Consider the following 72,089-nt stretch of genomic DNA (forward strand, 5'->3'; position numbering starts at 1 on the left):
AAGTTTCTTAGACTTGACACCGAAAAGCAGAATCCATAGAAGGAAAAAATTGATATATTGGACCTCATCAATATTGAAAACTTGTACTCTGCAAAGGCATTCTTAAGAAGATGAAAATACAGGTTACAGGTATTTGCAGATCACATATCTGACAAAGGACTAGTATCCAGAGTATATAATTAACTCTGAAAACTCAACAGTAAAAAAACCAAATAATCCAATTAGAGTGTGGGCAAAAGACATGAATAGACAGTTGACTGAAGATACACAGATGGCAAATAAGCATATGAAAAGACGCTCAACTTTATTAACCATTAAGGAAATGCAAACTAAAACTACACTGAAATACCGCTATAAGTGTATCAGAATGGCTAAAATAAAAAATAGTGACAACGCCAAATGCTGGCAGGGGTCCAGAGAAAATGGATCATTCCTATAATGCTGGTGTGAATATAATACGGTACAGCCAATATGGAAAACAGTTTGGCAGTTTCTTATAAAACTAAATATGCAATTATTGTACTAGTCACCAATTGCACTCTTGGACATTGACTCCAGAAAAAATAGGAATTTATGTTCACATGAAAACCCTATACACAAATGTACACAAATGTCCATAGCAGCTTTATTTATACTAACCCCAAACAAGAAACAACCCAGATATACTAAAATGAGTGAATGGTTAAACAAACTGTGGTACATCCATGCTAAGGAATACTACTCAATAATTTTAAAAAGTGAACTATTGATACACACAACTTCCTGGATGAATCACCAGGAAATTATGCTGAGTGAAAAAAAAAAATTCCAAATGGTTATATACTGTATGCTTCCATTTATGTAATATTCTTGGAAAGAAAGAATTAATAGAAATGAAGAATAGATTAGTGGTTGTCAGAGCCAGGTATGTATTAGGGGAGCATGGAAGGGAAGAGGGTGAAGTTGTCAAAGGGCTACATGAGGTATCATTTTGTGATGGAACTGTCCCATATCTTGACAGTGGCAGTGGTCACATGTAGCTACACATGATAAAATTATATATAACTAAACACACATATGCATATACACACACAGACACAAGTGCATTTAAAACTGGTGGAATTTGAATAAAGTTGATGGGTTCTTTCAATGTCAATTTCCTGGTTTTAATATTGTACTATAGTTATGGTAAATGTTCCCATAGGAAAGTAGACAAAGGTTATCTGGGATATCTCTGTATCATTTCTTATAGCTGCATGTGAATTTCAATTATCTCCAAAAAATGTTAAAAAAATATATATAAAACCCATTCCTCAGGGGGAAATTCATAGCAATGTTCTAGCAGAAGAACACAGAAAGGGCTTAATTTACAGTATGTGGCCTAAAGCACATTTATATGATACCCAATTATACATTGATAAAGTGTATGTCTTGTACCTAAAGTGAAAGAAAGCTTTGAAGATATGTAAGTTTCATTTATAATCAGTAATATTCCTGGCCAAACAGTGAACTGTCTTGATCATTCATTATCACTTGTTTTTTCACAATAAACATACAGAAAGTTTGGATACTGGTAGTCACGCCTGGAGTCTCAGAACCCTCATATTGGAAAAGAGAGTTGACAATGGAATTATTTGCTCATTGATGGGCCTGCTTCTTCTCGTGTCAAGGTTCTAACTGGTGATGGGCCAGGTGGTTTGTAATTTTTATTTGTTCTTTTAGGTCCTGAAGTATTTCATGAAAAGTCTCCTAAGCTGATGCATCTCTCAAAGCTCTTTCCTAATTATTAGTAAATCATTTTAGTCTAGGATGGGGTGGAGGGAGGAAATAGTCTTAAAACTTCAAATTTTTTGTTTCAAAGGGGAACCAAGAAAAATAAATGGAGATTTCAAAGCTCAAGGCAGAGATGAATTCATTTAATTATTCTGGGTTAGAAATTGAGGAAACCGTGGGAATGAGCACCAAGAAATTGGAGGATTCCGTGAGTCTGTGCAGTGGAGTGAAAGAGACAGTGAAAGGAGGTAGGAAAGGACCCGATTATGTTGAGCATGAGTTTACTCCAGAGCGATGGGATTTGATTGCAGGGCTTTGATCGGGGGTTTGACACTATTAAATATGTATTTTAAAAAGATCACTGTACCTGAAGTTTGGATAATGAATGGAAGAAGGCCAAGAGTAGATGTGGAGATTTTTGCAGTAATCCTAGGAACAAAATGATGAGACAGAAATAAAGTGGGCTAGACTTCTGTATAGTGTTAAAGAACTTAGAAATGTTTAAAGATAATATAACTTAACAATTTTGCTTGTAAATCTACTCCTTTATGGTTAAATACTCAACTAAAAATAAATCCTTTATTTCACTTCTTTTAAGATTTTTGCAGACTGATGTGGCGATCCTTTTGTTTGCCCTGCTTTTTATAGAATTGTGCTTACATGGTACATTTGGTTTAATTTTAAAGGCATTTAAAACAGGCAGTATTTTAGAACATCATGTTAAAAAGTAGTATTTGTGTGATATTTTTGAAGCACATGCACTTCATTTGTTACTCGAGGTAATCTTTGTTTTATCCTTGCACACTTGACCAACAGAGAGATATGTGCCTGAACCATAAAATTAAAAGCATTTGTAAAACTGCCCTCATTTTGTTGTGTTTTGCTAATGTTCTACACTGAGAAATACTATAAGAAACAACTGTGTGAAGCTCATTGATAAACTTATTGTAAGGATGTTGTTACAATTGTTTCTTACAATATGAAACGTCCTCTGTAAGAGGATCTTAAGAGAAATTGCTCACTGGTCTCAGTACAAGTGAATTTCTCCTGAAAACTGGTTGCTTTTATTTTTTGAGCCCTAAATCATGAACTGTTTTACTTGCTAGAGACTTTCATGCCCCTTTTAACAAATGTACAGAAACTTCTGTAATAATTGTAATGATTGTAATATTTTCTATTAAGGAAGGGAGTTTGAGTCTGTTTGGGCAGGGATTCCAGAGTCCTGAGTGCTATAGAAGTGATATAGAAGAAGCGGCATGGACTCCATGTAGGCATGTCCCATTGGCCCATGAACTCCTTGCCCTGGGAGTGGAGCACGGCTGGAAGGGTTAGTTTGTTTTAGCCAGAGCAAGACCTGTCAGCAGCCTCTTTCCAGCAGCTGAAGGGAATGAGTGCTTGAGTCCTGCAGGAAAGACCATCTGACTGGTGTACCAAACCATGCACCTTAGAAACAGGTCAATGCCAACATTTCTAAAATATGTCTTCAGCGACTGAGAAAACAGGCTTTCTGGGCTAATATGTACATCTCAGAAAACCATGGCAAGGTACCATTACTGAGTCAAATCCCCTTAGTGGAAAATAAACCATTCCTGAAAATCTACAAGACTTAGAGAGACTTCCTAATAGAAATCTGAAGCATTTTACTTCTTTATTTATAAACCTTTTATTTGAATCCATTGATCTAGGTATTAGGAAAGTAATCTGGGTGTATATGCCCTTTAAGAGGTAATTTGTGTTAAAGGAACAAAATTTATAAATCTTATAATAAGGTCAAGTAGGTATTAGTTTAAAATAGAGTTAGTGGGTATATTTAATCTGCTGAATATGAATGCTTAGCCTGAGGTTCATAAGCTAAGTTCAGTGAGGAGGAGAAAAATAGTCCCTTCTGAATGGAAAAGAATGAATGTAAATGATATGCCGTAGGTCTATATTCAGTAGGTGTTTTTTGTAAGTGTAAACTAAATTTTGTGGAGTGTCCAACTCTACCAAGTGATTCAGACAGAGCAGGAAAGGCTAAGGCCACTGATAAGTATTTCTAAATAGCTCCAAAAAAGAAAAGTAGGATCAACTAAACCAGCCTTCTTAAAATTTTGAGATTAGAGACTCCTTAGAGTTTTCTAATAAAAGCTACACACTCTTCAAAAATACAGATGTACTAAAATGTTTATGTGCACATTCAGGGAGTTCTGTCTCTCTGGAGATATTTCCATGGCCTCTAACACTTCAAGGAGCCCAGATCAAAGCGTCTAATCTTCCATTATCTTCCATTTCCAGTGTCATCATCTTAATTCAAGCCAATTTAAAGATTTTTTTTCTTTTCTTTTTTTTTTCTTAGCCATGGTCTTGCTGTGTTACCCAGGCTGATCTTGAACTCCTGAGCTCCAGTGATCCTCTCATCTCAGCCTTCTGAATAGCTGGGATTACAGGCAAGCGCCACTACACCTAGTTTACAGCCAATTTTATAATACTCCTGGTCAATATTATTCTCTCCTAATTTCTTCTGTTGTGTTCGTACTTCCTAGTGGATATGTCACTATCTAGCTTAGGATTGTAAATACTTTTCCCTTTACTACTAAACAAAATACAAACTCCTCAACTCATTATTCAGATCTCTCTATGACTTGATCATAGTTTATCTCATTTCCCTCAAAAGCCTGCTTTATTTCTCAGACATATATATAGGACTCTTCTATCTCCATCCTTTTACTTATAAAGTTGTTTTTGCTTGTAATGCCTTCCTTTCTCTGCTCCTTGAACTGAAGGCTCAATTCAAACACCACCTACCCTTTAAAGCTGCCCTCTTATCTTTCCATACTTACCTATGGCATTGAGTTTATGTCTTCATGTAGTATTTGGCATTATTTTTATTTATATTGTAGTCATTTATATCCACGACTTATCTATTTTCAAGATAGCAAATGATTTAGGTTTGGAATGTATCTTATATGTCTTTTCTATCCACAGTTATTTAGTCAATAAAATTTTATTGATACCAATCATGTGCTTTGTACATGGCATAAAGTTATTAGCAAATTATACATGGTCTTTGCTATCATAGAACATACAGCTAAACAGACAAAACACAGTCAACCAATTAGCAAAGACATAAATAATTACAAAACATGAAATGCCATGAAAGAAAGAAACAGAGAGATTGTTCAAAAAATAACAGGAGAGGAACCCACTTAGAACGATCCAGAAAAGCCTCCCCAAGTAAGAGACATTGGACTGAGAGCTGCAGAGCAAGCGGAAAGCTGCTGTAAAAACGCCTAGGAAAGAATATTCCAGAAGAAACAGCATGAGCAAAAACACTAAGATGAGAAAAAAAAATTTTTGGAGTGTTCTAGAAACTGATTTAGGATCCAAGTGGCTGAAACATAGTGAGAGGAATTGCCCCAGACGTTGCAGAGACAAGCAGGGGCCAGATTACTTAGGCTTTGCAGTCTGGGATAAGAACTTGGGATTTCAGGGGAAGTGCGAGGAGCACAGGAAAGACATAATTCCCTTTGTATGTAAAAGCTCAAGTAGGCTTTTGTGTGGAGAATGAACTGAAGATGCGGGACACAGCAAAGAATCAGAACTAGTTAGAAGGCCAATGCTTCACTGAAGTAGTAGAAAGACGGAAGCAGCAATGGAGAGAGTGCACAGTTTTGCTTTGAGGTAAAATTAACGGGCATGGGAATGCATTTGAAATAGGGATGGGAGGAGAATAACCCAGGATGATTTGTAAGAAGCTAGATGATTAGTGATTAATTCCAGCCTTGTGGAACAGAAACAGGCTTAAGGAGTTAATAATTCAGTGTCTGGCTTTTTAAGAGTCACTAGAACATCCTAGGAAGATGATGGCTTCAAGATGACCCTGCTGATGTTCCCTCTCCAGTCCAGTCCCGCTGCTAACTCACGACTTGCCAGGGGCAGCTGCTGGGGCCTGAGGACGGAAGGGCTGGAATGTGAGAGCCAGGTCCCCTGGGATCCTTCCCGAGAGTGTTAGGTCAGATTTGTTCCCCTCAGGGTTAGACAAAAAAGAACACTGAAGCTGGAAATTCTTGGTGGAGAGCAGGATGCTAGGGAAAAGCTCTGAACTGCCCCCAGAGCAAGGGGAAGCCTGCTTCTGAGAGGACCTGGGGGTCTACGTGACCTGTGGGGATCAAGCGTGGGAAAAGACGAGTGGATGTTAGATGAACAAACCGCAGTGTCTACGATGGCAATGAATCTTGCAATACACATATTCAATTTTGAATTAATAAAGTTCTACGATAAATAATGGTTGTTAAAATAGAAAGGCATATAAGGAGCCAGGCAGGGCACAGTGTGCCTGTTGTCCTAGCTACTCAGGAGGCTGAGGAAGGAGGATCGCTTGAGCCAGGGAGTTCTGGGCCACAGTGCGCTGTCCCAATAGGGTGTCTACAGTTAGTTCAGAATCAATATGGTGACCTTCTGGGAGGGGGGGAAGCACTAGGTTGCCTAAGGAGGGGTGAATCAGCCTAGGTTGGAAATGGACCAGGTAGAAACTCCTATGCTGACCAGTAGTGGGATCGTACCTGTGAATAGCCGCTGCACTCCAGCCTGGGCAAAATAGCAAGACCCCATCTCTTAAAATTAAAAAAAAAAAAAAAGAAAGAAAGAAAGAAAGAAAAAGACATAAAAGGTAAAAACTGATAAAAATCAAGAATATCTAGAGGTACAAGTATCTTCTCAGCTAAAATCTAGGATATCTAGAATTGAAAGTGTCAAATCACCTAGCAACACCTCCGCAACTGCACTGCTACTATTCTGTTACAGATACAGAAAGGCAGAGAGAAAGAGTGAATATTAATAACTTGCCCAAAGTCATGTAGCAACTATGTGGTGGAGCTGATTTTTAAACTCCGGCAAACAAAACCAGGGTACAGTCTGTGTACAGTGATAAAGAAGCCCCAGGTTTTTCAGTTATAACTGGTGGCCTTAGAAAGCAAGTCATTCGGTCTTGCTAAGATTGAGATGCGTCATCTGCAGTGTGGCGTGTGGATTCGATTATCCTGTGGTCTCTTCCTGCTACAATATTCCATGAGAAGTACATAGTACCGTCCTGAAATAAACGAACATTATGTATTTGACATAGGAATCGTGATCCATTTAGGGTCGATTCAATAAAATTAAAAGTTTCCTAAATTAGGCTTTTTACCTACTCAATTAAAAATAAAATTTAGTCATAATGTATAGCATTGAAAGGATTCTATCAACGCTGACAATCTTTAAATGAACCAACATGTTATAGAAGCTTTTCTTTTGTGGCTTAAGACTAACATGTTTTTTAAAAAGATGAATAACATCAAGTAAAGTAAAATATGAAGCAGTGTTAAGGTTGAGGTACTTAAATAGTATGGAAAATGGCCTAAATTAATGAAAAATATATTTAGCATTTAGTGAATTTTTTGTGATGCTAATAAAGGAAATGAATCTACCTTGGCTTTCTGATGGTGATTAACTTAGGCAAAAACGTAAGCATGTGGTAACAGAAGGGAAAGACTAGCTGCACACTAACAATTGATCATGGTATTAATAGGTCATAAAATAATGTGTAATGAGTGTGCATTATGTCTACTTAGTAAACTTCAAGATTTAGTTTTCAAAAATTTATAATTTGGAAATAATTACAGTTTTATCAGAAGTTACCTTTAACAAGTTTTCTCCAATGTTTACATCATATGTACTTATTACACTATTTCAAAATTAGAAATTTGACAATGTGTGTATCGTTCTATGTCTTAATAGTTTGTCTTACACCTTAGAAAAATATGCCTTCAATTCTTCATAATTAAAATGCCTTTACACCTATGCTTTTGGCTGAAATTTTCACTTTGGGCTAAAATTTTAACAGGATAAAGCCTGTTCTTGAATAATGGGCTTACTTCATGCTCCATATTTAGCACTGCTTAAGATATTTTCGGCATTAGCTAAATTATATCCTCATTTGTTCAACAGCCAGAAATTTATTCTATTTTTATAGGTAAAGTTGCTGCAAAGAAAAGAAGTATTTGAGAAGTCCATTAAAACATTTAAAAAATATGGTACTTGAGAATGTACCTACTGAAATCAGAACAGGTGTTTCAAATGCTAAATATTTTAAATCTACAATTTTCTTTTCTTCTAGCTACTCTTTAATCTTGTCTGCTTTAGCATGGTATTGAACACTTTCTCTGGACACCTGGTCTCATGACAAGTCTATTAATCTTATTTTATTATTATTGTTGGTCTCTGGCTCTGCTGGAAAAGGCAATGCCTGAGTTCCCTCCACCACACAGAACGGTTACTGACCCTAAGCTCCACGGTGTGACATAGAAGGACTAGAGGCACACCTTGGGGATATTGCGAGTTCACTTACAGATCATCACAGTGAAGTGAATATCAAAAAGAAGTGAGACAGACAAATTTTTTGGTTTCCCAGCACATATAAAAGTTATGTTTACATTATACTGTAGTCTATTAAGTGTGCAATAACATTATGTCTAAAAAAATACATACGTTAATTAAAAAATATATTATTGCTAAAAAATGCTAACAATCTGAGCCTTCAGTGAGTCATAACCTTTTTGCTGGTGGAGGGTCTCGCCTTGATGTTGATGGCTGCTGACTGGCCAGGGTAGTTGTTGGTGAAGGTTGGGGTGCCTGTGGAAATTTCTTGAAATAAGACAGAAATGAAGTTTGCCACATCTATTGACTTTTCATTTCATGAAAGATTTCTCTGTTGCATGTGATGCTGTTTGATAGCATTTTTCCCATAGTAGAACTTCTTCTAAAAATTAGAGTCAATCCTTTCAAACCCTGCTTGTTTATCAACTAAGTTAATATTAATGTAATATTATAGATCCTTTGTTGTCATTTCAAAAACATTCACAGAACTTCCACCAGTAGACTCCATCTCAAGAAGCCATTTTCTTTGCTCATCCATAAGAAGCAACTCCTCATCCATTCAAGTTTGATTATGAGATTGCAGCAATTCAGTCACATCTTCAGGCTCTACTTCTAGTTCTCTTGCTATGTCCCTCACATCTGCAATTTCTTCCTCCACTGAAGTCTTGAACCCCTCAAAATTATCCATGAGGGTTTGAATCAACTTCTTCCAAACTCCTGTTAAAGTTGAGATCTTGACCTCCTCACAGAAATCAATCACACATGTTCTTAATGGCATTCAAAATGGAGAATCCTTTCTGGAAGGTTTTCAATTTACTTTTGCCAGATCTATTAGAGGAATCACTACCTATGGCAGCCATAGCTTTGCAAAATGTATTTCTTAAGTAAGAAGACTTGAATGTCAAAATTACTTCTTGATCCATGTGCTAGAGAGTGGATGTTGTGTTATCAGGCATGAAAATAACATTCATCTCCTTGTACATCTCCATCAGAGCTCTTGGGTGAGCAGGTGCATTGTCAATTTTCAGTAATATTTTGAAAAGAATCTTTTTTTCTTAGCAGTGTCTCAACAGTGGGCTTAAAATATTCAGTAAACCATGCTGCAAATAGATGTGCTGTCATCCAGGCTTTGTTGTTCCATTTATAGAGCACAGGCAGAGTTGTATCATTCTAGGCCCTGGAATTTTTGGAATGGTAAATGAACATTAGCTTTAACTTAAAGTCACCAGTTGCATTAGCCTCTAACGAGAGAGTCAGCCTGTTCATTGAAGCTTTGAAGCCAGGCATGGACTTCTTGCTAGCTGTGTCTAAGTCACAGGTGGCACCTTCTTCCAACAGAAGGCTTTTTCATCTACCTTGAAAATCTGTTTCTTAGTGTAGCCACCTTCATCAATTATTAGCCAGATTTTCTGGACAACTTGCTATAGCTTCTTTGTCAACACTTGCTGCTTCACCTGACACATTTACGTTATGGAGATGTTTCTTTTCTCCTTAAACCTCATGAACCCAACTCTGCTAGTTTCAAAATTCTCTTCTGCAGCTGCCTCACTTCTCTCAGGCTTCATAGAACTGAAAGAGTTAGGGCCTGGCTCTGGATTAAGGAAATGTTGCAGTTGGTTTTCTCTTCTACCCAGACCACTCAAACTTTTTTCAAAACCGCAGTAAGGATGTTTTGCTTTCTTATCATTCATGTATTCACTGGAGTAGCACCTTTAATTTTCTTCAAGAACTTTTCCTTTGCATTCACAGCTTGGCCAGCTGTTTGGCATAAGAGGCCTAGCTTTTGGCCTAGCTTAGCCTTTGACTCACCTTCCTCACTAAGCTTAATGATTTCTGCTTTTGATTTAAAATAAGAAATGTGTGATTCCTCTTTTCACTTCAACTCTTAGAGGCTATTGTAGGGTTATTATCTGGCCTAATTTCAACACTGTGGTGCCTCAGGGAATAGAGGGGCCTGCGGAATGGGAGAGAGGTGGAGGAAAGGTGGAGCAGTGAGAGCACACACAGCATTTACCAATTAAGTTCACAGTCTTACATGGGCGTGGTTTGCGGTGCCCCGAAACAATTACAATGGTAACATCAGAGATCACTGATCCCACATCACCATAGTAGGTATAATAATACTACTTAATAGTACAATTTGAAATATTGTGAGAGTTAGCAAAATGTGACACGAGTGAACACATGTTGTTGAAAAATGGCGCCAATAGACTCGATAGACTCAGGGTTACCACAAACCTTCAATTTGCAAAAAATGTAATGTCTGTGAAGTGTAATAAAGTGAAGTGCAATAAAACAAGGTATGCCTGTATGTTATATTATAGAAAGCGCTCAGACTGGAGCTCTAATTCCAACATTAGCACTAGTTCACATTGTGCTACTTAGACTTTGCTGAGTCTTTGTTTCCTTATCTTTAATAATGTAAGATACAAATTCAAAGACTTCCAAGTTATTTTCTATTTTCAATTCAGTAATTTCATGATTTTCCAATTCCAGGACATGCAGATGCCATCCTATAGCCAGTGTGCTATAGTGTAGGATGTTATCAGCAGAAACATAGTTTCATTTCTTTGAAAGGATGCCACTGAATGCTTGAAGCATCAATGCTGACCTGGATGATGGACAAGGGAATCTTTTCAGCTATGACCATCTGGCTTAGCCATGTCTCTGACCTTTGCACGCTCCAGGCTAGGCAGCCTTTGCCAGGCTGTGAGCTATGCCAGGACATGAACAGTAACAAATTGAAATTCTGCTGCTTTGCTGCCAAAAATATAAGATAAAGGATGACATGAGGCACAATGAGAAATGAGATTTGGTGTCAAACTTTGGTTTAAATCTTAACTCACCTCTTATCTTACTAGCTTGTGTTTATAGATACATAGGTGGATCAGAACTGAAGAACGACCAGGGTTGGTAACTCTGGACAGAATTCTGAGAACAAGTACAGAGATGGTTTTCTCTCTGCCTCATTTTGAACTGCCTTCTGGACGGAGGTGCTCATGGCCCAGAGGTGTGATTTACAGCCAGAAAGAAGTCAGAGGCCCAGAGTGCCCTTATAAAGGGAAATGAAGTGAGGGTAGGATGACTTCAGAGCAGGTGAGTACAAGCAATGAGCACAAATGAACATCAGAATAACAGACCCTCAGATTTGGAGAAAGACTAACTGTGATGTGGTCCTTACTATCCTACAATATCCTGACCAGTGGTTGTCTACTCTCTAATTCAGTATGCCCAGTGGTGGGCAATTCATCTCCCAGAACAAAATTCTTAATTTTCTGCCTTCCTAATGCATTGTTTTCTGTGGACTGTCCTTGTTATTATTATTATTTTTACATTTTTCTTGTGCAATGGTTTGAATGGAAAGTAAAAAAGAGAGAATAGAAGAAAAAAACAATAGCAGCTTTTGCTGAAACTTGGCCTAACGGTTTGACATTATCACAGTCTCATCGGTTTTATTTTCAGGAATAATTTAACTCCAGAAACCGTGAATTGCCATGGATAAGCAATTCGTTGTGAACATTTCCTTTGGCTTTAATTTTAATTTTATCACTTTAGAAAGAACTATTTTATATTCCTCAAAATTTCACATTATTGTGACCAAGTTCTGGAAGAATGCTAGAACAAGTGGTTTCTTTTTTATGTCTACTTCAGATACATAGTTTGATGTTTTCTCCAAGCTCTTGCTTAAAGTGTGAAATTGTTCTCACAGCTCTGGCAATGCTTCTTAAATTTCTTATTAAAAACAAAATACAGAAATATACTGTGTGGAAAAAACTAACTTTAATAAAAACAGCTGATCTTAGATAGAACCAGACAGTGTTTGTGTATTTACAGCCTTTCAGCATAGTTAACGGGAATCATTTACCTTTTTCCTTAAACTGGAGTGTTCTTTAGGATCACTCTCTCTTGCCTTAAATACGTAGGGCTTATATTTGAGGACAGTCAGAACTATTAAAAACACAGTGACTGTATTCCGTAAAAATAATTTGTGTTGTCTGCCTACTGCCATTATATCATTATATATATGTATATATTTTTAGGATCATCTCTTTATTCACTCCAAATTCCTTTCTCTGTATCATAGTATGTGCTTGGTCATGAATGATGACACTGAATTTCTTTTTGTTTGCTGACAAAATGCCAGCTAAGTACTACTGTGCAGCATTCCAGGGAAAACATATACTTTTTTTTTTTTAAATACACATCCCCTCCTCCCACCTCCTACCTGCTTGATTTCCATTGAATTTTACTACCATATGTGCACATGAGTGTTGATCAATTAATTTTGATTTAATAGTAAGTACATGTGGTGTTTGTTTTTTCATTCTTGCGATACTTCACTTGGAAGGATGGGTCTCCAGTTCCATCCAGATTGTTACAAAAAGTATTTGTTCACCATTTTTTTCAATAGCTGAATAGTACTCCATGGTATACATATAACACATTTTGTTAATCCACTCATGTATTGATGGGCACTTGGGTTGTTTCCACATCTTTGCAATTGTGAATTGTGCTGCTGTAAACATTGGAGTGCAAGTGTCTTTTTTATAAAATGTCTTTTTTTTTCCTTTGGGTAAATACCTAGTTGTGGGATTGCTGGATCAAATGGTAGTTCTATTTTTAGTTCTTTGAGGTATCTCCATACTGCTTTCCGTCGAGGTACTAGTTGGCAGTCCCACCAGCAGTGTATAAGTGCTCCCATCTCTCTGCATCTACACCAGCATCTATGGAGCTTTTCAATAAAAGCCATTCTCACCGGAGTTAAGTGATATCTCATTGTGGGTTGATTTAATTTCCCTGATGCTGAGCATTTTTTCATATGTTTATTGGCCATTAGTCTATCTTCCTTTGAAAAGCTTCTGTACATGTCTTTTGACACTTTTTAATGGGTTGCTTGATGCTTTCTTGCTGATTTGTTTGAGTTCTTTGTAGATTCTGGCTACTAGCCCTTTATTGGATGTACAGTATGCGAACATTTTCTCCCATTCTGTATGTGTTTGCTCTATTGATTGTTTCCTTGCCTGTGCAGAAGCTTTTTAATTTAATCAGGTCCCATTTATTTATTTTAATATCTAATACACTCAGTAGGAACTTGTTTCCACTATTCAACTATTCAGTCTTTATACCTCAGAAAGAACAAGCATTATTAATTTCTCTGTATATGCAATTATGAGAGAGGGTTATAATGAGGTTGAAGGGTCTAACTCTTAAGGAATCATCCATGTAGGAAGTTAAACATATTTCAAGAGGAATATTTATATGTATTAGCCTTAACAGTGCAGATTACTCACAAGGTCATATAAAAAGATAGCCTACAAGTTGAATATGACTATTTCTTTCTAATAAAAATTACTAATTTTAAAATATGAAAATAAAGCAGTGCAGAATTTTAGAGGGCAGGCTCTGGAGTCAGACAGTCTTAAGTTTGGATTTTGTCTTCACCATTACTACCTCCACGACCATGAGCAAGTTATTTGTATTTAAACCTAAGCATATAATTGTAAGCTTAAAGATAAGGCTAACAAGAATTTTAACCTCATTAAATTCTTGTGAGGAATACATGAGATAATACACACAAAATATCTCCTATAGTATCTAACATATAGTAGAAACAAATATTGAGCACTATTACATTATTACTTAATCCTGCAGTCTAGAACTATTAACATATTAATATATTAGTATGTTATGTCTGCTATATTTCAGACCTAGTGAAAAGTACTGGGGATATGAGAGTTTGACATTTCTGGCTTTACTGGTTCTCAAAATCTAACAGAAAGGAGAGAAACTTAAATATCTGTATAATGTGAAATGCGTGATGACTGAGGGACATATGTATAGCCTGGGGGAATCAAAGGAGACACTGCAGATAAGACAATGTTGAGCTTTCAGATGACTGTATCACTGAAAGTCCTCCCATTGATGTAGAATTTTAGAAACATGTCTGATCCTTTTTTTAGTTATACCAGACTCCCTATGGATAATATTTCTGGGAATAATCATGTGCTTCTAAAATCTACTATAATTTCTTTAGGCTGATAAGGATGCCATCTAGGTATGATTCTAGTGATTATCATTCAAAGCATTTTCAGAAGTGTCAAGAAAGTCTATGGAGTCTCTTGGAACCTTTAGCTGATGGGAGGGAATATGTAATCTCATATGATGTAGAAGTTTAAGTGTGGCCTCTGGAATCAGGATATGGGGTTCAATTCTGACTCTTCCACAAGCACCAGTTTGCTGTGTGAAAAATACTCAGCTTCTCTACTCTTCAGTTTCTCCCCCTATAAAATAAGGAGCAGAATAGGACTTGTTTTATGAAATTTTGTGAAAATTATAGAAAATAATATACATAAGGCCTTTTTAGATGTTAAATGATAAATGCATGTTAGCTATTATCATACTTGATTGAAGACCTAAAAACTGTCCTCATTTCAGGAAAGTCATCATTTTTTATTTGGTTTGGTGGGAACATGACCCATTAATCAGAATAAAAAGAGTATATCCCTTGGTGAAAAGGAACAATCTAGAAGTGTGGAAAAGAACACCTCTATTTGTTGTTTAGTTCTTTTTTATTTCCCTCGATGTGAAAGGTGAAGGATTCTGTAAGTGTCAAATAAGATAAGAGAATGGTTTCCATTTACACTGTTGTGATAGCTCTATTTTCTGTGTGCTCGTTCATAATATTCATATTTAACGTGTAAATATGTTTTAGCCCTGACATAGTGTGTTCCTGGTTTTATGACCAAAATCTGTTGCCATGATGTCCATAGTTTTATATTTTATATGTTAATAACAATCCATTGCCTTATCCTTTTATTAGATTTTTCTTGTGAAAAGATTCATGCGGGAATCAGCCAGAGCCACATAACAAGCTCCTTTCCTAATTACCCAAGACAACACAGAAAGGAAGGAGCAGGGTCTTGCAAAGAAATACATGTCCTCCACAAAAATATTAATAACAGACTCTGAACACAGGAAGTGGTGGGAGTGTAATTCATACTAAAATAAACACACTGATTGATTAAAATCTCACTCACCATGCCTTGCTGCTGGCTCCTCACTAGTAGTTTCACTAGAAGCAAAGCTGTGTTGTTATTCTCTGATTTCAAGAGACTATCATGTGCAATGTTTTATTATAACTGAAAAAGCAGCTCCAGAATCGCCAACCACCCCTGCAAAAAAAACAAAACAAAACAAAAAAAAAACCCATATTTGATGGTTACTAACAATTATACATATATTTACCATTTCAGCAGTAAATCAAACTTACATCATTTATCCGTTTCAATTCCTAACTCCAAATTCTTACCATATTCAAATTTGATAGCAATAAACATTTCTCAAGAGGTTTTCTGCCTAAGCAGGCTTTTTAAAGTCTCTTCAATATTGTGAAATATAACACATATAAAAATCCATAAAGCATGATTGAAGAATATGAAGAATAATTATAAAGAGAACACCAGTATGAGAAATAAAATATTGCTACACTCCTAGAAGTCTTCTAAACCACTGTGTTCGCTTCCAGATTCCACTCCCTCCTTTCCCAATTGGAGTGACAATTGCCTTGACTTCACAATACCCATTTTCTCTATAGTTTCCCAACTGTATACACATCTCTAAAAATGTAGTTTAGTTTTGCATTTTTTTTTTGAAATTCATATGAGTGGAATCATATGAAATGTCTCATTACTTGTTCTGGTTTCATTTATTCAATATCATCTGTGGAAGATTTTGTAATAGAGCCAGAGTTTATTAATCTTCACCTGGTATACCTGGTTATTATCTGAAAGCCAAAGTGACTTAGACAGCAATTTGGAATGGAATAGCCTTGTTAAGCAACATTAGGTGCAAGTCAAGATAGTTAAAAATAGTAACTAGCTGTAAACCCACACAGATCTCCAAGAAAGCCTCTTCATCCTAACTAATAAACTAGCTTCTCTGCCCAAAGCTGATGGTTTGGATAAAAAAAATTTTGCTTGAAGCAAATGGAAATGTAATTGGGTATCATATACACCTATTACCTGCAAATTTCTAACTTACACAATAGACATCCATAATAAAAATATCTTCCTCAATCAACCTAAATATATTGAACAAATTACAGAGTCCCCAGCACTGTCCTAAGTATTGTTCATGTACCGACAGCTGTATTCAAGGAAGAGACATTCCATAACTGATTGGACTTGGTATCAACAAGCTAAAAAGAAACATGATTCTCAGATATGTTAATTATTTTTCTAGCACTATGAACATCCACCAACATTTTGTTTACACTTATCTTGGATTAATGCTAGTTCCTTTCTTAGCTAAAATGTTTCTCGTTCTTAGTGTTTAGAAATAACTTTTGAGTGGAATGCATAAATTATGTATAACATAGGCAAAGAAAAAACAAGCAAAAAATTGTAATAATTTTGTTGCATAGGACATGGACAGATTAAGATTCTCTGTAATTCCTCCTGTCATGTAATAGTAGTAACTCTAACTCACTTTTGAGGTTTAGTACAAGTGTCTTCTAGAACTTTCCTTCAGTCCTGTCTAAGCTAAGTACCTCCAAGAACATTATGAATGTACATTTAGGGTTACATTTCCCATTTGCTACATGTGAAATGATATATTTCTGTATCTGTCTCCCCATTGAACTTAATGTCTGTTAAAAGTGAGGACAGTGTCATTTTATTGCTAGCATCTTCCATGGAATGTGGTACCAGCTGGAGTAGTCATTAAATGTCAGTTGATTGAAACTCAACTGAGACTACTTTTTGGTGTAATCCATTTGTCCACTATTCAGATAAACTAAGAGAGGGATGAGCATATTCTGCTGAATAAAAGACGGGATATTAATTTTTAACTTCATAGTCTGCCGTTTCTCCCTTATTGACCCCCTAGCCAAGAATATTGTGTTAAACTGTTCAGAAATCCAACAAAGCTGGCTGGAAAGAGAACATTATGTCCAAACTACAGGAAGCATGAAAAAGAAATAAAAGAATTTCTTTAGCGGTATAAAGTCAGAAGTGTTAAGATGGGTTGGAAAACAGGAACAATTGAAATATTTTCAAAGCACTGAGTTTCTGATTTACACAAAAGGAAAATATCTGAATGAGACTCTTTACTGCATACTAGCTTCTAGTACATCAGCTTACTTTATTTTTATCTTGTAATTGGGTGACTTATTTGAAGATACTCCAGTAATGATGGGATATTTAGAGCATTATCATGGTTATTTAATTCTAAATTGTATTTTCTCTCAGGATGTGATTTTTAAAGTTTTAATACATTGTGTAATTATATTCACATTCATTTTCCCTAACTAAATACATTAATGGGAAAAAATATTTCCTTGAAAAACTTGCACTTTTTTTTCAAAATTATTTTGTGTTCTTATCTAGCATTAAATATAGGCTAACCACAGTATTTTGAGACTGATTTTTTTTTAAATAGACTACTTGTATGGATGTGCTCAAGCTGAAAGCCATGTATGCAATTTTTAAAACTTCCATTTGGCTGTTAGTGGGAAGTGTAATATTTCAGTATTTAAGAAGACATGCTTTGGAGTCAACCTAGATGTGGGATTAGATTCAACTTCTGCAAATGACTGAGACTTTGGGGGTTGCTATGTAATCTCTTTGAGCTGCAGCTTCCTCATCTGTAAAATAATAACACTATGTACATTATGACTTGTTGTGAGGTGTTAAGTGCTCAACTGGTAGCTATTAGAATACTCTCTATGAATTAATTTTTATTACTATTCACTTGATGACAAGGGATTTCTTTATCTGTAGGATTTCTTTGTCCACTTCTTCATTGGATATTTTCCAATTTCAAACCTTTTATTAGAAAGACAGATCACTGTCTTCCTTTTAATATTTACTAACTGCCAATTACTTCTATTTCATTTAACCTCCTCATAATCTTCTGGCCTTCTATGCTTGTTCAGTCCTCACTGAATATAAATTTCACCTTGCATATAGAGTTTGTTAGTTGGCCAGTTTGCTTTCTTCTCCTCTACTTCATTCATACCAATATACATTTCTGTTTCCAATTGCAAAATGTCCTTTATAGGCCACTTAAATGTATTGTTGGTTTTGAAAATTAGGTGCATTCTCCTCAGCAGCTCCTCCATGCCGGCTGCTCCTGCCAGCCTACCTCAGTTTTACATGTGTTCCAGCCATATTTGCTTCCCGTTGGTCCCATTGGACAGATTATTTCCCCAATCTGTCCTTATGTACAGCACAGGTTCCCTTTAACATTGCTATACCACATCTCTCCTTATTTTTCAGGATCCTTATAGTATTTGTTGTAGGTAGAACATTTTATCTGCAAATGGTTCCTGGACCAGGTCTCCCCTTACTAACTCATTCCTGGATTTACTTAAACAGAATCACAAAATTTCAGGGCTGATTGTCTATCTTAGATATTATTTTGTCTGATTTCCTTATTTTGCAAATGAGGTTGCTGAGGTCTAGAGACATTTGTGTATCACAAACATTGCCTGTCCTTTCTTTCAGATTGCAATCATTCCTTGAAGGTGACAATTACACTTTATGCACAACCCCATGTGTCTACAAAATCTAAATATGCTTTGGTGCTGAGAAAATAATTAATACTATTAAAAATTTTGATATAATTTTAGAGGCTAAATATCAGAGCACTTTGCCTGTAATAGGTGATTCTTCTTCTTAGTGCTAAAGACCAATGGCAGAGGGTGGCCTGGAACTTTTGCCTCTGCCATATTTCTGTTTGTCCTCTGCCATCTGTTAGGCCTTTGGGTAAACTCAATGTCTAAAAATGACAGTGTGTGTTTTATATAGCGAAGAGATCACGGACTTTGAGGCTGGACAGATCTGGTTTGAAATCTGCCATTTTACCAGCTCATAGCCATGGAGAACTCACTTAACCTCTCTAGGCTTTAACAAGGACAATAATACCAACCTGAAGTGAGAATTAGATACAAATTATAAGCACTTACCACATATGGGCTCTGTAATTATCATCTTTTATTATTAAAGTTTATTGGATATAACTGGGAGAAATACATGCATAGGATGGATGCAACAGTCTCCTAAATTATCTTCCAAAGAAAAATAAGTAATAAAATGAAACTAACAGAACTAGAGGAAGTGTTTGATATTGGTGCCCACTTATTATATTAATTTTTAAAATATCCATAAAATATTAAAGCTCAAAATAAAAAAATAAAGGAGGTGGTGGTGGAGAGAACAAAGATGATGTTATGCCAAAACAATAACGAAGTCCAGTTTTTAAAAAGTCACACCTTACCTTTTCTTTTCCTTCCTTCCTTCCTTCCTTCCTTCCTTCCTTCCTTCCTTTCTTCCTTCCTTCCTTTTTTCTTTCTTTCTTCTTTCTTTCTTTCTTTCTTTCTTTCTTTCTTTCTTTCTTCTTTCTCTTCTTTTTTTGTAATTTGGCAAAAGCACAATATTTTACTTAATCATCTTTATTCATTTTTTCCACCAGCAGTTTTGTTTATATGGAACATAGACAAGAATAGACAAACTGTATGGTGTCATTTAATTGCTCACTTATGTTAGAGGTATAGAAGAAAAATCTATGGAATTTATAGTCACATAGATATATGTTTGAATCTTTTTTTATTTTAATAGATTTAGTGGGTGCAAGTAGTTTTTTGATACATGGATGAATTGTATAATGGCGAAGTTGGAGCTTTCAGTGTATTCATCACCCTGAATAGTGTACATTGTAGCTGACACATAGGTTTTGATCCTCACCCCATTCCCTCTCTCCTCTCTTCTGAGTACCCAAGTCTACTATACCCCTCTGTATGACTAAATATAGCCATTGCTTAGCTCCCACTTATAAGTGAGTACATGCGCTGTTTGTTTTTCTGTTCCTGAGATACTTCACTTAAAATAATGGCTTCAAGTTCCATCCAAGTTTCTGTGAAAGCCACTATTTAATTCTTTTTTATGATTGAGTACTATGTTTGAATTTTATCACCTCTTATTTGGAATATCATGAGATAATGTAGAAATAAAAGCATCTGGCAAAAGACCTTGAGTCAAATACATAGTTTGTGGCAATGTTTCCAAGAGATGATTTTAATCAACAAAAATTTCTCTTCTATCTCCCTTAGGAGTATAAGATGCAAATACAAAGTCTAACATGGATACAAGTCTGTAGATCTGTGACATTATCTCTAGGGGATATTTAGTGCTATGCAGTGAATACACATAAGGCATTAAAATAGCAGCTTTCAGCTTGGAAGAAGTTGAAGCATTGCACAGAATTTCTCATTAATGGCAAACAGTAATTATCTGAATAATTTTGTTCTGACAAAGTTTAGGAGTGTTTAGAAAATGGAAGAGGAAATCTGATTGACTAACAGTGGCACAAGCCTTAGAGTCAAACACATGCAATTAAATTACTGTTTTGCCTTTTATGGACTCAGTGAATTTGGAATGCTGTTTAATATGGCTGGGCCTCAGTTTCCTTATCTGAAAATGAGGGTAAGAGAGGTGACTTTGCAGCCTTTTTTCGAGGGTCAAATGAGATATATGAAATGTCTGGCACACAGTAGATGCTAAAATGTTAGCTTCCTTCTGGTCTTCTGTACATTTTTCTCCCCTGTAGAAATCATTGTGAAAATGAAGTTCAAAATTTTGACAGTAATTCAAATGTCTCTTATGTCAGTTTTTCTCCTAGGAACTTACATTTTAAAAGTAAATTATGAAAAGCAACCCACAGAATGAGGCAAAATATTCTAATAAAAGACTAGTATCCAGAATATATAAATAATTCTTACAACTCTAAAATAAAAAGATAAATAACCCAATTTAAAAATGGGCAAAGGATTTGAATAGACATTTCTCCAAAGAAGTTATATAAATGTCCATTAAACACATGAAACTATGCTCAATGACATTAGTCATTAGGGAGATGCAAATCAAAATCACAATGAGGTGCCACTTCACACCCACTAGGATGAGCATAATCAAAATGACAGACAATAGGGGAAAAATTGGAACCCTCATACATTGCTGGGAGGGAAGTAAAATGTGCAGCTGCTTTGGGAAACAGTTTGGCAGTTCCTCAAAAAGCTAAACATAGAGTTAGCAGACGACCTGGCAATTTAACTTCTAGGTATATATCCAAGAGAAAGGAAAACATATGTCCACAAAACAACTTATACACGAATGTTCATAGCGGCATTATTCATAATAGCTGAAAAAGGGGAAACAACCCAAATGTCCATCAACATATGAATGGATAAACAAAATGTGGTGTATCTATACATAGCAATATTATTTGCAATAAAAAGAAATCAAATATTAATGCATATTACAACATGGATGAATCTTGTGAACATTATGCTAACTGAAGTGAGGCAAGTCACAAAAGATCACATATTGTATTATTCTGTTTATGGAAATGTCCAGAATAGGCAAATTCATAGAGACAGAAAATGGACTAGTAGTGGATGCCAGAGGGTGGAGAGAGAAAGGAATGAGAAGTGACTGCCAATGGGTATGGGGTTTCTTTTTTCTTTTTTATTTTGTGAATAGACTATTTTTTAGAGCAGGTTTAGGTTCTCAGAAAAATGAAGTGCAAGGTACAGAGATTTCCCAAATACCCCTGGCCACTCTGATATGCACAACTTACCAACTATCAAAATCCCCCACCAGAGTGGTACATTTGTTACATTTGATGAATCTACACTGACAAATTATTCTCCCTGGAAGTCCATAGTTTACATCAGGGTTCACACTTGGTGTTGTACATTCTATAGGTTTGGACAGATTATATAATGACATGTATCACATTGCTCTAAAAATACTCCGTGCTCTGCCTATTCATTTCTCATCTTCCTTACCACTGGAAAACACTGAATTTTTTCCTGTCTCCATAGCTTTGCTTTCTCCAGAATGTCATATAGTTGGAATCATATAGTATGTAGCCTTTTCAGACTGGCTTCTTTCACTTAGCTGTACACATTCACATTTTCTCCAAGTCTTCTCATGGTTTGATAGCTCATTTTTTTTAGCACTAAATAGTCTTCCATTCCCTGGATGTACTACTGTTTATCCATTCACCTTCTAAAGGACTTCATGGTTGCTTCTAAGTTTTGACAAATATGAGTAAAGCTGCTATAAACATCCATGTGCAGGTTTTGTGTAGACATAAGTTTTTAACTCATTTGGGTAAATATCAAGGAGTGTGATCGTTAGATCATATGGTAAGAGTATGTTTGGTATTGTAAGAACTTCCAAACTATCTTCCAATGTGACTACACATTTTTGAATTCCTTCCAGGAATGAATGAGACTTCCTATCATTCCCCATTCTTGCCAGCATTTGGTAGTATTAGTCTTTTGGATTTGGGCTATTCTAATGGTATGTGGTGGTATCATTTTGTTGTTTTAATTTGCAGTTCCCTAATGACATATGATGTTGCACAATTTTTCATGTGCTACTTGACATCTATATAACTTCTTTGGTGAGGTGTCTGTTCAGGTCTTTTTCCATTTTTTTTTTAAATTGAGTTGTTCTTTTTCTTATTGTTGAGTTTTAAAAATTCTTTGTATGTTTTTGATAACATTCCCTTATTAATTATGCCTTTTAAAAATATTTTCTCCTAGTCTGCAGCTTGTCTTCTCATTCTCTTGACTATGTCTTTTACAGGGCAGAAGTTTTTAATTTTAATGAAGTCCAGGTTATCAAGTAATTCTTTCATAGACCATGCTTTTGGTATTGTATTTGAAAATTCATAACCACACTGAAGATTACCTAGATTTTCTCCTATTTTATCTTCTAGGATTTTCATAGTTTTGTGTTTTACATTTAGGTCTGTAATTCATTTTGAGTTAATTTTTGTGAAGAGTGTAAGATGTGTGTCTAGATTCATTTTGTTGCTTGTGGATATCCAGTTGTTTAAGCACCATTTGATGAATAAACTCTTTGTTCCATTTTGTTGCCTTGGTTCCTTTATCAAAGAGCAGTTGACTATATTTATGTAGGTGTATATCTGGATGGTATTCTGTTCCATTGATCTGTTTGTGTATTCTTTAACCAATATCACATTGTCTTGGTTGCTATAGCTTTATAGAAGTCTTGAAGTAGAGTAGTGTTAGTCCTCTGTCTTTATTCTTTTCCTTTAATTTTGTGGTTTTTATTCTGGGTCTTTGCCTTTCCACATAAACTTTAGAATCAGTTTGTCAATATCCACAAAATCACTTTCTGTGATTTTGATTGAGGTTACATTGAATCTATAGATCAAGCTGGGAAGAACTGACATCTTCACAATATTGAGTATGCCCATCCATGAACAGAGAATATCTCTCCATTTATTTAGTGTTGCTTCAATAACTTTTATTGAAGTTGTAGTTCTCTTCATATAGATCATTTTTTGAAAAGTTATTTATTTTTATTTCAGTAGATTTAGGGAGTACAAGTGTTTTTTGTCACATGGATGAATTGTATAATGCTGAAGTCAGGGCTTTGAGTGTATCCATCACCAGAAAAGTGTACACTGTAATACAATACAATGTAATACAATTGTACATTGTAATACAATAGAATAGGTAATTTTTTTATCCCTCGCCCTTCTCCCTCTCTCTCTTCTTCCTAGTTTCCAATGTCTATTACAACACTTTGTTACCAGATATACTTGCAGTCCTCAACCTGGAGTCGCAGACCAGTGCTGGTCCATGGCCTGTTAGGAATCAGGCCCCACAGCAGGAGGTGAGTGAACATGCAAAGGTTCATGTGTGTTTCCAACTGCTCCCCATCACTCACATCACCGCATAAGCTCCATCTCCTGTCAGATCAACAGGGGCATTAGATTTATATAGGAGCACGAACCCTACTGTAAACTGTGCATGTGAGGAATCTGGTTTGCGTGCTCCTTAAGAGAATCTAATGCCTGATGATCTGAGGTGGAGCTGAGGCTAGCGCTGGGGAGCGGCTGCAAATACGGATTATCATTAGCAGGGAGGTTTGACTGCACAGTAAATGTAATGTACTTGAACCATCTTGAAACTATCCTCCCTACCCCCTCAGTCCTTAGAAAAATTGTCTTCCAGGAAACTGGTCCCTGGTGCCAAAAATGTTGGGGACTGCTGACATATACCCATTGTTTAGCTCCCACTTGTAAGTGAGAACATGCTGCACTGGTTTTTCAGTTCCTGAGATACTTTACTTAGGATAATGATCTCCACTTCCATCCAAGTTGCTACAAAAGACATTATTTTATTCATTCTCATGGCTGAGTAGTACTCCGTGTCTGTGTGTGTGTGTGTGTGTGTGTGTGTGTGTTTTCTTTATCTACTCATCAGTTGATGGGCACTTAGTTGGTTCCATCCTTTGCAATTGTGAATTGTGCTGTGATAAACATGCGAGTGCAAATGTCTTTATTTATTTACTTATTTATTTATTTTTTTTCTTAGACCTTTCAGGGATGAATGCAGATGTCTTTCTGATATCATGACTTCTTTTCCTTTGAGTAGATACCCAGTAGTGGGATTGTTGGATTGAGCAATAGATCTACTTTTATTTTTTTGAAGAATCTCCATACTGTATTCCATAGAGGTTGTACTAATTTATGTTCCCACTAACAATGTGTCTTATACATATTTTGTTAGATTCATACGTAAGTATTTCAATTTTGGTGGTGCTTTCATAAATGGTATTTTTAATTTCAAATCCCACTTGTTCATTGCTGGTATATAGGAAAGTGATTGACTTTTTTGTTTTTTGGGTTTTGTTTTTTTGGTTTTTTGGACACAGGGTCTCACTCTGTTGCCCCAGCTAGAGTACAGTGGTGTCATTATAGCTCACTGCAACCTCAAACTCCTAAGCTCAAGTGACCCTCCTGCCTAAGCTTCCCAAGTAGTTGGGACTATAGGTGCATGCCATCGTGTCTGGCTAATTTTTCTTTTTTTATAGAGACAGAGTCTTGCTCTTGCTCAGCTTGGTCTTGAATTTTGGACCTCAAGCAATCCTCCCATCTTTGCCTCCAAAGTGCAAGGTTTATAGTCCTGGACCCTCACACCCAGCCGTGAGTGAATTTTGAATGTTATCCTTGTATCCTACAACCATGTCATAATTACTTCATAATTATATTGTAATTATAATTACAATCATAATTACTTATGATTACTGGAAGTTTTTTTTTGTTGGTTATTTTAGATTTTCTACATAGATGATCATGTCATCTGTGAACAAAGACAGCTTTATTTCTTTCTTTCTAATCAGTATATATTTTCTTTTCTTTTCTTCTATTGTTGCATTTGCTAGACTTCCAGTGTGATGTTAAAAAGGATTGGTGAGAGGAGAGATCCTTGCCTCGTTCTCTATCTTAGCAGGAAAGCTTTAAGTTTCACATCATGAAGTATGATATTAGCTGTAGGTTTATTGTAAAGGTTCTTTATCAAGTTGAGGGAGCTCCTTTCTATTCCTAGTTTGCTCAAAAAATTTTGTCATAAATAGTTGTTAGATTTGGTCAAATGGTTTTTTTGCATCTATTGATATGATTGTGTTATTTTTCTCTTTGGCCTGTTGATGTGATAAATTACATTAATTCATTTTCAAAGATGAACCAGCCTTGCACATCTAGGATAAATCCCATGTGTTAGTCCATTTGTATTGTTATTAAAAAAAATACCCGAGGCTGGGTAATTTATTTTTTTAAAAAAGTTTTATTTGGCTCATGGTTCTGCAGGCTGTACAAAAAGCATGGTGCCAGCATCTGCTTCTGTTGAGGGTCTCAGGAAGCTTCTACTCATGTTGGAAGGCACAGGAGAGCAGGCATCATATGGCAAGAGGAGAGAAGCAAGACAGAGAGGGAAAGGAAGTGCCAGCCTCTTTTTAACAATCAGATCTTGTGGGAACTAATAGAGCAGGAACTAATAGAGCAGAACAGCACCAGCTGTTCATGAGGGATCCACTCTTAGGACCCAAACACCTCCCCCTAGACCCCATCTCCAACTTTGGGCATCAAATTTCATCATGAGGTTTAGAAGGGACAGATACTCAAACTGTATCATACCACTTGTCATGGTTTATAATTATTTTTATATTTTGTTTGATTCAATTTGCTAATATCTTATTGAGGATTTTTTGCATCTATATTCATGAACAATATTGTTTTCTTTTCTTGTAATGTCTCTGGGTTTGGGTACTGGGGTATTGCTGGCCTCATAAAATGAGTTATGAAGTATTCTCTCTGCTTCTATCTTCTGAAAGATATCATAGAGAATTGGTATAATTTCTTCAATAAATATTTGGTAGAATTCACCATTGAACCCATCTGGACCTTCTCTATGACTGGGTCCCCCTGGAGTTTTTAACTCTAAAACTTGTCCACAGATTTTCCTACCCAGGCACTGGTAGTTCCCGTGGAGGTTTCTGAATAGGGGTTCTTGCTCTGGTGAATTGTGATTCTTTGCATTGGTTTGTTTCTCCCTGATTTGGGGGAAAGGATTCTTTTTCCCCAGATCTCACGTCTCTGAAAGATCTAAGAAGAGTTGTTGATTTTAGTTTATTCAGCTTTTTACTATAGTTAGGATAAAGTGATGATTTCCAAGCTCCTTGCATGCCAGACCAGAAACCAGAATCTGGAGTTTCTTCTTGGAGTAATGAAAATGCCCTGGAATTAGATAGGGATGATGGCTGAACACCTCTGTGAATACTCTGAAAAGCACTGAATTGTATATTATTAAAAAGTGAATTTTATAGTATGTCAATTATATCTTAATCATAAGATAATAGAAAAGACTGGCCAGAAATAAAAATGACCCTCACAATTTTCATTCCTGATACCAAAACAAACAGAAGCTTAGGCAATGCTATTTTTAAGAAAAGTAGCCCTGTAATAAAATATAGCTATTTTAATTTTTAAAGGCCGTGCCAAAAAACACAGACTACAATATAATGCCACTAATGATGGGGGAGGTGTATAAGTCCATCAATTACATTGTTTCAGTTTGATTTTTGGCTTGAAGGAAATAGTATGCACTCTTAGTCCTTTTTGTTCTCTCCTAGACAGGATTCAAGATTTAGAAGTCAGGTAGATAGCAAGCCTCGTTCTAAAACTCTACACCCAAATGGCAGGTTCACAGCCTGTGAGCTAGAATATGGAACATGTAAGGTAAGATACTCCAGCCTCCAAAGAAAAAGGTTGGTAGAAACTAGTCAGGTTTCAAAGCTCCAGCCACTTATTGGGAAAATGCTCCCAGAAGATGACTCAGGCATTGGCTGGGAAACTAGAAAAATTAAGAGTTTGTGTAAGCCAAAAGGTCAGAGGAAATAAAGACCTACAGGAAATGAAAAACAGCTTTACAGTGATAATCTTGGGTGGAACAAACTTGTCTCTCAATTCTGTGATTGTTCCCATACCACCATGATTAGGAGTTTGCCTTAGACCTCAGAGAATAGCCTTGAAAAATATCTATTTTTCTTATCTTTCTGAGATTGTTTACAATTGGAGCAGACTTGGACTATAGACAGTTTTGAATGCTTTCAGTGACAGGAAGATAGGAGGGACAGAGGTTGGGGAATTCGGGCAGAGGCTGCCATGTTGGAAAGGTTTTCAGAGTATGCTGGTTAAAAACTCATTATCATATTAAGACTCAGGAACCAAACTACCTGGATTTGAATACTTGTTCTGTTGTTTACTGAGTGACTTTGGGCAAGTCAGTTTTCTTTTACGCGAAAGGAGAAAAACAATACTTTATATGATAGTTTGTGATAAGTGATACAGGATAGTTTTTATTTAAAAATGAATAGCAATGAAAATAAATTCATTGTAGAATTATATTATATATGTGTATTCATATTCACTCAATGTGTGCATGTGCACACACACACACACACACACACACACATATACAAATAAAAGAATCATAAAATGAAAGAAATTTAAGAAGTCTTATTAATTTGCCCAGGTAATTCATGCTGTCATTCTTCCCAGCTCAGACACTTAAGTCCAATATGTCGTTTGATGGGTCATGGAGATAAAGAAAATATGGAGACTACAAAAAAATTCAAGTCTTACTGGGAAACCACCTTAATTGCAGCATAATCCTTGATTGCTGAGGAAAGCAACCCTGGTTGTGAGAAAACACCTAGCAGTGCCCATGAACTCTGAATTGCAATGATGGTACAAGGCCAGCCGTTCCTGAACTCCAGCCTAAACCTGCCTCTTTCCGACACTTTTACTGTGTGTCAATATTTTCATTGTGAAAATAACTAAATTATTTGCTATCAAATTTTGAAATTACAGTATAATATATATATTTATATTTCCTTGGGAATTTATAGAATAAAATAAATTACAGTATAATAATATGTGTTTATATTTTCTTGGGAATTTGTAAAAATGAAGAGGGATGAGAACATCCAGTTAGCAGTAAAGAAATAAAACTAATGAGAATAATTAAATTCCATTTTTAAGCTGAATTCTCTAATTCAGAAGGGGGATTATGGATATATATAATGACCATTTTCTCTCAACTCCTCTAATTCACTCCATACCTTTCTGCAGCTAAAATCAGAAAGAAGGTGAATGGTATTGTTATGCCCTAAAGTTGCAACTTGTAAAGAGGGAAAAAAATATTTTCTACAACTGTATCCTAGGTACAGTCAGTGATTAGTTTAGTAGTTGATTCTGTCTCCACTTAGTGCATGGCTCATACAAGTATTTCAACTTGAGCTTCACTTTCCTCTTCTGTGAAGTGGCAATAATAATACTAGTCACTATGTACTTAAGTACTTGACATAGTACTTGGCACATACTAAGCTTCAAAATTCTAGCTATTACCAATTTATTCCAAATTCATATAAACTACATTATAATTATATACTTCTAATAACTATTAATTAATTTTTGCTCTTAGGTTTAATAAATCCAATGGGCCAGGTGTGGTGGCTCATGCCTATAATCCTAGCACTCTGAGAGGCCAAGGCAGAGTTCAAGATCAGCCCAAGCAAGAGCAAGGCCCCATCTCTACCAAAAATAGAAAAAAAAAATTAGCTGGCAGTAGTGGCACGTTCCTGTAGTCCCAGATACTAGGGGTTTGGGGGCTGAGGAAAGCGAATAGCTTGAGGAGTTTGAGGCTGCAGTGAGCTATGAAGACCCCTCAGCTTGCACTCCACCAGGGGCAACCAGTGAGACCTTGTCTCAAATAAATAAATAAGTAAACTCAGTGGTTCCATAGTTCATGATTAATATGGCCCTTTATTTCTTCTTGAACTCCAATACATTTGTTGCTGACCCAAGACTTTACTATAGCTCACAAACATATTCGGATAAAAATAGAAGAATTTGATATTCAGTTCATTATTTATATGAAGGTAAGGAATCAGCAGCCTACACAGCTGAATGGTAATTCTAGAAATGGTCTTCTCAGCAAATGTGCTGACAAAGAGGCACCTACATATTAAGGCTGCTCCCAAATAGCAATTTGTTTCCATAGTACCTAAGTAGAAAAAGACAGAATTTTCCAGTTGTTCCCAAAAGCAGAAAAATATCAAATAGTTAAGAATTTCAGGTTTGGATAAGGAAAAATGATATTAAACATTAAAAGTTGGTTTTAAAATAGTTTTTCTTTATTCAGTTAACTAAAGGACATTCTTGGACTATAATTTGATTTCATATTAACATTCAATGTTAAAAGTTTTATATTTATTTGACTTATGAGACTGCTGATGCAAGTTCCTAAAATCTAAAATGTCATTTTTGCTTAGTTTAGGAGTGAAAATATTATAATAAAAGAAAAAAACACCTTCTTAATAAAGATTAACTTAGGAGAAAGAATCCAAAAAAATTTTATGATGTGAATTCTGTATGATTATAAATGAGAAGTAAGGAAATTAGGTCATTATTTATCCATTATATTTGTTTTACAAATTTTTTTGAAAAACTTCTAAATACTTGGCTTTGTGCTATATGCACTGGGGACTGTGAGATTAGGCAATTACTGCCTTCAAGAAGCTTACAGTCTAGCGAGGAAAAGAAGTTGAGTCATCTATAATTGTACCACAAGGTACAATTAGAAAATGTTTCATTAGTAGGCACACACAGGATGCAGTGGGAACAAAGAGAGAGACAAAAGAGACTCCTCAGAAAAAGCAAAAACAATTTTAATTTTCATAAAGTATCTGCCCTTCTGAAATCAAACATATTTAATACTTTGTATATAATACACTGAAGGTATGTCTTGTTCTTTAAAATACCATTTCTCCAAATGATTCTGAGGCTCACTCATGATTACAAGATACATGAAGTTAGGCATATTAACATGACACAACTGTCCCATACTCTATACAGTGTGTTACTGAAAGGACACCACAAGTCACACAGATTATACAAGTGAACATCTCAGTTTTTAGGCATTTTTCCTTGCTAGCTGAAGTGAGCACTCTTTTAACATTGTACCTTGGTGTCATCTGCTTTGAAAGACAGACATTGAAAGTTAAAAATCAATTACTGTATAGGCACTGCTGTATGGAAAATACAGTGTGTGTTTCTATATACTATAAGCTGGAAAAGCTGGAAATGCCTTTTGAATTAAATGTTTATGCCAGAAAGCTGGACAAACACTGAACAGTCTGTAAAGAATGGAAAATCTCTTGACCACCAATTCAAATGAGTATAATTCAACTATTTGCCACCATACTAATTTACTTATTAAATTAATTATTCTGAGAAGCTTTGGTTGTCAGGTACCAAAATAGTTTTGAAGTTAGAGAACTTTCCCTCTTAAGTCTTGTGGTTGGCCCTATTCCTCATGATATTCACAGCTGAGAAACATTATTTATGCATGTTTACCTTAATTTAAGTGATAATCAATTCAATTAGGAGCAAAGAATCCTCTCTTAAAACTAAAAAAAAAAAAAAAAAAAAAAAAAAAGTAAATCATTTTTGAATGTCCTTTGGCTCCATATCCTGATCCTGAAAGCTGCTTTTGCATGCTGCCACCTTTGTAACAGACTAAAATGATGCCTATAATAAAATGGGGATGGCCCAATCTATGGATAATCTAATCTAATAAGGATGGCCCAATCTAATGAGAGTATCAGGTGGCTAGTGCTTCTGAAGTCAGTTAATAGCAATACTTTAAAGACACTTCATTCCAATAAATATGGTATAAAAGTCTTTATATGAATAAGTTCACAAGAAGCACTTCAAGGATGTCTGGTCAAAACTATTGCCAGAAGATGCCAAAACTCACACTTTTTTGTTCCAAATGCAATTATTACACCTATTAACAAAAGCAGTCTAAAGCGAGACAAGAAAATCTTGATCTTTCTCAAATGCTTTCAACCCCATTCCTTGGGAGAACAGGTAATGAAAGTATGTTGCAGACTGTGCTTATTTTTAAACAGATGTCTTCTGGGACCATATTCTAGAGACGGTTTCAGATTTTTTCGTTATCATCATTGTTGATTTTTTTAAATGCGACTGGGCTTGCTTGCTTCAAAGAAGTCTTAGAAACATCTGTGTGCATGGTGGACATGGCTATTGTCTCATAGTCATCATCCCGAGACCGGAAATCACAAAAGTTAAAGAAAAACTGCAAGTCTCTCTGGAAGTTTTTGTTTAGGAATCCATAAAATATGGGGTTGACACAGGTGGATATCATTGCTGTGAGGTGGCAGAGCAGGAATAGCAGATTGTGGTTGCAGGTAGCAATTATCTGATGGTTCCAGTCAAATACAGTGTTAAAGATGGTTAGAGGCAGCCAGCACACTGCAAACGCCACCACGATGGACAGCAGCATTATGTTGATTCTTTTGGTTTCACTAGACCTGTACTTATTGTCTCTCATCTTGTCCATCATGTTGTTTCTCCTTTTTAAGCGTATGTATATCTATGGAGGGAAAAAAATAAATGAGTTCAAATGGAACCATTCAATTAACGAGGAACTCTGCGGAAAGAAGGTAAAATAGAAACGATAGGGGAAAGACGTTTTCTTACCTTGAAGTAACAAATAAATATAAAACAGAGTGGACCAAAATACTGCAGCACCAAGAGGAGAGTGGTGTAAGATAACCTATGAGAGTCCGACGGAAATCTATCAAAGCACACGTACTTGTCCTTGAATGCATCGAGTGTGACATTCTGGAATGGCTCATCAGTCAGTACTTGGTAGATCAGGAAAGGCAGAGAAGAAGCCACAGCAAGGACCCAAATCACACCAATACCTGCGTAAGCGTGTCTGTTATTTGGCCGCCACCCTCGTGGGTTGATTATCAGCTGATGTCGTTCCACAGCAATGAGGACCAGAGAGAAAATGGACACAGTGATTGAAACACATTGCACAAAAGGATTCAACTTGCACATTGCCTCACCAAAGACCCAGTGGTCCATTAATGTGTAGACAAATGTGAAGGGGAGACACATGATCGCAACAAGCAAGTCTGAGAAGGAAAGGTTCACAATCAGGATGTTGGTGACATTTCTCATCTCCTTTTGTTTCAAGATGATTATGATCAAGGCCAGGTTTCCAGAGACCCCAAGAATGATCACAGCTCCATAAGCAAGAGCTAATGTAAATATCATGGCCAAGGGCAGATGACAATCATCATTTTCAAAAGCCAAAAACTGGGAATTCTTCTCAGAAAAATTATAGTGGACTGAATGATTTTCAACCTGGGAAAATAATGTTGAATTCATTTTGATTGGTTTGGTTGTTATAGATTATTTTAGACAAATGGACAGTATGTTTCTTCAAAGCAGGTCAACAGTTCAGCTTATTCTTATTCCCCATATTGGAATCCATTTACCAAAAATATTCTGAATTCTTCATTCCCTTGAACTGAACAATCTGTAAAGAGAAAATGACCAATTGCATTATTAATTTTATTGAGGGCAGTCAAAATGAATTCTGACTCATAGAATTCTTTAAAGTGAAAACACTGAAATAAACAAAATGTGATCTCATAAACATCTTTCTAAAATGGCAGAAATAGTGCAAATATTCTGAATAAAGAAAAATCCTGTAAAATTTTTAATTGGACTAGCTTACCCATTGAGTTTTAGAAGAACATAGTAAGGAATATGTAAATCTCATGCCCCAAGTCTTACATAAACAGTTCTACCAGCACATTCCTAAACATTTTTAAGAATGTGAATGTATAACAAACCACTTAAGGCACATATTAAAACATAAGAAATGTATGAAAGAAACAAAACAAAACAAAAAACCTAATTCTTCCTTTATACTACAGAAATGGAAGAATTAGAGTAGAGGTCAAGCAGTAGTGATAGCTCCACCGTACACTGGACTTTTTAAGGCAGACACCCAGCACAAGCATATTCAAAGAGAGATGATCAATACAGTGAAACATCAAAAAACTCTGCCATATGAAGGACTGCTGAAAGATCAGACAACGCTTAATTAAAAAAAATACTTGGTATGGATGGTATAGATGTCTTCGTATATCTTAATGGGTAGCATGTAGAATGTAGAGTACTGGGCTTAGAATCTACTTTGTCTAACTATATGAACAAGTTAGAAGTAGGACCAAGGGGTGCACATTTATGTTTTTTTTTAATCACATTATTATGAGGAACAAAAGTTTAATCAAGTGGAATGAACTGCCTGTAAATCTAGCAAGTGCTCCACGCAAAAATGTTTATAACCACTATATGAAAGACCACTTCAGGGAGTTCTTATATTGTGCAGAAGATTCTAACTTTAAAATTCTTTGATTTTATCAATATGTCAGAACCTTTCAAAGGATTGCTAAGGTTTTATTCATGTAAATATCCTCCTTCTCCACCAGACTATATGCATATCCAATACAAGGTTCTAAATTTTCGTTGTAATTTTGATTTTTCACAGAATTTTGTGTTATAAATATTTTTCTCTTGCTAATAAGACAAATCACAGACAACAGACTTGTAGAGATTAAAAAAACCCTTTTTAAAAAATGTCTCTGATTTTCCTAGATGAGACTTTTTATGTTGTGCCTACATTAAGAAACTGAATTGTATTTCTTTCTTTCTTTTGTGAGAACAGTAAAAAAAAAAATCCATGCAGATTTATTTGCATGGAAAGGAAGATAATAAATTTAATGAACAAAAAAAATGCATTTTTGCCTTTTAAGTAATGCTTCTAGGAACGTTTCCTTTAGTGTTTTTGCTTTCTAAAACATGGGATATTTTTTATTATGAAAACAGGATTTCATCTTATAAAATTCAAGAGGAATAAAAATAAAGGTTGCTATCATGAAGTCAGAATAGTATTAAGGAATTGGTAATGGAATGATTTCAGGTGTGAATGTCATCAGAAATATGGCTCTCTCTCTATGCAACAACCTGTAATGACTCCCTAATACTTATGTGATAATCACACGTTTTTCTCTCAAGAATTTCAAAGGCAGAGAGAATGATCAGTGCTGTCACTGAGGGTTTGAGAGAAAATCTTGAAGAAGTGGGTAATAATCTAAAATTCTTTGGAAATCTCTTACTTTCTTAAGAATTCAAGAAAATTTAGCATCATACTTCAAATTCGAGTTACTATAAAGATATTTAACATTACTTATCAGTTAATTATGAGTTCTTCTTCATTATTTAAAGTAAAACTAGTGCAGAAGGAAAGTACCACCTCTATATCCTATGGCTTCTCATGGTTCCGTGTCACCAGGTACCACCAGGTGAATGACGATCCTGGTATGACATTCATGAGGGATGGTCTACCGAGTACATTCCCCAGCCTGACTCTTGAAGACCTCTACATTAGGCCTCCCTTCCACTCTTTGCTCTAATAACGCCAGTGTGAATACTCTGTCCTAGGCAAGCCAGTCTATTCCCATGCTACCAAATAGAGCCCTCTGCATCTCCGCCTCTGCCATTCCTCTCGGGTGTTCTCTTTCTCTCACCACCAATCCAAATTCTACCCATCTTTCAAAGCACCATTTAGCCTTTTGAACCTTAATTGGCAACTCTCAATTTTAATATAGTGTTTTTAAGGTGGACATCATGTATACTTCACAGTACCTTGAAAAGATTAGATTTAAAATAAAAAATGGGTTAACTGATATAGTAGATGCATGGATGGAATAGTAGGTTCTTATGTAAATTAGTCCTAACATGAATAGTTCAATTCTATCATAGTCCTTTTACATGCAAAATGTATGCTAATCAAAAGTATCATTCTACTAGGTCAGGTTTAGAGCAGAAAATGTGTGTAAAAAAAGGAATTGTTTCTGAAAGAACATTAATTTATCCAACAAATATTTACTTAACACTTATTTTGTGTTGGGCATGATTTTAGTGGAGAGAATGTGACCTTTTCACTGAGTTTCTAGTCTTAGAAAGATAAGGAAAAATAAATTAGTAAAAGCTATAATATGATAGATGACAATAACGGCTATGGAGAAAAATAAAGCAGAGAAGAGGGACTGAGATTGTTGGGAGTTGCACTTTATTACAGGCTGGGGAGAGAAGGTCTCTGGTTGCCTGGGAAGATGGCATGTGAGTTAAGACCCTGAGAGTAGTGAGTAGAGAAGCCACACAAGTATCTCAGGGGTGCCTCCTCTAGGGAAAGAGCAAACATAAAAGCCCTAAGGCTGGAATGTGCCTGGTGCGCTAAACAGCAATGAGAAGTAGGATAAATGAGCAAGAGACTAGTAGGAAATTAACTGGGAAGGCCAGAGAGGGGATATTGACTGTGTAGGGCCTTGTTCTAATGGGACAATCTTTGCTTTTTACTCTGAGAGAGATGGGGGAGTTGCTGGAGGGTCTTTGGCAAAGGTGTGAAGATATATATCACTTTTGTTTTAAAATTACTACTCTAGCTGCTGTCTTCAACATATTTAAGGGAAAGAGAAGAAGTAGGGACATTCATTAGGAGGCTAGTGCAATAATCCAGGTGAAAGATTATGGGGGCACAGACCAAGGTGTTTGCTGTGGAAAGGAGAAAAATAGAAATTTCATGTCCACTGAATGACTTTGGCAAAAACTGATACATATAGGAATTCATGCAAACACTTGTTAAATCATTGCAATGAATGGGCTACAAAGACAGCTTTCTTGCAGATGAGTTTAGTTAAACATACTGAAACTCTACTCTGATTACCTTTGAAATTATAGTTGATAGACATGCCCTATGAGGAATAGCATTTTGCCTACTAAGTAGAAGTTAACTTAGCTATACAGAAAATGCAAATTTTATTATTATATTTTAGGTGTTTGCAAGTCGTTTTTGCTAACTGCACATTCAGTAGTCATTCCAGTTGAGTAAAACAGTTTTGCATTGGATAAAATGTGTATTTTTGGTTTACTTTAGCATAATTTCAAGAAATAACTGTCAGAAAATAACAGTACTAAGAGTATACATACCTTATCTTTGCAAAAGAAAACAATTTGATACCTACTATTCACATAGATATTTATAAAATAAACTATGCAACTATAGACACTATAAAAATTAAAAACTGTTAAATCTCAGTACAGCTGTGATGTACATTTACAGCCAAAATAGAGAGACTACTCTTATTACCAGTTGGTAAATTAGCCTCCTTGCACAGGGAAATTTCCTTTTCCTTCTTTCCAATTAGAATGTTTTGGCCTTTCACTGCTTACTGTTCTCAGGGCTGTTAGTACCTGAAAATACAGCTCTCTGGTCATAAACTGCTGCAGATAAATTTTTACAAATATTCAAGACTGGCTGTTCCCCTCACTTGTTTTGGAAAAGAAATGTCAGCCTTATTGCATACAGCCTCCCAAAGTTACTGCAAGCTTATCTAAATGAGTTACATAATTCCCTGTTCCTTCCCACAGGGGAGGGCTTGCTCAACAGACAGCTGCCTTAGACAATAAGGAAAGACTAATAAAGCATAACTGCTGAGAAGCATTCAGTCTTTAGTCAAGGGTGGGGAACTGAGCCAGATAGCTTTCTGGTTCTCTCTTGCTTCCTCCGGGAATCAGCCTAGGGTCTTGGGACTGGCAGCTACTGTTTTTCTGTTTCAGTCCTGACAGAGACAAGCAAACTCTGCACTTGCCCGTCTGTGTGTGCCATCCTGCAAGTTATGCTTTCTCACAGCATCCAGGTGGGCATGACAAATCAGTGAGTGCTCCAATGTGTGTGTGTGTGTGTGTGTGAGTGTGCGCATAGTGAAACGTGGAAACACACTCTTTTTCTCCCCTCCCCTAGGCTTTTCCTGTGCTCAAGGACTTACCAAAGGATGAAATGGGATGTGTTCAAATTCCTGCTGACACGCTTACCCACCCACCTTTTTCATATTGTATAACTAGGTGAAACTGCCGGAAATTTCCCCCGTTTCCTGACCCGCTACTACACACACACACACCTAGCAGGGAACATCCCTACCCGTGATATGGCAAAACACATCCAAACCAACCAAAAACAAACAAGCACAGCCCAAACCCAAAGTCAGTTCTCTCTCCTTGGCCCAAGATTGGACCTTAAAACATGCTCATTTCTCCAGTCTAGCTGGGGACCAAAGGGACACCCTACTAAGCCACCTTCACCTCCTGTCCATCACCAATCTCCAAACCCAGCCATGCTCCATCATTACCGTTCTAAAAGAAGGAGCTAAAGAGTTCCAAGATTGAAACTCCGAAAGAGAAAGGGCTCAGGGTGTCTACCGGGGCTCAGCGACAGACTGAAGGGCCCAGCACAGGGGGCGCAGGGATCGCCTGCACCCGGACTCGCGGAACCCACAGGTGCGTGGGGTGGGGAACGTGGCTGCGGTCGACGACCCCCGGGGCGCGCCCGCACCTCCTCCTGCTCCCAGCCCCACGCGCGCCGCGGGACCCGGGCGACAGAGGACGACAAATCAAACCCACCCTTCTCCGGCTCCTCCCAGCCGGTAACTCCGCGAAAACTCCAGTGCGGCCGCTGCTCCAGCCAGCTCCAGAAAAATGTGAAAGATGAGCGAGGTGCGGAGTAGACGAACTAGGGCACCTTCCCGACCCCTTGTCCTTTTTAAGCGAATCAGAGGAGAGGAAAACTTGGATTCCCACCCAGAAACCCCCCAGGAACAGGTTGTCGGGAAGCGCGCACTCTGGGTAAGGTGCCCTCTCCCTGTACAGCGTCGCCCGCACTCTTTTGCAGAGGTCCGGGAGGTGTCCGCTCATTTGGAGCAACTCGCACCTGCGCGCGTTGGGAAGCCAACCTAAAGGCTGGCTGCGCGCCCGCTCGGTCCCCCAGAGCCAGTGTCGGGAGCTTGCATCCTTTCCCTCCCTCTCTCATCCTGCACCTCGTCAATCACAGATTTCTCAAAAGTCTCTTAAGAGGCATAAACTTGAAACTTACCCTCTTTTGAATTCGTCTTTTTCGCTCCAGTTTATTAAGGAGAGAAGGGTGGGAATGGAAAGGAGCAGAGAGGGGAAGCAAGACCCGCTGGTATTTCTCCTGCTCAAATCCTAAAGATTGATGAAGCTAGGAAGAGACGCCCCCTTAAAGCCGAACTCCACCTCAGCCAGGGACCACGTGACGGCGCCCGGCGAGCAGCGCCTGCGGCTCCCCCGCCCCCCAACACCTCGCCAAGGTGTGCGCCTCGGGGAAGCGATGCCCAGCAAGGCTGCAGAGAAAAGCGATTAAACCGCGCATCTGTAGATACACACGCACCGTGCAGAGGAAAGAAGCGCTCGTCCCCCACAGTCCTCGACTCCGGGAAGGCGACGCGATCTTACCAGGCTTTGCAAAGTCGGTGCCACTGGTTTTTCTTTGTTTGCAGGTCAGCGCCACCTTGTGGCCGCAGTTGTACCCGCGAAAAGCGCGAGGAAACATGAAGAGGAAACATGAAATTCACCGCAATCATGTCACTAATACGGTTTTTGCTTTCTTTTGTGACGCTCAAATATTCTCAGGCCAGTGCAGAGAAGTTGTTTTCCTCAGTTTTCTTTCTTTATAAGCGAACAAAGAGAAGACCTTTAAAAAGTTAAAGTAGTGAATCTCAGAGGAGACAGTCTGGCCTTTTAGCCCTCCTTAATTTCCACTGAGAAATAAAGGCATTGAGTCAGATTTGTTCCCAGAGCCTGAGCTGCTTTTAAAATCTTTTTAGAGGAGCACGATGAACGGAACGTTTCCCTGGTAGTTGAAAAGGGTCAATGCGATTTCCTCGGTGCTTAATCTACTGAATATTATGAAGAAAAGAATAGAATGTACAGAGTAGTACACTGACGGTAGCAAAGCCATCATGGTGCCAGATGATCAGGCTGATTACTAATACACTGATCTCAGGTGTTTTACATGTTTCTATTCTAGTTTGAAAAGTCAGAATTGTGATTTACCGATGCAGAAAATGAGAACGTCTTCCAATCAAAATGTTATAAAATAAAAAGATTTTCTATTAAAAAATAGAGGGCACTGCCTAGGATATGCATAAAGTTTTCATTAGAAAACAATTCTGATCACATCTTGTCTTCAAACTGAAAACAAGATAATAGCCAGGAGCAGTGGCTGCCTGTAGTTCCAGCTATTAGGGAGGCTGAGGCGTGAGGATCGCTTGAGTCCAGGGGTTCCAGACCAGCCTGGGTAACAGTGAGATTCCATCTTAAAAAAAAAAAAATAAAAATATTAAAAATCCAAGATATATAGTAACTGCCTTACACTGTTTAAAAAAAGTTTTCTTTTTCTGATTGTTAGGCTGAACAAACATATTTAAAGCTCAATATAAGATCATTTATTTATATGGATAATGATGTATACAACCTCTCTGGTTTTTTTCCAGAAAAAAATTTCTAAAATATGTCACTAGACATTTTTTATACAGTTGGAAAATGATTATAATCAAGAATTAAAATATCATGATCAGGTAATAAATGTACTGTGAGTACATAATAGATATGAATATACATATAAAAATTCCACTGTGGTTAAACAGAGTAAAATGACAGACCCTAACTGATATCATTCATATATACAATAGACTTGTATTTTCTTAACCAAAGTTTAAAATATAAGGCACAATTTAGGAATTTCAATTCTTTTAAAGAGCAATAATTCACACTCATTTAGGTTTCTACTCCTCCTCTGTCTACTCATTGCCTAGTTTACTCATTCCCTAAGTCACATTCTGTTCTTAGGAAGAAGTTTTCCCCTATGGTTTTGATCATCAAATTGGCTATTTTTAGCCTGCTGCAAGAATTACAATTGAAATAATTTAATTCTCTACTAAGAATATATTTTTATGTAAAAACATTTGTTATGTCAGCAAATATTTTGGACTTGAGAATATAACTTAGACTCAGGTACTTCGCTTTCTGTATTTTCCAAGAATGCTAATAAACGCACATCTGCAAGGAGGCCTGAACTATTATGGCTACTATGTTTCATCATTTTATTAACTTGATTTTTATGAAGTGTTCCTCCTAAGGCAAATCTTTAAAGCTGCATTCTTGAGTTATTAATATCAAATACCACTCTTTGTAGGATCATTGGTCTCAAAGACTTTTTTTTATGTCAAATTTTGGACACAGAGAAGTTTTGAAATGCTCAGTAGCAAAATTATATAATTTTCTAGGAATATCATTTTCTAAGGATTCTTTTCAATATGTAAACTAGAGAAATTAGGCATGGTGCAATGACCAAATACAACATAAGATCCTATTATTATTATAATGTGATCTTATGGGAGATTTGAGATAATTAATCTGAATTCCTCAGAAAATATGTGTTAAAAAGTTTTCTCATTTTCAAGATCATTTAGTTTTCTACTCTTAAGTGAACAGTCAGTTGCATACTCTCTTACTTGGGATTCAAACTAGATAAAACCTCAACTTTGCTATAGAGAGAGAAATTTTTTGAATTCTGTATATTGCTTTCTGAAGTTCAACAACAGACTGACCTATAAACCATGGAGAATTAAATTAATGACCTGTTCGCGTGTTCTCACAGGCAACAGTCTTTCTCTGTCATTTAAACTGAGGGACAGAATCTACTCATTAAATCTTTGTAGATCTTAGTTTTATAGTCTAAAAAACGGAACATCTTTATGGTCTAGCCCAGCCTTTAAATTCCATGATTCAATAATTGTCTAGATAAAAGTGTGTCACTATGCTTGCTGCTAGAATTTAAACACTGTAATTACTTCATTGGTTTCCTGATGAATTTCTGCTGCAAGGGTTAAAGTTTCTGAAATGCCACTAGACCCCAACACAGGTAAATTATCATAAATTATCATTCAGAAGAATCTTGGTAGGCATTAATACTACATGTGAAAACTAAAATGTAGATGATATTCATAAGGGGAAAATTCCACAGGGGTAGAACTTACAATAAAGCACATTGATGAATCAGTTCATAGTCTATGAATTGACTGTGTCACGTTTTTCCTTCTGTGACTCATCTACTGCATCTTTTTTTGATCTATGATGCCCAAGAATGTAAAGTGCAACATTATTTTATGGACTACCAAGAAAGAAAAAATGCTTTCAGTAAAATAGTGACATACCATCAATTGTAAATCAATCTTAGAGTATTAAAATATTTTTTTTAAAAAAGTCCACACCTTAGAACCAATAAAATATAGTAGGTAAAGAGTTTTGACTAAATTAGTCAGTACAATCAAATAATCAATACAATCATTTTAGTCAATTGTCCTTTTGAGAGACTTAACTAGCAGAAAGAAATGACAATTAATTTAGTTAAAATGTTAGTATACAAGTACATAAACAATTCAATTATCTCCCTTATGTAGAAGATGCCAGATACAATTTGTGGATTTGCTCTTGATTTGAAATGGGAATGCCCTTCAATGACAAGTTCGCATTTGGTTACATAGGCTACATATTTCAGGGCATTTTAAAAACCCTGTCAGCATAAGACTCTAGACAATTGAGATCTTAAAATTATTTAGTAAATATACAAACATTTTTCTGCAGGACTCATATTGTTAGACAGCCACTAGGCATTCAACCAAAGTATAATGTTATATTAAAAAATGTAACATATGTTTATTACACAGTATCATGAATAGAGCTTTGCCATTGTCACGATTATTGTTTTTAATAATCATTATGACTATCCCTCCATGTCTCCTTCCAAACAGACAGAGTAGGATGAGTGGGTGAGAAGGACAAGTATGAATGCCACTACTGGACCTTTTGTCATCTGTAACAAACATCTCTAACTGTTCACTTTGCCCCGACCCCCACTCCCGGCAATCTCAGGTTTCGTATTAGACCCCTTTGCAACACAGTATTTCAGATAGTCAGTATCAATAGATCAGACTTGGCTTAGGATATAAAGCTAAGATAGTATAATTTTTCCCAAAGATAGGAGAAACATTCCTTCTGTACATCTAAATAGTATCACAAACAGGCACAGGCAGAGGTGATATGAATTGTTCCCAAGTATCACTTTGCTATGGTAAGTGTCTTCTCTCTTCATTCCTTTGTTTAAGGTCTAGCCACTGCTTTTCTTTCTCAGATACAAATAGATCTAGAAGAAGGACAAATATCCCAGGATGGGCTATGGTATAAAATGATTCCCCTGAGCTCATGAGATCGCTCAGCTACCACTCTCCACGAGCATAGTATGTAGGAGAAAACTCAACTGTGCAGATTATTGCAACTACAAATTCAAAACATTGGTTGAGCCTTATATATTAACGCAGAAATTCTTGGACTTGGGTGACTTCCAATTTCTCTCCGCTTAGAAACTATTTTGAAATTTCACTCCTTTCTCCCAGCCTCCCACCTCACACCCTCAGTCTCAGTGTATTTCCTTTTTGAGATGAAAAAGGGCCATCGGGTATTTACTCCCTAATTTTCATGCCCCTCATTGTGGCAGGGGATCCTCCAACCCAGCTGTTTCAACCCTGGGCTTTGAGTCAACCTAGCCCACTGAGTTCTCCCAGCCGAGGCCCTAAACACCATGGGACAGAGACAAGCCATCCCACTGTGCTCTTCCAAGGTGCGGACCCACTCAATCCATGAGCGTAAAATCTATGAGTTGTTGTATTCCATAAAGTGTGGGGGAGGTTTGTTACACAATAATAAAATAACTATCACTTTTCTTGGCTCATCACTAAAATAAAAACCAAAACAAAATTGCTCATCTCTTTCTCATAGTAACTCTCTTACCCGAGTAACATCTCTAGCTGCTTCTCATTCCTGGCTAGCTCCTCCTAATGCAGAATAAGGTACATTTCCTGTCCTCTCATTTGTTCCTCAAGTATGGCCCACCTGAAACTGCTTCTGCCCAGGACACCAATGACCACAGCCAGTGGACACGATTCAGACTTGATTATATTAATATTTATGCTTTATGCTGCATTGTGCTCTCTTGAACATCCACTCTTCTGGAATCTTTTTGCCCTTTGACTTCACTAACTCCACACTTCAGGCTTTTCTTCACTGGCTGCTCCTCAGCCAGATTCCCCAAGATCTATTATCTTCATCTACTTATTAGGTGTTTTTCTTCCTAGGATCCTGTTACATAAATGGGCCAGAGATGGCCCTGTGTATTAGACTAAAATGGTCCCCATACTATTTACTTCTTCGAAGCAGGGTAGGGACATTAGCCCAAAGCCTGGCAGCACCAACTCAAATTCCCACACATCTAATCTCTTTAAATATAGTCAAAATAAATGTATTTTTAACTGTTTAGAGCCTACCTGTTTTACATGCCCTGTGAAACTCCACCCAGCTTCTGCTAACCATAGATGAAACAAATCCGACAGCTGTAGAAGGCACCAAACCACTGCTGCCCTTCCGAGCCCTCTGACCCAGAAGCTCCCCACCTTGCACTGAGTGATGTCGCCTGCACAGGTAAGTCCCCTATTTTCACTTTCTCCCCGAAGAGTCCCCTTGTTTTATTCCTCTTGTGTGTGGTGGCTCCTCACTGAGGTCTCTGGAAGGTCTCCTGCTAGAATAGTCTACCCCTGCCATGCAACCCTGTACAAATGGCACCCAAATAAACCTCACGCCTTTCGTGGTCCTGTTTCTTCCTTGATCAACCCCCAAATCATCAAACTTGCTAGAAATCTCAATCTTCTCCCTTTTTCATTTTTAATGCATAATGATACCCTCTGCCATTGATTACATCCTTGTATGCTCATAACCCCCCATCTCTATTCAAAGTGAAGATCCCTCAGGTTATTTTGGCAAGCGTGCTTCTCCGCTCATGGACCTGATCTCAATCATCAGCATCATCCTTCTCCCTCAAGCCAGAACCTATGAACTGGCCCACGTATTCCCCTCTCTCATGCTCTCAAATCCAACTGGTCTAAGATTCCCACTGGTTTTATCTCCTAAATATTTCTCACATCTATTCTTTCACTTATTTCTCTACTAAATGGTCTCTGCCACCAGCTGCATTGACAACCATCCAGTCATGTCATGCCCAGCTTAAATCATCTCGTTGCTCTCCCTCCAGGTCCCTGAGTGAAGTGCCAGCTATGTCCTTTTTAACCAATATTTTCAGTATCATCCCCTACCTTACACGCTGCAGTGATACCGAGCCATTTGTACTTCTGTGAACATCACACACTCACCTTCATGCTCCTGTCCCACTTCTCATGCCTGTATCTTCTCCATCTGCCTGTTTAACTCTTACCAATCCTTCAAACAGCAGTATCTTCCCAACTATAAAGCCCTCTATTATATCTCTCCAACTCCCCTCACAGCCTGAGCTTGCATTCTTACTTCAATTCCTACAGCACACTAGGTTTATTTCTAACATGGAACGTATCCCATTGTATTGCCATTAATTATCTATATGCCCAGGTCTATGCTGTGATCTCTTGAAGACAGTGACTGTTTTTTTCACCTCTTTAAACTTGGTGCCTAGAATGACAGCTGGCATATCATCAGATACTGAAGAGGTTTGTTGAAAGAGTGAAAAAATAGAAATGTGATAAGACTACCAAAATTTTGAATATCCCAAATCATGCTCATTTGTTCATCTCAAACATTAAAAAAGTCCTCGGCATTTGTAGTTATGATTGATTATTCCTATTTATATGTATGTACATTTTATGTGGTTTGCTTATTAATGTAATATACTCTTCCTGAAGATCCTTCTCATATCTTTAGATTTTCTTATATGTTGGTTCTGCTTCCCCCATTAAGTGTAAACTTGAAAAATGGCCTACCGCCTTTAAAAATGCTTATAATATCTACTAGAGGAGATCTGTCATATTATTTTCTACTTGCTGAAGAACATATTTTTAAAAGCTGAATTACCTGTGAGAATGATGAGAGTAAAGAATATCGTCACAAGCATTTTTGAAGAGCACATTATTCAGCCATGACAACTTTTGATTTGGGCTTATACTTTGAACAGTTCTCTAAACATTCTTCTTTTTAAAAAGAACTATTTAAAACAAACCAACACACCAAAAATAAATAAACTCTTTCCCTTTCATTTCCACTTAAATATAGTAAAGCTATGTTTAGACTTATAACTAGATTTAAAATATTAACCACAAAAAAATAGATAGAAATGGAAACTTATTTTTTAAAAATATGAGAGGATATTTATCAAATCATTTTTCAGAGGGGTTTTGATCTACAAAAGGAAAGGATTATGTTGCCTATGTAACATATTTACACATAAAATATTATATGGCCAAAGGAATACATGTTCTCTTCTTTTATATATATATAGTATTGCAAAATTAAAAATAATGTAATTATATAAAGACAGAATTGTTGGTATATTTTTTGACACCTATTTTTTAAAAGAATGAAATATAATTATGTAGTTATTACCAGCTGCAGGGAAGAGAATTTGCCAGTAACAATGGGAAACTTTATCAACAGTGTTTATTTCCTTTTTTTTTTAATATGGAGGGTAGACAAACAATGTCTATGACTATCAAATTTTTCTGAAGATCCAAAAGGATTATTTTTCTACACATAAGTCTATAATGCATGCTCATTAATGACACAAAGTCATAAGTATTCAGACCTCAAAGAGGGGTCCAGATCTGAGAGTCGAACATTTCATTTTATAAAGAAAGTGAAGACTAAAAGATCAAGTGCCTTGTGTAAAGCCACACCATTAATTTGAGATAAAGCCTGGGTGCACACCAGGTATTCTTATAGTGTCTATTATACAAATATGTATGTGATGTGTGCTCATATAACTAGATACATATGTATCACATACATGTGTATTTTTAACATAGAAATTTACTTTTAAAGAAGAGTTGTACATTCTCTCTGGAAATTAGTCACTGCTTTATATTCAATGGTCTAATCATTCGGGCATCAAAAGAAGTGGTGTTGCTTAAGGACCACAGTGTTTACCAGAAGAAGCCAATGAAATGTTTACGGTACTCCCTTAGGTTCTCAAAATTATCATTCATTTGCCTGGGAAAATGACTCTATGCACACGATACTTTGGGTTAACTTTAAAAAAGAATAGTTTTGTTTCATTAAAAAAATTGCATATATGTCACAATAAGTTAGTCCCATGTTTTAAGTCCTAGATATTGGTTTATATATTAATAACAATTACTATTACAAAGAAATCAATGCAACAAGGAGCATCATAAAAATATTTTTGATAACACACAGAAATAGCCCTTTCCACATCTTTTTAGTATTAAGCACTTAAATTTACTAGGATAGAAAAAGTGGATAAAGAAACCATTACTTTCAATGAATACAATAAAAGTTTTCAGAGAAAAAATTACATAAAGTAACATAATACTATTTTCTCTAGTTTATTTACCCCCACTCTTCTTATAACTAATATAGCAAAATCACATATCATTTGACATTATTTCCAAGCACTTCAGTAACTGTCCTCCACAAATGGTAGCTGTTATTAAAATGCAACAATAATTTTGACAAGAAAACAGTCATGTTCCTCAGCAAAATGTTACCCCAGGCATTGTTGTGAGAGTGGTTTATTGCTCAATTATTTGTCTTAGCAGTCCCTAGTGATCTTTAACTTTCACCTTTACAAATAAGCTTTCTTTCATAACTGATAGCAAACCACGAAAACTGGGAAATAGCGAGTTTAATTTTGTAACATGCATGAAATCCAACTTAATTTCCCAAATGAGCATTTTACAAATAATAAGTAGAAAAAAATACATAAAACAGAGGTGGACATTACTGTTTCTGTTCCCAGAGATAGTACTACCCCTGCTTGAATGTTACCCCATAAAAGAAAAACAAAATTACTCTCTTATGGTCTACAAAGAGTGGTGACGATCAGTCTTGAATCCCTCCTGGGAAATTGAAGGGAAAAGCACATTTATCTTTTTATCTTCCTCTCTATGTAGCATATTGTTGAAATTTTCTATTTGAAACTTCTTTCAAAACAAAGAACAATTTGTTCAATCTATGTAGCCTTAATCCTGTATATCGTAATGTGTACTTAAGAAGTTCTGAGTCCCTATTTTGAGGCTTACATATTTGTGGGTTCAGAAGGAAGGAAAAATGGGTAGGATAATTAGAATCTTCATCTCAGTAGCACCTTCACCTTTTATTCTCAATATTCTAATAACAGCTACTTCAACCTAAAGGTTCATATCATCATAAGAAAAAAAAAACCAAATTCATAGAAAAGAAAAAATAAAATTCATTTTGCATTTTTAATATGCAAAAGCAGGTAGCATAGACTAGATTTTAAAAGATAGTCACAGTGGGGTTCATTTGAAAATTGTTTTAAAGACAATGCTTATTTGAAGAAAACATGTTACGAGCCTACCAGGGATGGAAGGATAGAAATTTATGTGGCAATGGGTAGTGCATTAACTGTAGGGATTGCGGAGTTAAGAAAGTTTACAAACTAAGCCTTGTTTTCTCAAGGTCATCCCTTATTGACATTTCCATCTCTCCCTTCCTTCACTGCGGAATCCTATGGGCCTGCTCAGACTACCAACTGTGCTAGGCTGTTGGGGAGAATATGTTAGTATTTCAGAAATAAATCACAGAAAAATAAAATAGGAACTGTACTTACCTAAAGTATTTAAAATCTCTTGGATGACTTTCTGGCTGATGAAATGACACTCTAAACAGGTCCCCTGAGTACTGAATGCTAAAATTCAGCAGAAAGGGGGCACAAGAATTTTTCTCTGACCCCTGGGGTAATAGCTAGTGATCCTTACCCCAGAAGTTACATTTACAAGTCTCACTGCTCCCAAGGGATACAGTCCTCTTGAGCTCACAGAGCGCCAATCCCACAAGACTGCACTCATCAGAGGATGTTGTGACTGTCACGCAATAGTTCTCAGTTTTGGAGTGTACCATAAACACACCCTTTCTCGTGGCACAGCTATGTCCAAAAACAATTTCAATCACTCCCTCTCTTTCTCAGACACACATGCAGACACCCCTAAAGTATCTGCCAAGTAATGATTAGCTAAAAATAACGCAAACCTGCGCAATATAGATTTGGAAACATTAGGGATGGAAATCACGTTGAGGAACAAGAGGCCAGGGTTTTTCGTATTTTGGGCAGGGGAGCTTTCATTTTTGCCATTTATTTATTTGTTTTTTACCTATGACAACTCTTTTTGGCTTCTAGCCGTCCTTTTGTTATTGAGTATAGTTTCCTTTCAACCTCACCCCCCAGCCTCACACCGGTTGCCCACACTCTCAGCTACTACTTCTTACAGTGGGAATCAATCCCTTTTCCTCTCTGCAGGGCCATCCCTGCAGACTCCCTTGCGTCCCCTGAACGTTCAGGTCACCCTCCCCACCTCGAGTTCTTCCTTGCTTCAAAAAGGTGCAAGGAAGAGCAGTGTTCAGTTTTTATTTTGGGGGGAACGAAGAGAGCCTTGAGGCTTTTTGTCAGGAAGCCTAAGCTCTTAGAGATAAGCCCACCCCACACCACTTCCAAACTTCCAGTTGCTACACAGGGCTGGGGGCAGGATCAGCAAAACTCTATTTGCCCGTTAAGTTAACTTGGTCACCCCGGAACCAGAGTCCAGGGTGACTGGAAGACATCCTAGGGCCCAGTGGCTTCTCCTTAGGGTCCCCAAACAACGTGTAGGTCGTGGGATGCTTCCGGCCTGGGCTTTGGGAGAGGCTGGCGCTGAGCAGGCGCTCTGGAGCAAGGGTCTCGGGGGTCCCCGGAGCAGTCACGTGTTCACCGCGTGCGCCTAAAGCCCCCGCGGCTCCCCGCCCCCTCCTCCCCACCGCCACCTCCAGGTCCTGCTCCTGCCGCTGTCGCCGTCGCCGCCGCCGCCGCTGCCGCCGTCACCGCCGCCGCCGCCTCCGGGGTGCAGGAGCGATCGCGCGGCCGCGTTCCCCGGAGCCGAGGGCCTGCAGCTGCCGGGACGCCCCGAGGTACGGGCGTCAGCCCCTCCCTTCCGCCCCCTTTCCGCGCCGGCTGGGCCCGCACCGAGGGGCCGTGGCCGGTGCCGGCGCGGGCTGCGAGTCTGCGCAGGGCCCTAGGAGCCCGCACCCCTGGCTGGGGTCCCAGGGGGTTGTCGGGGCTCCCAAGAGGGCAGGGTGGGGAAGCCGAAGGAGACGCGGCTGGAAAAATGGGGGTTAGGTTGGCAGAACAGGCGATCATCAGGCGTGAAGGGACAGCGGGAAGGTACTGGGCTGAATTCTTTCGTGCCGCTCAGGTCCCTCCAGTCCTCAACTCACCCGGGGTGGAACAGGCACTAGCCAAAACCCCAAGGAGAGTGTCCGGGATCGGCGCTGGAGCCTCGTCGGGAGTGGGGAGAAGGGGGATGGACAAAGCGCTGCCCGCAGCCAGACGAGCCCTGGGTGCAGCCCGGCTGCCGTCCGAGCCTGGGGACCTGCAGCCCGCGCGGTGGCCGGGTCAGGGCTCAGCCCTAGAGGGTCTCTGGTGAGGCCCCCGGCGCAGCTCGCGGGGCGCCAGCCAGGCCGTCCAGTGTCGCGCAGTCCTGCCGCTGACTCGAGACTGGGAGGCGGCTGCGCTCCTAGGTTTGCGCTCCTGTTTGCAAGGTGGCCTCAAATGACAAATGCGAGCAATAACATACATCCATAGAACTCGAATTCCAGAAACTGGAATGCTTGTTCTCAAGTTTACAAACCTTTAGTTTATCTTTTAAAGGAACTGAGACATTTTGCTGGACCAAAGCCGAAAAGATTTTGCCACATAGACCATGGAAATAGCCTAAGGCTCATTCAGCAGAATTTTGTAGCCCGAATGCAATTGTAGATTTCAGATTTCTCAGGGGAAGGGAAACTCTCGGTTAGAACTGAGAAGGGAAGGTGGTGCATGGTGTGTTTGTCAGCTAAACAGAGCTGTGTTTATCTTTCCAATTCAAATTTTACCCGATTCTGGCTTTAAGAATAAATTGTGGGAATATTTGGGAACATGAAATCTTGCCATTGTTCCAGGATTATTATAATTGATAATTTATCATTGCTAGAGAAAAGAATTACATGTATTTTATTCTTTTGTGTGATTGGCACGTTTTGTTAGAAAAGTGATGTACATTTTCATAAGGCAGGAAATTATCCTAACAAGGAAACCTTGTTTAAATGTATGTAGCAGTCTCTCAGTATCCTTTGAGTTCCCTGCAGTTCATTATTCTTTTTAAGAACTATTTACTTTCTTAAAATACTTAAATCCTATTCAGAATATTTCATTTGTCTAGGTGTCAGATATACACCAATTTATAAGAAAATTCCAATAAACCTTTACAGACACATTGCTTTATTAGAGTTGCCACAATTTAATGAAGAACTTTTCTTTTTTCACTTTTTACTCAGAGAATTACAGTTCATTATCTCAGCCTGGAAATTTGATGGTGGGAGATACAATTACATACGAAATAAAAGAACAAAATATAGTAATTAGGTCCAACAAAGGTTTCTCACAGTCCCGTATCAGATTTCTTGTCAAATAGTATTTCATTTTTAAGACATTCTTTCTTTGGCTGTATTTCATAATTTCTATAGTAATCTGAGTTGAAGTAAGCTTCACGTGTCATGACTTTTATTGTGTATAAAATATTTATGTTGCATAAAATGGTACAGCGTTCATAGTAGCACTTGCTGAAAAGCAGAGAATTATTAAGCATTTATATTTCCAGTGTAGGTTTGCTTATTGTGTTTTTCAGGAAAAAGGAAGTGAAGGGGGTAAGTTTAAGGAAAGAATTTTTTCATGCTTTTTTTTTTTCATTTTAGAATTGTTATTCTACCTTAAATTTTCAACTTTAAAACAGAAGACCTAAATCTTATTAGACTAGAGTCTCCTGATGTTTAAACTATTCCCTGGGTACAAGGAGGTACTTTAAAAAAAACTGCCTAACATGTCCACCTCCCTTTCTCCATTTGCAATATCCACTATTTAGTTGTGAGAAGAAACTATTCATTGGAGCAAAGATTCACAGAATGCTCATTTTGTACAGAGTACCATATTAGATGTTGTGTGTGTGTGTGTTTGTGTGTGTTTGTGTGGTGGGGCTAGAGGGAGAGCAGGAAAAAGTTGACTACAGTCACAGCAAAATAAAATGAATAAATGAATGTTGAATGAATGCATAAATGCTAGGAGAGAGAGAATAAAAATATAGTTTATTAATTGATCTATTAATAGCTACATAAGTATCCATTATATTCAGCAACAGTGCAAGTGTCCATGCTATAGAGAAAGAGTACATCATTGGCAATTAGGAGAATGCCATTCATCCATTCATTCATTATCCATTTAAGACCTTTTATATCTCAATCTGCAGTTACTCACTGTATGACCTCGAATTAATCCCTCATAGAATATTCCTTGCATAGTACCTTGTATTATATTAGTCATCTTTATGTCATCAGAGTAGAGCAGAGAACCTAGCATATTATATGTTCAATAAATACTTATTGAATGAATAAAGGAAGGAACAACTAATCTTTGTTAGCTATTTATAAATGAAAGGGGCCTATCTTTTAAAATTATAGGTAAATTATTTGCTTTCTTAAAATACTCACATAATTTAGGGAATGAAAGAAATATCCTCAGTTTTTCTCCTGTGTCCAATAAATACTCAAGGATGGCATTTCCTTCATCTGCTTGCTAAGGAGACAGTGGTTTTCTTAATTTAATGAATTCAATATTTATGTGCATATATTTAAAATAGAAAAGTTTTAGTAACAAACTGCAGACGTACTTCTTTTCATTTAAATAAAAACACATGTTGTAAATATTTTTTGCAATTTTAAGTTCATGTTTCTTACGTGATAGCCTTTATCAATGAAGACATCCAATTAAAAATTTTAAAGTGCTAAAACTATCTTTGTCTATGTAAGTATCTCCTCCTCATTTAATTTTAGGGCCATTTAAAGCTTCTGTAATTTCAGTGGTTCCCTATATATGGGTATGTAAACATGCATATACACACATAAGCGTGTACACACACACATATGGTCAAACTCTGTCCTGAATTTGCTCGCATTCCCAGGATGATTCATTTGTTATTCTGAAACTGTGGAAATTAAACTACTTTTCTATAATGATTAGTAACAAATATTAACTTAGCATCCACTATGTATAATATACTCTATTAAGCATCAGCACTACCATAAAAATAATTAAGACTTTCCCCTTATCTCCATTAGAATCTAATAGAGAGGTATGGACACATACATTGGAGAAAATCTGAATGTTAGACTCAAAACCACATTTTTTCTATCATTACAAATTGTGCTGCATTTCCTCTTTCTTCAAGAAGTTTGGACAGCAATTTTACTATAGATAAGTGTCATCCACAGTTAAGTATCCTAAGAAAGCACAGAGCCATTGTAGAAGGAGCTAATTTCTCTCTTGTCCTTGCCTTGGTAGTAAGAAAAAAGGCAACCAGTAACCACTGACCTACCACAAAGTTAGGAGAAAAGGATTGATTCAAGAAAGTGAGTCAAAAGAGCAACTAAGCAGGATTATAGTTACAAATGGCCTGTACACATTATAGGTATAAATAGGATCATGAACAAGCTAGATCCAGCCAGGCGGCTGTCAGAACTCAGGAAATTAGGCAGAAACATCAGTCAAAGCTGCTTTGATTAGAAGCTCACTGACCTATACAGGGTAGTTGCTGGGAAGCTATTTACTGGTAATATGATGAATAAGATGATTCAGTAGGCCATGTGAGTCACTTGTGTACCAGTTATTCTTTTTCACTTGAGGCAATATCAAGATAAATTGTTGTTGTTGTTGTTGTTATTGTTTGTTTGTTTGTTTGTTTTTTGTTGTTGTTGTTTTTTGAGACAGAGTCTTGCTCTGTTGCCATGGCTAGAGTGCTGTGGCATCGGTTCTAGCTCACAGCGACCTCAAATTCCTGGGCTCAAGTGATCCTCCTGCCTCAGCCTCTCGAGTAGCTGGGACTACAGGAGCTCACCACCATGCCCGGCTAATTTTTTGTTTCTATTTTTAGTTAGCTGGCTAATTTTTTCTATTTTTAGTAGAGACGGGGTCTCACTCTTGCTCTGGCTGGTCTCGAACTCCTGATCTGAAGCTATCCTCGTGCCTCAGCCTCCCAGAGTGCTAGGATTACAGGTGTGAGTCCACGCCCAGCAAGGTAAATTGTTGGTTAGGGTCTAAGAATGAATGAGTATGATCCTGAGCTTTTGAATTAATTTATGTTTGAAGGGATTTAATTAGCTTCCAGAAAGTAGTTCAGTCTACATAGAATCAGTTGTAGAAGTTGTGAGAAACTTTCAACTCTTCTCATAGCACAATGATTATCATCCTCTTTGAAATGTGCTATATATAAAACTGAAGTTAAACTTATTTATAATGAATGTATGTACACAATAGGATTTCCTATTTGGAAATTTATTGGACCAGGACCTATAAATCCCTCATATATTCAAGATAATAGTGTTTACTATTAATTTAAATATACATGTATTTTATAGCCTTGAGTATAATTATTCAACTATATATCTAGAAATAAGTAGAAAATATATATTGATATATAGTAAAAGTGCTTTTCTTAGCTCCATATATATCAAGATCTCTGTAACAATGTGTATTCATCAGAATTAATTAACGATTGCTGTCTTGAGTTTTCTGTAGGAAATTCTTGTTAAAAAAAAATGAAAGTGTTTATTTTTTCAAAGAGGAGGAGGGGTTCCTTTGCCTCTTATTGATATGTTATAAGCCAGCAGTCCCCAACCTTTTTGGCACCAGGGACTGATTTCATGGAAGATGATTTTCCATAGACTGGGGGAGGGGGTGGTTTCCAAATGATTCAAGCACATTACATTTATTGTACAATCAAACTTCTGCTAATGGTAATCTGTGTTTACAGCTGCTCCCCAGTGCTAGCATCACCGCCTCAGCTCCACCTCAGATCATCAGGCATTAGAGTCTCATAAGGAGCGTGCAACCTTCATCCCTCACATGCGCAGTTTATAGCAGGCTTCCTGCTCCTATGAGAATCTACGGACCAGCTGTCACCAATCTGACTGGAGGCAGAGCTCAGGTGGTGATGCAAGTGATGGGGAGTGGATGCAAATACAGATGAAGATGGCTCGCTAGTCCGCTGCTCACCCCCTGCTGTGCAGCCTGGTTCCTAACAGGCCGTGGACTGGTACCTGTTTGTGTTCCGAGGGGTTGGGACTGCAGTTATAGGCAACTTAGTGCTTCATCAGGCAGTACCATCAAATCTCTAATATGTAGAGGTAAATAAGTAGTGGTATTGTGGTGTGCCATTAATTTCATTTGAAATGAAAAAAACTTATGAGGAGTTGTATTAGTATCACTTCTACATTTAATTTTAAGATACAATGTTTTCTTTAAACAATATAAATTCATTAACTCTTTTTTAGCTGAAACATATGTGCAATTGATCAATTAAAAAATAAACAGGTGAATTTTATCTTTAAAAACACCAACAGCATGGCTGGTCATTCAGTGTTTGTCCTAATCCATGATAATCTGGCATATCTCACAGGACTGAGAACTGATCATGGAATGATTTTTTCATCAGCATGTGCCTATATAATCAACACTATAGCTTGATAAACATTTATTGAATGCCTAGTATATACACCTATGTCCTGGCATAGTGTTCCTTAACTTGAGGAGCTTAGATTTTGAACACTGTATGAACTAGATAATATTTAGTTTACTAAGTTTTTGTTCAAATTTTGTATTCTCTCATAAATATTTATGTAACAGCTGCAGTGAAGTTACTATGGCATGTATAGTGATGGATACACTGTGAGTAAGAGACAGTTTCTCCTTTTCCATTGCTAATATATAAGGTACATAGGTAGGCAATATAATTGCAATGAAAGCAGATCGTGACTTGTAGCATCAGACAACTGTAAGCAAGGAATTATGAGAGTTCTGAAGAGGGGGTCACATCCAGTTGAGTTGACCAGGGGACACTTCAGGACAGGTGACTTTTAAGTTTGCCTTGTTTCAAGTAGGAATGAAAGAAATTCTTAAGGTAAGTTTATGTGACTACACTATGTACCAGGTACCTTGACTAGAAAATAATATTAATGAGCTATTATAAATTATGTATCTTGATGTTCTTATCTACATTTGCCTTTTCCTTTCTTTACATTATTTATCCACCCTAGAAATTAAAAAAATAAGATCTACTACTTTAACACAAGCTAATACAACATAGAAGTTATAGAATTAAACTTACTGTAATTGTTGTTGGCTGATATTTGCACTGCACTTGGAACCAATTAAAGACCTCATGAACTTTCTTAGATGATTAAAAAGGTAATAGGAACAAATTGTAAAATTTAGTTTCCCTCTGAATAGATTAAAGTGGTCATGTAATTTTTTCACATTGCTAACAAATGTCTTTTTATCTCAAGCAGGACTATAATATGGATTTTGAGCTCAAGGAGTATTACAACAAGACACTTTCTGCAGAGAATGATACTGCTGCCACTCGGAATTCTGATTTTCCAGTCTGGGATGATTATAAAAGCAGTGTAGATGACTTACAGTATTTTCTGATTGGACTCTATACATTTGTAAGTCTTCTTGGTTTTATGGGGAATCTACTTATTTTAATGGCTCTCATGAAAAAGCGTAATCAGAAGACTACAGTAAACTTCCTCATAGGAAATCTGGCCTTTTCTGATATCTTGGTTGTGCTCTTTTGCTCACCTTTCACATTGACCTCTGTCTTGCTGGATCAGTGGATGTTTGGCAAAGTCATGTGCCATGTTATGCCTTTCCTTCAATGTGTGTCGGTTTTGGTTTCCACTTTAATTTTAATATCAATTGCCATTGTCAGGTATCATATGATAAAACATCCTATATCTAATAATTTAACAGCAAACCATGGCTACTTTCTGATAGCTACTGTCTGGACACTAGGTTTTGCAATTTGTTCTCCCCTTCCGGTGTTTCACAGTCTTGTGGAACTTCAGGAAACATTTGGCTCAGCGTTGCTGAGCAGCAGGTATTTATGTGTTGAATCATGGCCATCTGATTCATACAGAATTGCCTTTACTATCTCTTTATTGCTGGTTCAGTATATTTTGCCCTTAGTTTGTCTAACTGTAAGTCACACCAGTGTCTGCAGGAGTGTAAGCTGCGGATTGTCCAACAAAGAAAACAGACTTGAAGAGAATGAGATGATCAACTTAACTCTCCATCCGTCCAAAAAAGGTGGACCTCAGGTGAAACTCTCCAGCAGCCATAAATGGGCTTATTCATTCATCAGAAAGCACAGAAGAAGATACAGCAAGAAGACAGCATGTGTATTACCTGCTCCAGCAAGACCTGCTCAAGGAAACCATTCTAGAACACTTCCAGAAAACTTTGGGTCTGGGAGAAATCAACTCTCTTCATCCAGTAAGTTCATACCAGGGGTCCCCATTTGCTTTGAGATGAAACCTGAAGAAAACTCAGATGCTCATGAAATGAGAGTAAAACGTTCTGTCACAAGAATAAAAAAGAGATCTCGAAGTGTTTTCTACAGACTGACCATATTGATATTAGTGTTTGCTGTGAGTTGGATGCCACTACACCTTTTCCATGTGGTAACTGACTTTAATGATAACCTTATTTCAAACAGGCATTTCAAGTTGGTGTATTGCATTTGTCATTTGTTAGGCATGATGTCCTGTTGTCTTAATCCAATTCTATATGGATTTCTTAATAATGGAATTAAAGCTGATTTAATGTCCCTTATACACTGCATTCATATGTCATAGTTCTCACTGTTTACCAAGAAAAGAAAAAATGTCGGAGTCATCTAAGATATATTCATGATAACTATGTCTGTATAATAAATAGAAATGTTGTTAATATATGAAATTTAATTTATGTCAGAGAGTTCAGGATTTGAATGTCAGTTCATAATATATGGAAGATAATTTTAATATTTATTTAGTTGTACAGTCAGTGTCAATTCAGTCTGTAACTTTATTTTTAAAAGTAGTATTATCTTCTATTTCATGTTGTCTTGTAAAAAATGAATTGTATTTTTTGCTTAAAATAAAAGTTATATTTAACCAAGTCAGTATTTTTGCCCAAGAATATAACAATAAGAAAAAATATTTTCTCAGGAATATTTAATTTCAAATTTAAGGAATTTCTATTATCTATCTGTCTTCATTTCTACTCCACAGGCTTCTTAATTTTTCTATTTTGAAAATACAGAAAGCATTTAGTATGCTCAGAAAATCATAACTAAATGACAGAGGTATGTCCAAATTGTGATTATAATTTAACATTGAGTATGGTTTTGAAATTTCTATAGGAAAATGCCTATCTCCTATTATTGAGAATTGGGCAAATTGTCAATGTAACTTCACTCTCCTAGTAATACACAATTAATTTACCAAATAAGAATAGGTCTTAAATAATTTCTACACTTACACCACAATATTAAACTGTAAATCATACAGGGCCTGCAGGAGTATAAGCTGCCTATTATCCAACAAAGAATACAGACTGGAAGAAAATGAGATGATCAAGTTAACTCTTCATCCAGCCAAAAGGAGTATGCCTCGCATGAAACTTTCTAGCAGCCATAAATGGAGTTATTAAACACTACCAAATAAAGGTTATTTTCATATACACCTTTTATAAAACATGAGTTGTAACTTGTATCTGTATTTCTAGTTATTAAATAATTTGACAGAATATTAAAATGTTCACACATAATAAAGTAAATTTTTTTGGCCACAATATAGAATGGTTAATATAGTTTATGCTATTTCAATACTGAAGTCTCATATGCTATCTTACTAAATTGTGGTCAGTCTTTCTCAATTATTAGAACTTTTTGTTTGTTTTAGCCAGTTTTTGAAAGAACTAATAAGTCCCTGAAAACAATTGAGCATTTGCACATAAGGCTCAGATGTGCAAAATATCATTCCTATAACTGATTTAAACATTGCCCTGCATTGATTCCTGTTCATAATAAAGGAAAACAACAAAACAAACAAAAAGCCTTTAAGTTTGCAAGTATTTAACCTGGTAAATATTTAATCCATAAAAGTCTAAAATGTTTATGGGGCTTTTTTTCTTCCCCTTCCCTTCTCCTACACAAAGGTAGTGGTTGTGAGCTCATGCCCTAAGGAAAATACGTGCACAAAGTGCCCCCTGCTGGCTCTTGTGAACTCCCATAGGGACGTAATGATCTTTCCTGGTCTCCATGTTACATCAGCCTCTGCCTCTGCTGTATAATGTATGGTCTGTTCTTAACAAGGTTAAGACCAAACAGCCCAGCCCCAGAATCCCCCATCCCTGCTAACTGCAGGACTTGCCCTCTCATTGACTTAAAGTCTCATTGATTGGGGCTCAGCCTCGTGCTCAAACCCCCAATTTGTCTCTGTGAAATCTTGCTATGTAGTCAATGACATTGCCCCTTGCCAACTCTGGGAACTATTGGGGAACTTTGCATTCATCATGGCAGGAACTTATGAAACTCTACTCCACACTAGGTCGCAAAGAATTGAGACAGGAAGCTTGGGTTTACTCAAGCCTTCTCTCTGCCCAGACACTATCTACTCTGTTGTGTCTACCTCATGTTGATACAATACCACTCTCTTTCTCAGTTCTTTTTTATTGTTTTTGAATCAGGGTCTCACTCTGTTGCCCAGGCTGGAGTGCTGTGGCATGATCATAACTTACTGAGACTTCTAACTCCTCGGCTAAAGGAATCCTCCTGCCTCAGCCTCCCAAATAGCTGGGACTACAGGTGTACACCACCATGCCCAGCTATATTTTTAAAACATTTTTCATAGAGACAGGGTCTCCCTTGCCCAGACTGGTCTCAAACTACTGGCCTCAAACAATCCTCCTGTCTTGCCCTCCCAAACTGCTGGGATTATAGGTGTCAGCCACCTGCCCCAGTCTCATTCCTTTTTTAGACCTTTAACTATAAATATGATCACAAGCGCCCTTGGTTTTTAGCTCCCCTCTAATCTGTCTAATGCCATATGAGTGTCCTTCCCAAATTTTTATATTATAGCAGATGGAAAAAGTGAAAAAAAAAAAAAAACTTGGCTAACTTTTGCTTTTCTCTTTTTTCCCCCTCTCCTTTTTATTCTAAGGGCTTCTCCTTCTCCCTTTGCCCTGCACTATGGCTTATATAGTAAAATTATCTTCAGAACATCAAGGTTTGCTTTTGGAAAGGGAAGCTTTTGTGATTAAAACCTTTTTCATCTTTCCCTTCCTCTTTGTCTCACCATGGACAAAATAAAAATTATAAAAAAAAGAAAAAAGAGAAAAAGAAGTGTGAGCTGAAGATTGACCTCTCATTGAAAAGCAATAGGCATTTGCACTTTCACTAGGGCCATCAGTTTCAAGGTTCAATGTTAGTGGCTGGAGGGTGAAAAAAAACTCACTGATAAGGGCCAATGTAAATGCATAAGGAGGTATTTTATCCTGTCAGAGTAACTTACAATTGCAAATGTACAATAACTGTCAAACTTCACAGATTTTATGGCTGTTGATAGATGAGTTTAGTTAAGCTGGATAAACTAATTTGGGGCTCTTAAACTATTGAACTCAAAGGAAGCAATTTATCTTCCCTAACCAGAAATGAGTGAATGTTTTTAATAATAAGAAGTTGAGAAGTTTGGATGCGTTGGTGGACAGAAGTCATTAAGATTGGGATTATTGGTTTTAGAAGATCATTATGAATAATAATTTCTTCCATGGAGATTTGCTTAGTGACAATTTATGTTCATTCAACTCTCCGTTGCTCAAAGGCTGATTATCCAACTTTTTTGTATTCTTTCCTGGTGTCTGACTTGATTACTTGTTCAATACCACCTTCAGAAAAGCATGGCTAGGAGAAATAAATGGAGATGAAATTATAAACAGTTAATCTCATTACTTTTTCACAATTATTTAAAAATAATTCAGGAAGAGAGGTTAAATTGAGTTTTAATGGTTATTTAAATTATTCTGCTAGCTATGTTGACCATTACTTTGAATAATAAAACACTAGATGGAAAAAAAGTAAAAAAGCTGAGGAAAGCACAAAGAACAACTAAAATAATTAAATGATGAATAAATGAATATGAGGATTATTTTAGTCAACAGATATTTATTGAATATCTACTGTGTACCAGGAACTCTTCTGGGTGCTTGGGATATATTAGGGAACAAAACAAACCAAAAAGATCCCTGCTCATTTGGTGTTTTCTTTCTGGGAGGTGGGGAGTCAGTGGCAGGAGGTGAATGAGCAATAATCAATTAGAACAATGAAAAGTGAGTTATGTAGTAATGATGCAGTGTACAGATACATGTATTGTCTCCTAAGGCTGCTATTAAAAAGTGCCACAAGCTGGGTGTCTTAAAACAACAGAAATTTATTGTCTCACAGTTCCAAAAGCTAGAGGTCTGAAATCAATGTGTCCACAAGGTCACGTTCCACCTGAAACCTGCAGGGGAACCCTCCTTGCTTAGTCCTTGCTTCTGTGGTTGACCAGTAGTTTTTGGTGTTCCTTGCAGCTGCATCACTCCAATTACGTGCCTTGGTTGTCTCATGATGTTCTCCTTGTGTCTCTGTGTTCAAATGTCCATCTTCTTATACAGACACCAGCCATACTTCCCACCCTTACACACATACTCCAGTAGAACCTCATCTTAATTAACCTAATTACATCTTAAATGACCCTATTTTCAAATTAAGTGACATTCTGAGTTACTAGTCATTTTTGGCAGGGGAGAACACGATTCAACACTTAACAATATAGTAACGATTATTAGTGATAGCTAGAGCTTTAAAACCATGTATAGCAAGGTCAGAGAGGGTATGCTGATGGCAGGATGGGGAGAAGGGAGGGATGTAATTCCCAACGGGATGGCTCCAGAGCCCTCACTGGTAACTTCTGTGCAAAGACTTGAGAGAGGTGAGGAAGCTAGCAGGGAGGAAAGCACTCAAGCAGAAGGAATAGCCAATGCAAAGACCTTGAAGTGACACTTTGAGTGTCAGAAGAACAGGAAGGAAATCACTGTAGCAGAAGTGCATTCAGCAGAGGGAAATGAGATAATGAGCTGATTCAATGACAGTTCTCACAGGTCCTTGTAGGCATTTGTAAGGTTGAATTTCACTCTTAGTAAAACCGGGAGCTATTATGGATATTTACCAGAGATAGGACATAATCTGACTCACACTAAAGGGATCATTCTGTTTATGAGAATAGACTGTTCCTCTGTTTTATAATGTTAGCAACCATGGATGCTTAATAATACATATACATATGTGTGTGTGTGTGAGTATGTATATATTCACTGGAGTTGGAAAATGATGTCTTAATTTTCTTTTTTTTCCTATTTATCAAGTTAAATACATTAATCAAAAGATACTCTCCTTTATCTATTTGGTTGCCGAATGGAGCAATTCTTTTAGGAAAGATAGGATGAAGGTTTGGTACCATCTCTTTATTTACTACTTGTCATAAAGTGATCAACTTACGGATTTAAACACATGTGATGGGCTTTGATTCATTGTCTTTATTGTCATTATTGTAGAGACTCAAATAGTTCCATCTTTGGCCAGTGGGCGCACCTTCAAGCTGTCTCCAGATCATTTTATTTTTTTGGTTATTATCTGTGGGAGGGTAAGGTCCAGTAGAAGCCACTTAATCACAGTAAGAGAACTCCATTATGTACATTCTAAATCACAAATGATAATGAAAAAATTTGGAAGAATGAGAGTTTCTAAACCCTGGAATTTTAAGTTTCTCTCCATTTCTCTCAGTAGGTCTACTAAAGGAGTTCAATATCAGGAGCTAGACTGTATAATATTGAACCTAGATCATCTTGAAAATTTTTCATGATTTTATTACACTTCATATGATTTGTTTATAAATTGGGTTAATGCTACTGACACAGTCCAATGTAAATTAGATGCATTCTCAAAATATTTAAAAGCAAGAACATTTTAGTAGTAGATATTCAGGAGAATAATTTAGGAAATAACTTTTTTAGGTGGTATGATGGCCAGAGTCTTGCACTACTCTCAAATTCACCATAGAAGCGTTTTTGATGATAGTGATACAAGGATGCCAAGATATTACAATTATGCTCTTGTACATTATTCATGAAAATTCTTGTTCCTAGTATTCCATCCTAAATACAGGTCCCCAGGGGTTCAGATGTCATCATGGAACCACTTTGATTAGACATTTGGGAGTTGTATGACCTGAGTCTTACTTCCCATGCTGATCTCCCATGAGCCTCTCTGAGAGCCCATTTTGTAGGGGACGTGAGGGTGAACCACAATGGCACCCACTTTTGTCCCTGGGAGACCTGGAATCCCTCACTATCTACCTAACAAATCAATCAGCAAACTTTTATGGAGAAAGGGGCTTTGTTACCATCAGTTTAAAGCTGTTCTGTTCTTTTGAAAAACTGCAGTAGAGAAAAAACCAAGAATCTGATCAGCTGGCAAAAAAAGGGTAAAGTTGAATTTATGAATTTATGAATGTTTATTTTTTTTTCTCTTACCAGCCAAGGATCCTGTCCTTTCTCTCTGTACAATCTGATGGGTAAAAGTCACTGTGTGTCTATTTGGATTGATAGGATAAAAAGGATTTATATGATTAGTCTTAATCCAGTGACTTTTAGTACTTTGTGATAGAAATTCACGTTTTTTTAATCCTTTTATTTCTCCCAGATATAGAGTTTTCCCTTGTTGCTCTTTCTGTGCTGTTTGTCATAAAAAGTCCCATTTGTAAGGGGCTTTTATCATCTCTATCTTAGCCTATTTCTGAGAGAATAAAGGAAACTTTGGAATTGTTTCTTCTCTGAAGAAACTATTAATATTAGATTAAGTCACTTTAGAATAAATGCATCATTAGAAAGTTAATGGCCAAAAGATCCTTTAAATTAAATGATGGATTTTAGAGATCTGTTAGTCTAAACAATTGCCTTTTTGTATCAGTAGTAGAATTGGATTAAAAAAAGGAGACATAATAGTGTTATGGCTAGCTTTAAAATCTTTTTTGACAAATTAAAGAGCAAAGTCTGACTTTTCTAAAAGATAAAATTCCTTTGTATGCTGTCCCTGTGGGAATGACAATAGAAGCCAATTTACCTTGTAACCTAATGGTCAAAATGCTGTGCTTTCACCCTAACAGTCTGGGTTCGGTTCCCCACCAGGGGATAAGTCTGCTTTGATTCTATATAACTTATGCCATTTATTCTATGGACAAGCTTTAATTTCCTGTTTTCTTCCCCCTACAAGACACAATTGAGGCTTTTAGACTTTTATATGTAAATGGTCAGCTAAGAAACTGAGAACCTAGAAAATACAGCTGGACAGAAATGTCTGTTATACCTAGTTTATGGCTAGCTGGACTTTCTTTAAGCTGTTTTTGTGGCTTTTCTGAACCACATAAAAACTATTTCCACCTCTTTAGAGACATCTCTTGCTTCCTTGATTAAAATATAATCTTAGTTAAGGTCCATTGGTTTCACTTAGAGGAGTATCTTTAGTTAAAAATTTCAAAAGCAAAAATGTCAGCTGTCTCAGCTAAAATCTGCTGTTTCTAATGCCTCAGACTCCTTAAGAAACTCGGGGAGAGGGGGAAGTCACTACTCACCCCTCTTTTGGGAGTCTTCTGTTTTCCCTCTTTTCTTTATGGAGTCTAAAAGGTTGTAAACAGGTTCCTTTCAGATATAAAATCTGTTGTTTTTTGTATCATTTTACCTTTTTGGCTTTTGGGGATACCAGAAATTACTTTGTATTATAAAAAAAAAAAAATTAGCCTTAGTGTGTGTCATGGCTAGACAGAAATGGCAGTGTTGAAGGCAACTAAATTTACTACAAGAGGCTTCTCCATTTCTTAAATTTAAAAAAAAGTGTGGTTTAAACACTTAAATATATATATATATATCTTTGTAAGAATAAGAAACAAAGATCTTGCATAGCTCAGTCCCACGGCATATCTCTCTTTCTTTTTGGGCGGGCCCAAGATTCAATGCTACCTATTTAAATAAAGTTGGTCTTCCTATAAAGTCCTATGGTGAATTCCTGTGATTTTATGTTGCCTTGGTATCCATTTTTGTCTTCTTCTAGCACACCCAAACTCCTTCTTAAAGGGGCTTAGAGTTTTCTCTCTGTGCTTGAAAATGTTAATTAATGCCCTATTTCCTCTGAGACTTAATGAGGGCTTAGGCTATGTGTGACACAAGAAATTTTAGCTGTTCCATTCTCAATGGCATGGTTTAAACCCAATTGTCCTTTTGAACTGATGAGTTTTGACAGTCTCACAGCTAGAGTTTTAAAATCAAGACGGTAGGATCCTTTTATGCATGTGTGTATGTCATAAATTAAGGAAATAAGCTCTAATGCTTTTCAAGTTCATGTGACTTTAGGAATCTTTAGTGAATAGAGTTTTAAAAATCATTGGTAAAATAAAATAAAAACATCTTCAAAATTTGATTTAGATATTTTCTCCTGAATCTGTTGGGTTAAAACCTCTCTCTGCTAGATGTTTTAAGGTCATAAAACTGCTGCTTCCATAATATTTTTAATGTTTGTCTAGATTTGACTGTGAGTTTATGGATGGTACCTGTGTAGTTTCAAAATTCTTTTCAATAATTTAAAATCTTAAAGTCATACTTTGTTAAATTAAAAAGGATAATCATAAAATATCTGATTCATTTATAAGTAAGTTAAAATACTAAAACATTGATTATTAAACATAAGTTTAAGTTTATATACTCTGACATCTTATTTTTATATAATATAGAAAACTAAATATATTTAGATGTACTAATAAAAATTGGGGACTAATAATAGTTCAAAGTTACTTCAACTTCCTAGGCTTTTATTAAAAATAAGTGCCACAAGGCCGGGCGTGGTGGCTCACGCCTGTAATCCTAGCACCCTGGGAGGCCGAGGCGGGTGGATCACTCAAGGTCAGGAGTTCGAGACCAGCCTGAGCAAGAGTGAGACCCCGTCTCTACTCAAAATAGAAAGAAATTATATGGACAACTAAAAATATATATAGAAAAATTAGCCGGGCATAGTGGCGCATGCCTGTAGTCCCAGCTACTCGGGAGGCTGAGGCAGTAGGATCACTTAAGCCGAGGAGTCTGAGGTTGCTGTGAGCTAAGCTGACGCCACGGCACTCATTCTAGCCTGGGCAACAAAGTGAGACTCTGTCAAAAAAAAAAAAAAAAAAAAAAGTGCCACTAAAAGCTGACACTATAATTAATAAATATAATTAAACTCTCAGATATTAGGAGAACCAATTCCCTGTACCAAATATGAAGAAAAACAATTGGACATTGTTTTTTTTTTTTCTATAAAAATAAAAAGTTATAAGAAGACATAGAAATGTGGTTTTGGAATAGTTTTAAATTAAATAAACAAAACTTTATGTAAAAGTTTTTTTAAAAATGGTAAAATTTCAAAAAGGTTTATAGAAATCTTACCTTATGTTCAAATCGATTAAGATTAAATAAATCTGTTTATAAAATTTTATTAAAATTAGCCTTAACATTTAATACACTAATGCAAAGATAAAAATTGATATTCTCTTTTAAATAAGATTTTGATGTAATGTTAATAAACTTAATAAAAGATTTTTGTTCACTTTTTAAGTAAACTGGGGGGAAAAAAGAGGAAAAAGGAGAGACAGATTTACTTTTGCCCCTTTATTTTTCAGATTGTCTTTATTGGGTCTTATTGTTTGGAAAACTGAGTCTCCTCTCTATCACAAGGTAAAATTTTTTGCTTCTTAAAATCTTTGAATTATCACTTTAGCTAAATAAATGACTATTTTACAATAACCTATGATTCTGTGTTATGACAGTGTTTTATTACAACAAATATTTTAAACCTCTGATTTTTAACAAACTTTCCAAAATCAAAATTCTAAATTCCATCTTTTTGACCTAAAACTAGTTTTTTAAATATTAGGGCCACTGAAAGTCTAAGAGAAACATATTAGGCTTATTTGGTATGTTAAAAACATACAGGAAGCATTGTCAAATATAAAATGATGTTTAACTTTCTTTGGGTTATATTTATATAAACATATTAATAGGTGTTCAAAAATTATATGAGATTCTTTAAATTCTATATGCTATGATATATGTTATCAATAATAATTATGGTTATGATATTAAATTGTTATATGCCACAAAAATAACCAAATTTCTTGTCAATCGTCTATTTAACCATGGCTATTCTAAGACTTTTTGTCATCCACACACAATTATTATTTTACTTTAATTCTTCTGAAAAGGCAGTTTTTAGCTTACTATGTTGAAAATTTGCTTCATTAAGACAATGTATAAGGATTCTGACAAGTGTGCTCTGAAGTATGGGTTTATACTGACTTTAGAAATCATACAATTTGAACTGAGTCCTGAATTCTTTCCTGGCTACAAGCCTCCAAATAATGTTTTTCAAATCTTCTTCCATTTTTCTGACTGGAGCTCCATGAAATTGCTACCGCCTTTTTCCCTGAGGCCGTACAAGCACAACTTGTGACATACAAATTCCAGGACAAACTGTTCCAAAAACATTTGTTTTTGTGTTTAAAAGCTACTTCTACTTTAACTGAAGATACTTCAAGTTTAACATCTAGAAACCTCAGCCAGATGCTCTCTAGACTCTACAGAGACTGGTTTACTTTAATTTAAAAAAAAAAACAAAAAAGCCGATATGTTCGTGAGAATCGATAACCCAACCTCAAACAGAACAAGAATTAATTACATGAGACTGAACTAATGTTTTGACCATTTGTTTAAAACATTGTGAATTCTTTTCATGCTTTGTTTTCCAGAAGGCAAGAAAACTTTTTTCCTTCTTTTGTACTATTTATAGCTTATAACAAATTGGTAGAGTATATATTCTGTGAACAACTTGGAACACTTATTTTTTTCTCTACTTGATTTCTCCAGAATTTGGAAACTATTCTTAAGTATTCTTATTTTATGGCAATATACTTATTTGCACCTGTTCAATAAGAATCTGTTTTTGTTTTATAAGGGAACAGAATTAGAGATGCTGGTTATTTTACCAAGGCTTTGACTGGAATGGCATATTTTCAGAGATGCCCAGACTGCTTTGAGGAAATAGGTTGACATTACAAAGCCAATAAAAGCCCTCTGGTAAAAAATACTGACCTAATACTACATCTATAAGATTTCCTGATCTGTGATAAGAATGTCACTTTCTGACAGGTCTGGGAACCTCAAAGTACTTTGGGACCTAGAGAAAAGAGGAATTTACCCAATTTTTACAGGTATCTACAGGCAGTTAAATCCTTGGCTTGGCTTCAGAAACTTTTATAAGTAACCTAAAATTCCTTATGAGAAAAAAGTTCCAGCAAAGCCAAAGTGGCATTCTATCTGTGTTAACTAATCATCTTTATTCAAAATAAAACTCCTGATATTTCTAGGACAGGCAGGTAGTTACAGCTTAAAGATGGACACCTCTGTTAAACTTCCATAGAGACAGGAAGATAAGTGTGCCCTGTCTGCAAGAGGCTCTCCACTCACTGGCAGCATCAGTTTCTGGGCTGGTGTCTGCAGGTCTCTCCAGCAGCTCAGGAGCCCACCAGCAGTCCGAGATGCCAGGGAGGGGAATTTTAACCACTCCACCTGCCCTTCTTGCTGGCCTCCGAGCCTGTTGGGGCTTAATCCCTCCCGATGCCTTTCTCTTTCCAGTTCTGCTCCACAACCCCTTCCTGTGGAGTCTTCTGTAGGTTCAGCCACACTTCCTACTGACCCTCCTCCAATCTATGTTTGTCTGTCTGTCTGGTTTTTTTCTCCTTCATCTAAAATTTCTCCTTCTTGCAGAAATGCTCTGGCTGGTGGTGTCTCTCGTCTGCCATCTTGCCTCTATTCCCCTCTAAAATTTATTTCATGATATAACTGGAAATAAGAATTCACTGCTGAGCTCTTAGGGTATGTAAAATAAATACAAAGGGAGAGGTTTGCCTTTGCTCTTTTTTTCAAACCAAGCACAAAGCTACCCAAATCCTTCCCATTCTTCCCACACTCCCCGGAAAGAGGAGCATTCACTAATCTAATTGTTCAGAGCTCGGGTTTTGGCTGAACCCTACTCTCTCAGTGAGAAAGTTACCTTAAAAGCTGGAGGTTAGACTCTATATTGCCTCTGTTGCATCTTGCCTCTATGGGGCAAGTAGAACTGAACATGACCTAGCCTCTTGGATTATGACCTTTAAGTTCTCTTGAACATGCTCTTTCACTCCAGCAGGCACAAATAAGAGGACGGGTTATTCTGTCTCCCACTGCAAGCATATATGAGCTTGCTAATTTTCAAGATACAGATTTGGCTAAGGCACAGGAGCACAGATGTCCACGTAGACCATGACCTAAGTGACATGTCCAGTTCAACTCAGACTTTACATGGAGAAACTTGTAGTGCCTATGGTAGGATTCAGATGACAGGACATCAGTCTTAATTTCAGCTAAGCCTGCTATTTTAGAGATACTATTTATAGTAGCACCCAGCTATTAAAGCAATTGGCTTTTTCAGTCTTCTAGGGCTCAAAATCATAGGAGTATCAGTCAGTTAAGAATGTAACTTTAAAAGCATCTCCCCTCAATAGAATTGTATACCCTTCCACCTTTCCCTTAATGCTGGTTAACTCTAGTCTGAATTTCTTTCTTTCACTAGTTTTCTAATAGCAGCTGGAAGAAGCTGGCAAAACTGGACTTGTGATGTTTCCTCACCATCATTTCCTTCATTGCTACAGTCCCAGCTGACACATGATCTCTTTTCCAAAGTGGGCAGAAGACGATCTCACCAAATAATTTGCCATTGCATAAGATGGGTTACTAACTTTCCCACTTGCGATATCTGATTGCTCATCACCTATTTATTTCTACCAAGACAATGTCACATTCTAGTTTTATTACGTGTATAAAACTTTTGAATACCAGTTTTTGTGTTGTTTAGAAATGAGTTTGGATATGAGTAGGAAAGACCCAAATAACAGTAGGTAAAGTGAAATAATTGTATATTTCCCTTTCATTTAAAGTTCAGAAGGTTGGAAAACAGAACTAGCAGTGGCTCTATTGTTTGAAAATCTCAGGACCCGTTTTCTACTTTGTCATCCTGCTACCTTTTGGTATGGCACGGAGCCCTTGTCTCATGTCCAAAGACGGCAGCTAGAACTCCAGTCATCAGGGGGACAAAAAGCATGAGCCAGATAGCTTTCAGAGAAGACTGACACATGACCCTTCTGTTTACATCCGGTGGTAGATTAGGTTGTTTGATGGTAGATTGGATTCACTACCCACCTCTCTTCATGGGAGGGGTATATTTCCTCTCCCACTGATGTTGGACTTGGCCGTGTGACTTGCTTTGGCTTCATAGTGGACAGAGAATATTTCTCTGCTTCTTGACTTTAGATTTGACTATATGATTTTCTTCGACCAGTGGAATATTAGTGGATGTGATATGAACAGAGGCTTGAACAGGGCCTGTGTAGTTGGGCTTGTTCTCTAGAAACATGCCTTGGAGAACTGCTGGTCCAAGGAGGATAGGAGACACATGAAGCTGACCTGGACCCTGCCCACAGCTTACAGCCAAGCCTAGTAAATTTTAGATCAGTCCCATATTAGCTGAACTCCAGGTTAATTCACATAAACGTGATTAAGAAATAAACACATTGTTATAACCACTGAATTTTTGAGTGGCTTATTACACATTGTTTTGGCAATCCTATTAGCCAGAATTCAGTCTAATGACTAGCCCCTAAAGAGGTTGTTAAGTGAAAATTTTTTCCAGCCATATACTCTTAATAAATAATCAGAGGTTTAAAAAAAAAATACTAAGGTAGAAGAGGATAATGGATATTGACAATAACTGTGTCTATTATAATTACTGTGTTTCTATAAGCATCTGTCTTCTTTGTTATTTAGATTTGAAACAGTGATTGCAACTGAGTATTTTATAGGGGCAAGTATGCCTGTCTTCCTTGGTATTTTGAGGTCCTGTGGAACTGCTTTATTGTCACATGTTGAACATTTAGATACAAGTCGCCCTTGTATAGCTGTATTATAGCACAATTTATTAACTGTGATCATTATTGTCTGAAATACTCAATTTAACTAATAATATAACTAACAACATAAAAATGTTAAGCTCTATATTAATGGGAAGTTATTCATAAAAACCTGGATATATTTATATGTGAAATTATGTTTGAAACATCTCTTAAAACTGCTAGTTCCTGAAGTATTCATTTAGTCAAGTGATTTAAGTAAAACCATTGGATTTAACATCATTTTAAGAAGTGACCTATTAAATCTGCTGGCTTAGAGTCCGGAAGAGGCTCTAACTAAATAGGAGTGACATAAAAGCCGATATTTGACTCATGGTGCCTGGTTTTATTATAAGTGTGTATGTAACAACTGGAGAGCACAATAAAGCTGTTATATACTTTGATTAGGGTTCTTGATTAAAGCAGAGAATTGGAGAAATCTAGTTTAGAGCAGACAACTTAAATACAACTGTACGGCCCACCGCCTTGCTCAAGCAAAGCCCTGTGTTGTTTGAAATAAACTCCGTATTTTTACAACCTGTCTTGGACAGACTCCCCTAATGACAATCCTATTGATGAATGGACTAAGAAGAAAAAAGTGAAATGAAAATTTGGAATTCAAAAGTACAGTTGGAGAAAGGGAGTTGAGAAGCCTGCTGATCTTGAGTCTAATTATGTCAGCTAGAAGGCTGAAGACACCTGATTAGACTGAGGGTGCAAAATACATTAGGAATTGCAGCTGCCCAAAGAAGCTAAGCCCCCTTACTCCAAGAGACCTGGAATCGGCCAGAACCCAAATCATTTCATTTATCTAGCTACAAAGGCATTTTTAAATTTAGTAAGTATGTTTCCCTAATTATTCTTGATTGCCAAAGAATTCTTATCCATCCTCATACGTTTGATTTTCCAGATGAATTTTATAATTGATTTATAAAATTAAAAATATTGACTGGGATTTGGACAGGAATTGCATCAAATGTAAAAATAATTTGGGTAAAAATTGAGTCTCTCCTGCCAAGAGTATGATATTTTCCTATATTGACACAATCTTTTGCAACCTCTCTCACTTCAAATGGGCACATAACCCAAGTGAAGATGCAGCGTGACTCTGGAAGAAGCCTCCTGGCTCACACGTTTTTGTTTGGTGATTGGGTGTATCGTTACCTCTTCTGGTCAGTTGCAAAGTTGGTTGGGCTTTGCTGTCTCCCCTTCACCTCCATTCAGTTTTTGTAGGTTAAGGGTCTGGTAAAAGAGATGATGGCATATTTACACGGTATTTTCTGACCTTGCCCCAAACTACTACTCTTTGCTGTAGTGCAATTAAAGTGTGTCTTCTTTATCTTTGTACATCAGGGCTGCCTGGTGATTTCACAATTGGTGTGATAACATTATTAATCTTAGAGATGTAGCTAACACTTACTTTGACTATGGTAGTAGATGTCAGTACACCTAAAAATGATGCAGTCACCTTTATTTTGGGTTTTTTCCTGGGTTGGTTCAGCCTGTAAAGTTTAATGGAAAGACCGCAGGCTTTGGACCAGTACAGGCCTGAATTATGTTCTCACCATAGTCATTCAAAAGATGCGTAACTTTGGCCCAAGGGACTTATTTCTCTGTACCTTAATATCTTCATCTATTTAATA

At 36.8% G+C, this 72,089-nt stretch overlaps 2 protein-coding genes across 2 annotated transcripts; one reads left to right on the forward strand and one right to left on the reverse strand.

Annotated features, from left to right (window-relative positions):
* Window positions 1-30,236: 30,236 nt before the first annotated feature.
* Window positions 30,237-38,523, reverse strand: NPY1R (neuropeptide Y receptor Y1). Its single transcript, XM_069493395.1, has 3 exons — window positions 38,405-38,523; window positions 32,095-32,944; window positions 30,237-31,987 (listed from the first exon to the last, which is right to left on the reverse strand). The coding sequence occupies exons 2-3, from the start codon at window positions 32,791-32,793 to the stop codon at window positions 31,535-31,537; spliced, it is 1,152 nt and encodes a 383-aa protein (XP_069349496.1). The 5' UTR covers window positions 32,794-32,944; window positions 38,405-38,523; the 3' UTR covers window positions 30,237-31,534.
* Window positions 38,524-55,788: 17,265 nt separating this feature from the next.
* NPY5R (neuropeptide Y receptor Y5) lies at window positions 55,789-57,159 on the forward strand. The gene has a single exon (XM_069493487.1). It carries the CDS (start codon window positions 55,789-55,791, stop codon window positions 57,157-57,159), a length of 1,371 nt encoding a protein of 456 aa, XP_069349588.1.
* The last annotated feature ends 14,930 nt before the right edge of the window (window positions 57,160-72,089 follow it).

Source organism: Eulemur rufifrons, chromosome 18 (assembly GCF_041146395.1).
Source record: "Eulemur rufifrons isolate Redbay chromosome 18, OSU_ERuf_1, whole genome shotgun sequence".
NCBI classification, from domain to species: domain Eukaryota; kingdom Metazoa; phylum Chordata; class Mammalia; order Primates; family Lemuridae; genus Eulemur; species Eulemur rufifrons.

Excerpts from the sequence above, each read along its gene's own strand:
- NPY5R (XM_069493487.1), top strand. The coding sequence starts at position 55,789 with ATGTCTTTTTATCTCAAGCAGGACTATAATATGGATTTTGAGCTCAAG.
- NPY1R (XM_069493395.1), bottom strand. The coding sequence starts at position 32,793 with ATGAATTCAACATTATTTTCCCAGGTTGAAAATCATTCAGTCCACTAT. Across the intron at positions 31,988-32,094 it reads TATTTATTTGTTACTTCAAG|ATATACATACGCTTAAAAAG; the intron begins GTAAGAAAACGT and ends TTCCCTCCATAG.